This window comes from Lepus europaeus, chromosome 5 (genome assembly GCF_033115175.1).
Source record: "Lepus europaeus isolate LE1 chromosome 5, mLepTim1.pri, whole genome shotgun sequence".
NCBI classification, from domain to species: Eukaryota; Metazoa; Chordata; class Mammalia; order Lagomorpha; family Leporidae; genus Lepus; species Lepus europaeus.
In genome coordinates this window covers 76,120,678-76,192,766 of record NC_084831.1, presented here as the reverse complement: position 1 = coordinate 76,192,766, position 72,089 = coordinate 76,120,678, and the positions used below count along the sequence as shown (strand labels likewise).

Sequence of the window (72,089 nt, the reverse complement as noted above, 5' to 3'; positions counted from 1 at the left end):
CATGTGTTTGACTCACATGTTTAACTGAAAGATAACTTGAGAGGAAGTCAAAGGGAAAAGATCAAGGGTTAGAGAGTGTATTATTTACCAAAAAAAAAAAAAAAAAAGAAGAGAAGAAGAAGGAATGAAATTATATCAATTATTTTCATTTTGGAGGAAATTAAAGAGAATGATCTTCACTAACAGGGAGAGAGAGATCCTGAGAAAATTATGTGAGAACACATTAGACTAGGAATAAGTAATTTAACTATTGAACATCTCAGGAGGCCGACCAAAATGTCTTAAACTATAAAGTGTTGCAAGAGCAAAGGGGAAAAAAAAAGCTTTATGTTTACTGTAGCAGTTTGTTTTGGAAAATGAAAGTGGGGAACTTAGGATTTTAAAAGTAAATGCACATATTGACTTTCTTTGTTTTTTTTTTTTACTGTGACTTTTTATTTTGTTCCTTTATGCAAGAATAACTTATTGATAATGGTTGGGAAAAGCGAATTAATTCATAGAAAAGAAAATTTTGTATTACATGTTTCAGGCTACTTGCTCATCCTTCCACCTCACATAACTCAAAATATATATGACATAGGCATTGGGACAAGAGGGGACAAAAGAACAGAGGGCATTTGGGGGAAAGAATGATATTTTCTGTTTTGTTTTGCATCATCTTTAAGAATGTGTTGAATTAATATTAAAGTTAGGGATATACAAGAATATTTTGAACATGGAATTATTATGGAAAGTGTTACTCAAAATTTGTTAATAGAGAAACAATCAAAATGATACAAACATGTTAAACATGTTTTTGTAGCATGTTTAATTTTTATTTTGGGAAAATATACAGAAATGAATATACACAAATACTATTTTTTGATTTGATATAATTTCTGTAGCTAGGCGTTATCCCATTGAAATATTTAAAAATTCATATAATATGAAGGCCATTTCAAGTCTAAAAATATATATATATATACCAATTATTTTCACAGTAACAAGATTGGAAAGCACTTTTTATGATAACTCATTGCTCAAAATAATCTTGCATATCATATAATACTGGTAGTGAGTTAAGAAGGTCAGCAGATTTTTGGAAATCAGGCACAAGAAGCACTTGTGACTAACTTTGTTTTATATACTGAAGTCAGGTTCATTCATACATATTCACATCAGACTCACATTCCCTCACAAACTCCACTTAAAAATATCAGGGGACGTATTTTTAATATTGGTAAGTAGCCTGATTTAATGTCCATAATCTTGCTTTATGTTTATTCAGAACTTGCTCTATTCACCAGAAACTTAATAATAAAAATCTAATTACATTAGCCAGTAACTTTGTGACATTAAGCCCTCTGTCTAGCCTTACCTATTATGATTCAACAACAAGCAAGCAATGGTTTCCTAAAACAAGTAACAAGTTTTCACAAGGATGGAAGGAAATTATTGCTTAATTATAATCTTTTGAGGAACTAACACATTAAATCCCAAATGCTACACAATCCTATTAGTAAAATCTCTGTTATGCATTGAACAGGGCTTTGCTCCCCAAACTCATAAAGACTTTTAAACACTGAAGTCCCTGCATTGAGAAATGCATGGTGCAGCCTTGAGGATTTTCAAGGGGACCTTAGGAAAGTAGAGATGCTACCAATGTCAAACACTATGGAAAATTGCACGCATCGTTCCAGGCAAGCCTGAGAAAGCTGCAGATATCAGCATGCAGTCTCAGAGGGCAGCTATATGAGCAAAGCCCAAGATTGTCCTAGATGTATAGAGGTCACCAAATAGACTTCAGATTGAGATTGATTCTGGGGGCAGAGTCACTTCAAGGAATCTTCTCTAGGGCAATGTCAAGGGAAATATGGGGCCAGAGCTGCTGCAGATAATCTACACCAGGGAAATCGTTAGTGAAATCACAGAAATGAGACCTGAGTCTGTGAGAACGGAAGCATGGGCTGTGATCAGCAAAGCTGTAAGGGTGGGCTGTTCAAGCCATTGGGAGCCCAGTCTCAAAACAGAGTGTCCAAGATGCCAGACATGGAATTTTAGGATTCAGTATTAGCCCTGATGATTTTCCATCTTGCTTTGAAATTTCTTTGTATCCCATTTGGAATGAAAACGTAAATTTTGGGCCTGCCTTGCTACTACATCTTTTATTTATTTGTTTATTTTTTCATTAGACAGATAGAGTTATAGACAGTGAGAGAAAGGCAGAGAGAAAGGTCTTCCATCCGATGGTTTACCCCCCCAAATGGCAGCCACAGCCGGGAACTGCACAGATCCGAAGCCAGGAGCAAAGAGCCTCCTCCCTGGCTCCCATGCGGGCGCAAGGGCCCCAGGACTTGGGCCATCCTCCACTGCCTTCCCGGGCCACAGCAGAGAGCTGGACTGGAAGAGGAGCAGCTGGGACCAGAACCCAGTTTCCATATGGGATGCCAGTACTGTAGGCGGAGGATTAACCAAGTGAGCCATGGTACCGGCCTCTGCTACTACATCTTGAAAGAATGTGAGTAGTTTTTAAGTTGTAGTGGAGTTCATAGCTAAGACAGGTTGTTTTCAGTCTTGGATGAGAGTTTGGAACGAGGACTTTTGAATGTTAATGTTTGACTGAGTTAAGACTTTGGGATTTCTTGGGATGAAATGATGGCATGCTGTATGTCAGAAGGATATGAGTTTGGGAAGCCAGAAGTGGAATGCTATGGATTGAGAAGCACTTGGCTCCCCAAACTCATGCACATATTTAAACTCTGAAGCCTGCATTAAAGATAGATGGATTAAGCATGGAGACGATTCAGGTACGGCTTTTGAGAGGTGAGTCTGGTGATAGAACTTGCCCTCAGAATGTAGTTCTCATGAGAAGGTCGGTTATTTAAACCAAGTTTAAGCTACTTTCTCTGCTTCCTGGCCAACTGTGTGATCTTTCTTTGATACTCACCATTGCCAACCTCCATCAGGCACCAGTCTAAATATGAATCTCCTGAACTATGAACCTTCAAACTGCATGGATCTTCTTTCAGATTTTCAGTTAAAGCAATGAGGAGATGAGTAATACATCCTCAAGCACTATCAAACTAAAGAGAAACTATATAGAAAGTTGTGGGGGATCGCTTCTCAGCCTTTTGGCTAAGATCAAGTGTGTGAAAGTTGTGGGGGAGTAAAATAAAGAATCTATGGATTCATGGCATTAAGTACATTGTGTTGCAAAGTTTTTAGCTTAATTACTTAAATTTGATAATATATCAAAATTAAATCTTAGAAATGAAGAATTCAATAGAACAAATAAAAATACAGTGGAAAATATTAACAGAATCAGTGAGGCAGAAGAAAGAATATCTGACTTAGAAGACGAAGCACAGGAAATTATGTAGTCAGACCAAACATAAGAAGAAGAAATTAGAAAACTGAGAAACATGTTGGGAATCTCAAATGACCCAGCATACGGATTCTTGAAGTTCCTGAAGGTGTGGAAAGAGAGAAATGATCAGAAGGCCTTTTTAGTAGAATAATAAGAGAAAATTTCCACTATTTGGAGAAAAAAAAAGTGGCATCCAAGTACAGGAAGCACATGGAACTCCTTATTGGCATGACCAGAAAATATCCCCACCATGACACATTGTAATCAAACTCTCCACAGTGAAACATCAAGAAAAGATTCTAAAATGTACATGAGAGAAATGCCAGACTACTTTCAGAGGATCTCGAATTAGACTCACTGTGGACTTCTCATCAGAAACCCTAAAGGCTAGGGGAGAGAATGGCAAGATAGAGTCCAAGTCTTAAGAAAAAAAAAACCCAGAATACCATACCCTGCAAAGCTCTCATTTATGAATGAAGGTGAAATAAAGACCTTCCATGACAAACATAAACTGAAAGAATTTGTCACTTCCTGTCCAGCTGTGCAGAAGATGCCTAAGGATGTGTTTCACACCAAAACACAGAAACATGGTCATCACTACAAAAGAAGGTAAGGGAAGGAAATCTTCCTGGAAAAGTAAAAAGGAAATCCAAAGTAAAAAGCAGGAATATTTATGGAAAAATGGCAGGGCAAATCATCATTTATCATTTAAATGTAAATGGCCTTAACTCTCCAGTTAAAAGACACAGATTGGCTGAATGCATTAAAAAATAAAACCCATCTTTTTGCTGCCTACAAGAAACACATCTCACCAAAAAAGATGCATGCAGACTGAAAGTGAAAGTATGAAAAAGAGATTGCAAGCTAACAGAAACCAAAAAAAGCTGGTGTATCCATCCTAATATCAGACAAAATAGATTATAACACAAAAACTGTTAAAAGAGACAAAGAAGGGCACTATGCAATGATTAAGGGATCAATTTAACTGGAAGATGTGACTATTATAAACACATATGCACCTAATAAAAGGGCACCTGGCTATTTAAAAGAAATTTTAAGGGATCCAAAGGGAGACATAGACTCAAATACAATAGTAGTGGAGGATCTCAATACCCCATTTTCAGCAATGAACAGATCAACCAGACAGAAACTCAGAAACGAAATATCAGAGCTAATTGACATTATAGACCAAATGGATCTAACAGATATCTACAGAACTTTTCATTTTACAGCTGTGGAATACAAATTCTTCTCACCTGTGCATAGAACCTTCTCTAGGATTGACCACATGCTAGACCATAAAACAAATCTCAACAAATTCAAAAAAATCAAAATCATACCATACATCTTCTCAAACTAAAGTGCAACAAAGCAGGAAGTTAGCAACTCAGGAATCTCCAGAGCATATGCAAACACAAGGAATCTGAACAATAATCTCCTGAATGAACAGTGGATCATAGAAGCAATCAAAAGATAAATCAAAAGATTTCTGGAAACAAATTAAGACAACACAGCATCAAAACTTATGGGATAAAGCAAAAGCGGTATTCAGAGGAAAGTTTATAGAAATTGGTGCCTCTAACAAGAAATTGGAAAGGCACCAAATAAATAAGCTATCATTGTATCTCAAGGATATAGAAAACAACAGCAAACCGAACCCAGAACTAATAGGAGGAAAGATACAATTAAAATTAGAGAAGAAAATAAAAGTAAATAAAAAATATAAAAGTTCACCAAAATGAAAATCTGGATTTTTGAAAAACTAAACAAAATTGACACACTATTGGCTGAACTAACCAAAAAAAGGAGAGAGAAGACCCAAATTAATATGATTAGAGATGAAGAAGGAAATGCAACAACAAATACCACAGAAATTAAGAGAATCATCAGAAATTACTACAAAGAACTATATGCCAACAAATTGAGAAACCTAGCAGATAGATTCCTGGACACATACAACCTACCTAAATTGAGCCATGAAGACATAGAAAGCCTAAACAGACCCATTACCAAGACTGAAATTTAATCAGTAAAAAAGACACTCAGAACAAAGAAAGCCCAGGACCAGATGAATTCACTGCTGAATGTTACCAGATATTTAAAGAACTAACTCCACTTCTCAAGTTATTCAAAACAATTGAAAGGGAAGAAATCCTCCCAAGTTCTTTCTAAAAAGTCAGCATCACCTTAGTACCTAAACCTGAAAAAAATACTACAGAGAAAGAAAACTACAGACTAATTTCCCTGATGAACACAGACGCAAACATCCTCAACAAAATTATGGTCAACCGAATCCAACAATACATCAGAAAGATCACAGAAAGATCATTCACCTGGACCAAGTGGGATTTATTCCTGGTATGCTATATGGTTCCACATATGCAAATCAATGTGATACATCACATTAACAAAAATGAAGAACAAAAACCATACGATTATCTCCTTAGATGCAGAGAAAGCATTTGATGAAATAGAACATCCTTTCATGATGAAAACTTTAAGCAAATATGGGTATAGCAGGAACATTCCTCAACACAATAAAAGCAATTTATGACAAATCCATGGCCAACATCCTATTGAGTAGGGAAAACTTGGAAGCATTCCCACTGCGATCCAGTACCAGACAAGGATGCCTACTCTCAGCATTGCTATTCAATATAGTCCAGGAAGTTTTAGCCAGAGCCATTAGACTAGGAAAAGAAATCAAAGGATTCAAATTGGGAATGAGGAAGTCAAACTATCCCTATTTGCAGATGACATGATTCTAGATATAGAAGAGCCAATAGACTCCACCAAGAGACTATTGGAACTCATGTAAGAGTTTGGTAAAGTCACAGAGTATAAAGTCAATGCACAAACATCAATAGCCTTTGTATACACAGACAATGCCATGGTTGAGAAAGAATTTTAAGATCAAACCCATTCATAATAGCTACAAAAAAAAATCAAATACCTTGAAATAAATTTAACCAAGGATGTCAAAGATCTCCATGATGAGAATTGCAAAACATTAAAGAAAGAAATAGAAGAAGATACAAAAATATGGAAAAATATTCCATGTTCATGGATTGGAAGAATCAATATCATCAAAATGTCCATTCTTCCAAAAGCAGTCTACAAATTCAATGTGATACTAATCAAAATACCAAAGACCTTCTTCCCAGATCTAGAAAAAATGATGCTGAAATTCATATGAATAGCTAAAGCAATCTTATGCAACAAAAACAAACCCAGAGGCATAACAATACCAGATTTCAAGACATACTGCAAGGCAGTTATAGTCAAAATGGCCTGGTACTGAAAAACAGATGGATAGGCCAATGGAACAGAATAGAAATGCCAGAAACCAATTCAAGATTCTACAACCAACTTATATTTGACCAAGGACCTAAAACCAATCCCTGGAGCAAGGACAGTTGCTTCAACAAATGATGCTGGGAAAATTGGACTACCACATGCAGGAATATGAAGCAAGACCCCTACCTTACATTCAAAATGGATTAAAGATCTAAATCTACAACTTGATACCAAAAAATTACTAGAAAACATAGGGAAAAAATGCAAGACATTGGCTCAGGCAAAGCTTTCTTGAGAAAGACCTCAGATGCACAGGCAACCAAAGCCAAAAGCAATAAATGGGATTACATCAAATTGAGAAGCTTCTGTACTGCAAAAGAAACACTTAAGAAAATGAAGAGGCAACCAACAGAATGAGAGAAATTATTTGCAAACAATGCAACTCGTAAAGGATTAATGACCAGAATATATAAAGAGATTAAGAAACTCCACTACAACAAAACAAACATCCCAGTAAGAAATGGGCCAAGGACTTAAGCAGACATTTTTCAAAAGAAGAAATCCAGTTGGCCTACAGACATATGAAAGAATGCTCAGGATCACTAGCCATCAGGAAAATATAAATCAAAACCATAATGAAGTTTCACCTCACCCCAGTTATAATGGCTTTAATACAGAAATGAACAAACAACAAATACTGGTGAGGATGTATGGAAAAAGATATCCTAATCTACTGTTAATGGGAATGTAAACTGGTAAAACCACTATGGAAATCAGTTTGGAGAAACCTCAGAAATCTGAATATAGACTTAGCATATGACCTAGCCTTCCCACTCCTGGGAATTTACCCAAGGGAGATGAAATCAGCAAATAAAAGAGTTATCTGCACCCCCGTGTTTACTGCAGCTCAGTTCACAATAGCTAAGATATGGAATCAATCTAAATGACTGTCAGCTGAAGATTGAAGACTGTACTCTATGGAACACTACACAATGGTAAAAAAAAAAAAATGAAATCCATTCATTCGAAACAAAATGCATGTATCTGGAAAAATCACACTTAGTGAAATAAGCCAGCCCCAAAGGAACAAATATGATATGTTCTCTCTGATCTGATAACTAATAGAACACCTAAATTGAAAACTGTAGAAATGAAATTGACACTTTGAGAAGCAATGACTTGAACATTCCTTGTCTTAACCATCGAGGAATAGTTTTTTTGTTTTATTTTCTTAATGGCGAATGGAACCGGGAATGGGAGAGGTAGGAGGAATTGGGGTGGGAGTGGTTACGGAAGGGCAAGTATAATGAGAAGAATCACTATATTCTTTTATATTTTTTTGACGGGCAGAGTGGACAGTGAGAGAGACAGAGAGAAAGGTCTTCCTTTGACGTTGGTTCACCCTCCAATGGCTGCCGCGGCCAGCACACTGCAACCGGCGCACCACGCTGATCCGAAGGTAGGAGCCAGCTGCTTCTCCTGGTCTCCCATGGGGTGCAGGGCCCAAGCACTTGGGCCATCCTCCACTGCACTCCCTGGTCACAGCAGAGAGCTGGCCTGGAAGAGGGGCAACCGGGACAGAATCCGGCGCTCCAACCAGGACTAGAACCCGGTGTGCCAGTGCCGCAAGACAGAGGATTAGCCTATTGAGCCACGGCGCCGGCCAAATTACTATATTCTTAAATTTGAACTTATGAAATTTGTACTCATTATATAAATAGTTTATTTGGAAAATAATAAAAGAGATCGAAAGTTTACTTCTGAATGTAACAAAAGAAACATTTTATGTATCAATGGGTAGCTTAATGCTCATTATAAGATGAGCATTTTAAAAATAAAAAAGTTCAGTTTTTTAATATCACAAATTATATGTGATTTTTAATGTATATGGAAATTGCTCAGATATGATATAAATGTTTCCCTATTGTTTTCAAAGCATGAAATTAAAAAAAGAAAAACTCTTTGGCCAGAATTGTATCCTTTAAAAACTAGCAGGCATTTTGGTGCAGTGGGTTAAGCTACCATTTAAAATACTAGCATCCCAAATCACATCTCCAGTTTGAGGCCTGAATACCCCAATTTACTCCTGCTAATGCATTTGGGAAATCACTGGAAGATAGCTCAAGTACTTGGGTACTTGTCACCCACGGGAAACCCACAGGGAGCTGGAGTTCCTGGCTCCTGGCTACATTGAGCATATTTGGAGAATGAACTAGCAGATGGAAGATTTGTAATTGTCTACCTGTAGTCACAGTGCACTTATCCTTTCTTTTGTTTGACCTAGTGAATCTCAACTTTCTCACTTCCTGACTTCCTTATATCTGCTTTTTTAATCAAGAAATATTAGTAGAATTTACATTTGTACGTGTAGAAGATAGACTATGTAAGCAGATGTTCCATTGTTGGAGATTGTGAGTTCCAATTTTACAATAAATTCTAAGCTAAAATGGCATTCAGATTTGGGGTCCCTGCAATTCTATTGAGGTAATACAGAGGGTCCTTGAATACTGTTATCAGACTTTTTGACTGAAATCATTTCCTGCTCCTGTTAGAAATTTTACTGTTTTAATGATAGTGGCATTTTTTTTTTTTTTACTTATTTGACAGGTAGAGTTATAGACAGTGTGTGAGAGAGACACAGAGAGAAAGGTCTTCCTTCCGTTAGTTCAATCCCCAAATGGCCGCTATGGCCAGAGCTACGACAATCTGAAGCCAGAAGCCAGGTGCTTCCTCCCGGTCTCCCATGCGGTGCAGGGGCTCAAGCACTTGGGCCCTCCTGCACTGCCTTCCCGGGCCACAGCAGAGAGCTGGACTGGAAGAGGAGCAACCAGGACTAGAACCCAGCGCCCATAGGGGATGCCGGCACCACAGGTGGAGGATTAACCAAATGAACCACGGCGCTTGCCCCCAAATATTTTTTAAATCTAGACTTCTTAGCCATTACACTAAGATTTCACATGGGCCTATAATTGTGATTATTGCAGTTTTGAAAACAGTGATTTAGAGAATCAAATGAAAATTATTAAAATATCAAAAGAATATGTGAAAAGGAATCACTGATGTTTTCATTGGTGGGAGCACAGTTCATAAGTACCTAATTTTGTCATTTAATTGTGATTTCACAAGATCCCCCTAAAGGCAGAAGAATTCTTCAAAAAAGTAAGAAATTGTTATTCATTAAAGTGTTATACAACTAAGTTTTCTTTTTTTCCCTAAAAATCCATCTCTCTATCTAGCGATGCATTCAACAGAGTACACAGGTAAAGACTTTGTGGTTTGGTGCCAGAGTGATATGAAAAGGAAGCTTGTAACTGCCACTGCCATACAGCAAATATTGGGCAAATTATTTAATCTTGTGACCTTAATTTTTGTATAATACAACATGGTATAATAATAATAATGCTATCAAAGTAATTAAATCAGTTGAAAATTAAAATAGTTAATAAATAAAGTACTGACACAGTGCTTGGCACCCAGAAACAGTCAATAAATATTAATCTTTAAGATTAATAGGATTCTCCACTAGTAGCTATAAATGTGGTTCATTTGAGTAACAGAATTTTATGGGCAATGCATTTCTACTATACTTTTTTCAGGCAATGGTATAGCTTATCACTGGGACTTGAATTCAATTGTTGCAAAATGAAGATTAAGCAGAAGATGTGATGTTCAGGCCTAAAATCTGTATTGAGGAATGAAAACACACAAGGGCACATTGCATAACTCACAAGGGTGCATTACATAACTCAAGGAGATGTCACCATTGTGACAGGTATGAATATCTCAATGTAAAACCCAATAGATGCAATACAGTCTTAACTGGTCAGCCTAACAGGTCAGAATTCTTTTTCTATTAAACTGCTTAGTTGTCTGTCTCTCCCTCTGACATATAGTGAAAGATAAATTGCCAACATTCCCTTTATCAGTTAAAAATTAAGAAAAAATATTGTCCATACAGAACCAAGTGGCTTTAAAGCAAAACAATAAATAAAGAATAACTAACACATATTTGTTATTTGTCTTTAAACTTTGTTAAAGTGACAGACTTTGAAATGACTTAAGGATGTAAGTGTCTCTCTGTGTGTCTAGTACAATGATGTAGTAGTCTCAGAGATAACATGCAATGTGGCAGTTGCTATAGTAACAAGATGTTTCTCATTGAAGGGCAGTTAATAGAGTGGCATATAAATAACATATGTACAGTATATTGTCTTTGAGTGAATGACCTTTGCCCTTGAACTATATGAACATGTTTTCTTCCTTTCCGAAAGCCTTGTCTATTTTTTGATGTTGCATATGTATCTAATAGACTGGTGACCAAACTGCCCCCTTTGAAGCTACACAGGGTACAGATCTGTGTCGAGATAATAAAAGGTGGCTCAATATTGTATATGTGGTTAAATGGAGTAATGGATTAGAAATTAAAGCCATTGAATTAGGTGTTGTACTGAAAAACTTTACACATTATAAGCCTACTTCAAGATTAGAATTTACAGTACCATTATTTATTTTTTGTAATTTAGTAGGAGTGCTACAATACATAGAAATTAGTTGTTTACATGAAAAAAAAAGATAGAATGTTAGACAGAGGTGCTAGTGAGGCACTGATGTAGAGAAAGCTGCTGCATTTAGAGTGCCAAGAATGGCAGCTGGGTTTACTCTTCTGTTCTCTGACCTCGGGATACTCCCTTAGTGAGTTTAAGTCTTATATCATTAAACCTGAGAAAGGTCTCATTTAATAGATGCAGAGTAGACAAGGATATCAAAATAGTATGCAGAAGAGATTACTATGCTAATGTAAATCATTGTTCTTATAAATTTATGAAGAGAAATAGTAAGATAAATTTTAGAAATAGTTTGTCCTGCCTGGTTTTAAAATAATGGGCAGTGCTAATGACAATTCAATTAACTTTCTTCTTATTTCATGGTCAACTAGTCAATGTTACTTAGCTTATAACTTTTGACTTTCTAAATAACACAGGAATAGGTTAGTTCCATAAATATAAGTGAGAGATGTGTTGGCTGGTGTGTCGGATTTTCTGAATGCTTCTGATGGAAATAATTATAATTGGAAATTAGAATATATGTATATATGTACATGTGTGTGCATATAAAATATTCATCTATGTATTATTCATTATGTAAAATCACATATAATATGTCTACACAGGTGATGTCCTATATTCAGATGCATATAAAAGAGTGTGTGCATATGTGCCTGTTTATATACATACACACACACCTAGGTATTTTATATGAAGTTATCGAGGGTTTTTAAATCTTCATGAAAAAACAAAAATCTATACATAGATTTCAAAATTGATTTACTTCAAAATTATCTTTTAATTGCATTTTCCACAAATTTTTAAAGTCATCTTGTATATCTATAACTATATGGCAATCAATGCGTATATTTCTTTACTTGTTTGGTACACAAAAAAAGATTCAGAAGAAACAAGAAAATCAACTACAGGATATTTGGGAAGCCACTTGTTTGTCCCTAGGTTTGATCAAACTCTGGAAAATCTTTGTCGATTCTTATATAATATTAAGGAGGAACAGGAACTAAAGTGCAAGATGAAAAATATAATATGAAATCCCACTAAAAGGCAGAGTATGTGAAGGACCATAGATTTAAAGCATATATAAGCAGGAAATAAAGAAATTCAAGCTTGAAAATATGAGCAAGCACCAAGAAAACATAAAGAATGGGCAAGCAGATATGAAAATGAGCCAAAAAAATTTATGAATTAAAAAGAAAACAGTACAGTAACTTTTATTCTTTTCTTAATTAGAAGTCCTAGAAAGCCCAATAATATATCAAAAATAAATAATATGCATTAATAATATAAAAGAACAAACCATTTATAGATGACAATCCATACAGAAATTCTAGAAAAATCCATAGATTATTAAAATTAATAAAAGTTTAACAAGATTACCGAACATAAAACCGATATGGAAGTATATCAAACTGAATTCAAAAAGAACAGTATATTGGACAACATATGGGAAACATCAACTATGCCATTTTAATACCATAAAGCTCTGAAAATGCCTAGGAATAGATCCAACCAAAAAATGCAAGTCTTTTTATATAAATATGTAAAAAAGGCATATTCAAATGGATTTTTAAATGCACTTAAATTAAAATGCCAACTTTACAGATTGTAATAGTCAATATCATAAAAGATGAATTCTAAGTTCAATACAATTCCAACCAAAATTTCAATAGAAATTTTTATGGAATTTAATAAGCTGAAACTAAAATTTGCTTGAAAAACCAAACAACCAAGAATTATTTAGATGTTCCTGAGAAAGAAGAAGGAAGTAGATTGAATGAAGTCAGAAAGAAAAAGCAAACATATCAAGATTTATTATTAAACTAATATATCCAGACAGTGTATTGGCATGGTGCTAAGCAAATATTCAGTTGGAACAAAATAGAGAGCTTTGAAAATCACCATGCATTTAAAGACAGTTGATTTATGAAGATGCAGAATTCTATATCAGAATAGAAAGGATGTGCTGTTAAATTCATCTTTAATAAACTATCCTGAGATAATTGGTTCTAATAAAAGAAAAAATTGGATCAATAATTCATAAATTGCAAAAGTGGATTAAAGACTTAAATGTGAATATCAACATATAAAAATATTAAGACAACCCAAGGAAACATTTGATACACATGTAGTGTATACAGCAAAAACTACAAGCAGCCTGATAGAAAATTAATCAAAAGAATGAATGAGCATTTCATAGAATAAGAAAAATACAAGTTCTTAATCATATGAAAAATCAAAGTTTTACCTAGTTTCTAAATTAATGCAAAATTAACAGAAGGAATCACATTAAAACTAGATCTGTATCTTTTCATTTGTATGAGGTGATGATGGGGGAATTGGAGGTTGGGCAATACTGGCATTTTCTGAGACCTGGAGTCACAGCAATTCTCATCTATCACTGGAATGTGTATAATTGGTATAACTGTTTAGAAACATTTTGCTGTCACCCCCTAAAGTTGGGTATTTTCATATTCTCTTAATCAGCAGATAGACTCTGTTATGTAACCAAGGGAAACACTTGCATGGAGATTTTCTTCCCTAAGTACATGGTATCATTTTTGAGTACATAAAAATCTGGAAATGGCAAAGCACTCCATCATTTGGAATGTCATTACATAAAATATGACATACTATTACAAAATAAAATGTCAGCTCTATGCACCAATGTAGATAAAATTTCAGAGAAGGATTACATTGAGGGGTTCTATGTTATCTTCGATATTTATTTTTTATAATTATTTTTGAGAAGCAGAGAGATGGACAAAGAGACAGAACTTCCATCCACTGATGCACTCCCCAAATGCCCACAGTGTCCAAGACTGTATCAACTAGAACCCAGGAGCTAGGAATTCAGATCTCCCATGTGGTCAGCAGGAACCCAATTATTTGAGTCGTCACCACTGTCTCTTCCAGTATCTTCATTATAAGAAAGCTTGTATCAGTGACGTGGGACACAGGGGTGTCAACCAATATCTTAACCACTAGGTGAAACACCTGCACCTATATTCTATTTCTTAGGTTATACCATGGCTCAGTTTACTGTTTTATTAATATTTTATTTTTAATTATTTGAAAGGCAGAGTTACAGAGAGAGGAAAAGAAAGAGAGAAAAAGAAATTTTCCATCCACTGGTTCACTCACTAAATGGCTATAAATAACCAAAGCTAAACAGGCTGAAGTCATGAACCAGGAACTCCATCCAGGTCTTTCACATGGTGGCAGGGTCCAAAGTACTTAAGCCATTTTCTGCTGCCTTCCCAGGCACATTAGCAAGGAGCTGGACTGGAAGCAGAGCAGCCAAGATTTGAACTGGTTGCTCATAAGGGAAGATGGCATCATGGACAGTGGCTTTACCTGTTGCACCATAAAGTTGACCCCAATTTATTTATAATATGGTACATATTTTCTTTACTTTCATAAGTGTGATATATTTCATTATAAAGAACAAGTTGTTTGTGACTCATTATTTTATTACTACATAATTTAGTCATTGAATGCCATATAATTTGCCATTGCATAGATGAATTAAATTGAATAGACAAGTTCTATCATCCAAAAAGCTAAATATCTAGTGCAGATTATAGAAAAACACACACAAATAATAAAATTGTATTATCATCATTTTGTTCCATGATAAATCTGTGCACTGAGAAAGGACAGTTAAAATGTCTTGGGCTTGGGACTTGGTAGGTTCAGAGATTTCTTATAGATATGACAACCAAGATGAGCATTGACCTATGTAACAGAAGGTGTTAACCAAGAGCACAGTCCCAAGAAAATTCATTCTAAAAAGAACCAAATATATATGAAAAGACAAACATTCTAGACAGAACAGTATTTTTAAAGAACTTAGTGAGGGTGGCAATTTGCTGGCAGCTGCTATTTGCTTGCAGAAATCTTTTGAAGGAAAAAAGTAAAATCTATGAGATTGTTGGGAGATGTGGAGTGGGAAGGAGAGAATGAAAGAGCCATCAGAATCAAGCCCTCTTCAAGCCTGGTACATTCCTGTTGACCCAACCTTTAAATGAAAAGGACTGAGTGGGCCAGAATTCATTTTTAAACTGGACGTTTTACCAAGGGAGTGATTTGTAACTGGAAAGTTGATTAGGCAGGAAACTTATGTTTTAAATTAAAAATGGCTAAATGTCTTGAAAAGATAAAAGGACTTCAAAAATTCCCGTCTACTGCTATCTCATCAGAAAAGAAAAGGAGTCACTCAATAAAATAGAGGAAATTACATGAAAGAAAATGTAGAGTTGAAAAGTTCAGAGAACACCAATATGAATCTGAAGTAGGTTCATACAGAAGTTGCATTAGGAAAAGTACAACTAGGCTTACCTAACAGAGGGGACAAAGTCTGAGATATATATAGCATTAAACATTAGAGAACGCATTTAGGCAAGGCAAGATGGTATAGCATACTAGAGGTCTAGACTCCCCAGTGGAATCTATGGTTCCTAGGCTACAAATCTCTACAGCACATTAGTAATATTACAGGCAATGGTAATACAATTATAAGGATTTGTGTATCTAAACATATCTAAGCATAGAAAAGACACGGTAAAAATATAGTAAGAAGGATGAAAAATGCTACACATGCATAGTCCACTTAACTGAAGGGAATTTTCTAGACTGGAAGATGCTCTGGGTAAGACAGATGAGTAAAGAGTGAATAGGAAAGCCTACACACTACAATAGATTTTATCAACATTCTACCACTCATTTTTTATATTTCCTTTTGACATTTTTATATTATCTATTTTTATAAAGTATTATGTAATTTTAATAATTACATTATTTAAAATTATGTTATATTATTTCATGAAAATAGAAATTAAATGTGAACACAAGTTATTTGCTAGTTCATATGAAATCTGTAACTTGAATAGTAAAATGTGATAATACAGCAAAGACCTTTTGAGAAATTCTTAATAAGATTCAGAATTAAATTGCTATAAAGGTCATGGAATAATTTTAGTCCTTGCCGCAAAATCCAAAATTCTTTTGGGGGTCATTGCTGCCCTATATCCCTAGACTAGCAGTATCTTCCCTGCAGTGCAAGGATGTTGTATGTTAACATGCAAACCCTATTATTCAAGACTCAGATTACATGAAAAAAAATGCCCTTGAGATATAAATTCTCTAGATTTTAGTAGAAATGGTTCCAAAATTTCCCCAGTCAATATGATGCGGACTGTGGATTTGTCATATGTTGCCTTGATTGTATTATGGAATGTTCCCTCTATATCTAATTTGCTTAAGGCTTTTATTATGAAATGATGTTATATTTTATCAAACGCTTTCTCTGCATCTATTGAGAAAATCATATGATTTTTATTCTTCAATTTTTAATGTGATTTATCACATTTATTAATTTGTGTATGTTGTACTATCCCTGCACACCAGGATAAATCCCACTTAGTCCAAGTGAATGATCTTTCTGATATGTTGTGATTCAATTAGCTAACATTTTGTTGGAGAGCTTTGCATTTATGTTTATCAGTGATAGTGGTCTATACTTTCTTTCTTTGTTGTATCTTTTTCTGGTTTTGGAATTAATATGATACTGGCTTCATAGAATGAGTGTGGGAGGATTCCCTCCTTTTAATTTTTTTGAATACTTTGAGAAGAAATAAAATTAGTTCTTTAAAAGTTTAGTAAAATTCACCAATGAAGCCATCTGGTCCTGGACTTTTCTTTTTTCAGAGAGTCTTTATTACTGAGTCAGTCTCCATCTTGGTTATTCGCCTATTTAGGTTTTCTATGTTTTCATGACTCTTCATTTTACTGGTCTTTTGTATTTTTTATTATAATTTTGTTTATTTCTCCTCTAATTATAGTTATTTCTGTTATCCTACTAATATTGCATTCATTTTGTTTTGTTTTTCTAAGTGCTTGAGATGCATTCTTAGATCATTTATTCGATGCCTTCCCAATTTCTTTTTTGTTTTTTAAAGATTTATTTGTTTGAAAGGCAGAGTTACAGAGAGGCAGAGGCAGAGGCAGCGGCAAAGAGAGAGAGAAGCCTTCCATCCATTGATTCATTTGCAATTGGCTGCAATAGTCAGAGCTAGGCCTATCTGAAGCCAGGAGCCAGGAGCTTCTTCCAGGTCTTCCACAAGAGGTGCATGGGCCCAAGCATTTGGGCCATCTTCCACTGCTTTCCCAGGACATAGCAGAGATCTGGGTCCAAAGTGAAGCATCTGGGATTCGAACCTGCATTCAAATGGGAGAATAGCACTGCAGGCAGCAGCTTTACTTGCTCTGTTACAGTTCCAGCCCTCCAATTTCTTGATGTAGGCATTAAATTACTATAAACATCCCTCTTAACACTAATTTTGCTGTATCCCATAGGTTTTGATATGCTGCGTTGTCATCTTCAATCATTTTCAGGAATTTTTAAATTTCCTTTTTTACTTCTTCTATGCTCCACTCTTAATTCAGAAGCATGTTGTTCAGAATCCATGTTTTTGCATATTTTCTACAGTTTCTTAAGTTGTTAAGTTCCAACTTCATTCCACTGTGGTCAGAAAGGACACTCACTTTCACTGTTGCTATTCAATATAGTTTTGGAAGCTTTAGCCAGAACCATTAGCAAGAAAAAGAAAACAATGGGATAAATTTGGAAAGGAGAAAGTAAATTTTCCTTGTTTACATATGACATGATCCGATATATAGGGAAACCAAAATTTTACTAAGAGACTATTGGAACTCATAGTTTGATAAAGTTGCAGGATATAAAATCAACACATAAAAATTGACAGCCTTTGTATACATAGACAATTCCATGACTGAGAAAGATTTGCAAGATCAGGACAACTCACAGTATCCACAAAAAATTTAAATACCTTGGAATAAATTTGATTAAGAAAGATCTCTACAATGAAAACTACAAAACAGTAATAAAGAAATTATAGAGGGGCCAGCACAGTGGTATAGTAGGTAAAGCCACCGCCAACAGTGTCAGCATCCCATATGGTCACCAGTTCAAGTCCCTGCTTCTCCACTTCCAATCTAACTCTCTGCTACAGCCTGGGAAGGCAGTAAAAGATGGCCCAAGTCTTTGGGCCCCTGTATCCATGTGGGAGACTCAGAAGAAGCTCCTGGCTACTACTTTGGATTGGTGCAGCTCCAGCTGTTGCAGTCAATTGGGGAATGAACTAGAGGAATGGAAGACTTTCTCTCTCTCTCTCTCTCTCTCTCTCTCTGTCTCTCTCTCCTTCTTTCTCTGTGTAACTGTGACTTTCAAATAAGTAAATAAAAGTACTTTAAAAAAAAGAAATTACAGAAAACTCAAAAAGTGGAAGAATCTTCCATGTTCATGGATTGGAAGAATCAATATCATCAAAATGTCCATACTACCAAAAGCAATTTACAGATCAACATGATACCAATTAAAATATCAATGACATTCTTTTCATATCTAGATGAGATAATTCTAAAATTCATATGAAACTACAAGACCCCAAATAGCTAAAATGATCTTAAACAACAAAAACAAAGCTACAGGAATCACAATACCAGGTTTCAAGATGTATTACAGGGAAGTTACAGTTAAAACAGTCTGGTACTGGCACAAAAATAGACTTGTATACCAATGAAACAGAATAAAAACCTGAGAAATCAATCCACACATCTACAATCAACTAATCCTTAACAAAGGAGCTAAAAATCAACCTCTGGAAAAAGAACAGTCTCTTCCACAAATTTGTGCTGGGAGAAATGGATTACTTTGTGCAGAAGTATGAAACAAGACCTCTAATTTACACTTTATACAAAAGTAAACTCACAATTGATCAAGGATCCAAGTCTACGAACTGATACCATCATATTGCTAGAGAACATTGGGGAAACTCTTCAAGACATTGACATAGTCAGACTTCTTGCAAAGGACCTCAGAAGCACAAACAATAAAAGCTATAATAGGCCGGTGCTGTGGCTTAACAGGCTAATCCTCCACCTCGCGGTGCCAGCACACCGGATTCTAGTCCCGGTTGAGGTGCTGGATTCTATCCTGGTTGCCCCTCTTCTAGGCCAGCTCTATGCTATGGCCTGGGAAGGCAGTGGAGGATGGCCCAAGTCCTTGGGCCCTGCACCCACATGGGAGACCAGGAGAAGCACCTGGCTCCTGGCTTCGGATCAGCGTGATACGCCAGCTGCAGCAGCCATTGGAGGGTGAACCAACGACAAAGGAAGACCTTTCTCTCTGTCTCTCTCTCTCACTATCCACTCTGCCTGTCAAAAAAAAAAAAAAAAGCTATAATAGACAGCTGGTATTACAAGCAGCTAAGAGACTTCTGCACTACTAAGGAAACACACAACAAAGTGAAGTGCCAACCAACAGAAAGGGAGAAAATATTTGCAAAGTATGAAACTAATAAAGTATTAATATCCAAAAATCTGTAAGGAACTCAAGAAACTCAACAAAAACAAAAACAAAATAATCAATTAGGAATGGGCAAAAGACTTGAGCAGGCATTTTTCAAGTGATAAAATTCAAATGGCCAACGGTCACAAGAAAAAGTGTGCAGGACCACTAGCCATCAGGGAAATACAAATAAAAATCAGAATGAGGCTTCACCTCACCCCAGTTAGAATAATTATCATACAGAAATCAAATACCAATACAGGCTAGTGAAGATGTGGGGAAAAGGGTACCCTAATCACTGTTGGCAGGACTGTAAACTAGTACAACTATTATGGAAGATGGTATGATGATTCCTCAGAAATCTGAAAACAGATCTACCATATGATCCAGCAATCCCACTCCTGGGAATTTACCCAAATGAAATGAAATCAGCATGTGAAAGAATTATCTGTACTCCCATGGTTATAGCAACTCAACTCACAATAGCTAAGATATGAAATCAACCCAGGAATCCATCAACAGATAATTGGATAAAGAAAATGTGGCATATATACACTATGGAATACTACTCATCCATAAAAAGAATGAAATCCTATTTTTTTGGATCAAAATAGATGCAATTGAAAATCACTATACTTAGTGAAATAAGCCAGTCCCCAAAAGACAAAAATTATACATTTTCCCTGATACATGGTGACTTATACAGTACAAAAAATGTAATGTATATGTATGAACGTGACACTTTGAAATTTGATTATTGTTTATAACCCTTGTCTCTACTGTTGAAGAACAGTGGTGTTTTATTTTGTTTTGTTTTCTTATGCTAATTTTTGAATTCTCTACTTAGTAGAGGGTTAAGCTTCTGATTATAAAATGAACTGAAAGTATGTCATTTTAAAAGTTAAAATAAAGACTAAGAAAGGATGTAGGAGGGAGGTTAGGAGTGTGGGTGAGAGGGAGAGAAGAGTGGGAAGTACCACTATGCACCTAAATTTGTTTATATGAAATACATGAAATTTGTTCACTTTAAATGAGTAAAAAAATTTACAGATAAAAACTCTCCAAGAAATTCATTTGTGATTATTACAGAAAATATCAAGTTAACTTGTATTAGTTAACAAGCTCTTATAAATGACATTTGCAATGTAATACTCTTAACAACTATAATCACAAACTGCATTTACAAGGCAAAACTTCTGAGTCTCTATTGACTTCAGCTAGTTCAAAAAGTCAATGTCTAGCACAGTATGCAAATTTAGAACAACACAGAAGAGGTCGTGATCTAAATCTCAGCTTTCCTAAAGCCAAACCTGCCTCTGCTTTCCTTGCAGAGGTGGGGCATATTTTTTCTGCCAAGGTCCATTTGGATATTTTAACATCATCCATGGGTCACACAAAATTATCAACTTAAAAATTAGCCTACTTGAGCAAAGTGGAAACTTTCTCCTCCCTTCAGAGAAGAATACATCCTCCTTTGATGGCCCCTTCTTTCCACTGGGAATGCTGATGGAGTTTTTGGACTCAAAAGGCTTCCATAGCCTTGGCACCTCATGTCAAGAGCCTCGTGTGATCACTAATGTCATACATAAGAGTGCTAATTGTTAAATCAACAACAGGAGGCATTGTGTGCTTACTCCCCATGTAGGACTTCTGTCTTTAATGAGTTGTCTTATAGAATTCGCGGTAAACCTTGTTTTCAAACTACTTTATACTTTTTGTGTGTGGGGGGGTACAAATTGTTGAAATCTTTACTTAGCATAGAGTTGGCCTTTTGTATATAAAGTTAATTAAAAACAAAACTTAATGAAGAATGGGATGGGAGAGAGAGTAGGAGGTGGGACAGGAGTGGAGGTGGGAAGGTGGGTATGGGGGGAAGAATCATTATATTCCTAAAGCTGTACCTATGAAATTTGTATTCATTAAATAAAAGCTTCCATAAAAAAGAAATGCCAAAAATATAAAATGCCTAATTAAAATTTATTCATAGTGTTATCTCCTGGATCAGTAGCAATGCTACATAGTCTGCAGCATATATGTCCTACAATTAGCCATAAAAATCAGAATTCAAAGACCATTTTTATCTGTATGAATAGGAGGGTTTATGTAGTGACAGTTTCTTGTGAAGAGCTTAAATATAAGATGAACATAGCAGAACATATAAACAATGTCATATATTTAATTTAAACTCCTATGAAGTTCACAACACCAATAAACCATTGTTAACTTAAAAAATTAGCCTACTTGAAATTTATTGAATTTTGAGTCGCACTTGCAATTGCATTGGCAGGGCCAGACCAAATGATTTCACAGGCCTTACACAGCCTCTGGGCCAGATATCCCCCAACCCTGCTACATGAACAAAGAATCGGTCAAGTCATTAATGTTCTTCAGGAAGTCAAGCTAGAAAATGAAGAGTTATCAATGACTTCTGGGCCCAGAGAGCGAGAGTACTATTTTCTCATCCATCTTCAAATTAAACAAGATTGATGTTTTCTATGTAAATGAGTTGATTAAAAAGTCTTCTAAGATACTGGTGTTGTGGCATAGTGAGTAAAGCCTCCACTTGTGATGCTGGTATCCCGTATGGGTACCAGTTCGAGTCATGGTTGATACATTTCTCATACAGCTCTCCACTAATGGCCTGGGAAAAGCAGCAGAAGATGGCCCAAGTGTTTGGTACCTGCTACCCATGGACAAATCCTGGCTGTTGTGGCCATCATCTGCAGAGCAAACCAGCAAATTAAAGATCTGTGTGTGTGTGTGTGTGTCTCCATCTCTCTCTGTAATACTGATTTTCAAATAAATAAAAACATGTTTTTAAAAGTCTTCTGAAACTTTCTTTGAAAATTGAAACCATTGATCAAGGTCATCATTTATGACCCTGCAGCTATACATTCCCTAAGGACAGGAATTATGCCTGTCTTTCTCAACTCCTGTTCACAATTTCCAGCACAGTACATAACAATGCTTAAGAAATACTGCTGTAAAGATAAATGAATAAGTAAAGATGAATGCAAAAACTCCATATGCTATAGTTAAATCTAATGAAGTATATGAAAAGCATTATTACCAAGAAATCTTTTAAAAATTGCTTTGTAAAAATGTGTTCATTTATTTACCAAATGTATACTGAGCATCTATTTTGTACAAGTAGTATTCTATACAATTGGAAAACACCAGTGAACAAAAGAGAAAAGGACAGATAATAAATTAACAGACATAAATAAATATATAACCTGATGATGATTGAATCAGAAAAGGTGATGATTGCTATCAGAAAAAAATAATTAAAATATAAAACAATGTAAAGGGATTCAGAATGATCCAGGCTGGGGAAGTGGTGGATAATAATAATAAACAGACTGATCTCAAAAGAACTCATTGAGAAAATGACATAAGAGAAAAGATTTGAAGGTGGAAAGCATATCAATCATGTAGAATGCCTGTCTAAAAAGAAATCCAGGCAGAAGCAGCAGCTAGAAAGATAAAAGCACACCTGGTGTTCTCAAGGAACAGGAGAGAAACTGATGTCTACAGACTCACGTAAGCAAGTTTTGGGGATAGTAGGAGTTAAGATTGCCTTAGGCTCAGGGGTGTGTCATAGTGGATGAAGCCACTGTCTGCAATGCTGGCATTCCATATGAGCACCAATTAGAGTCCCAGGTGCTCCACTTCCTATCCAACTCCCTGCTAATGCCCATGGGCAGGCAGCAGAAAACAGCCCAAGTGCTTGGGCCCCTGAGTCCACATAGAGACTCAGAAGAAGCTCCTGGCTCCTGGCATCAGCTTGGCCAAGAGCTGGCTGTTTCCAGACATTAGAGGAGTGAACCAGCAGGTCGAAGATTCTCTCTCCCTGCCCCATCTCCCTCACTCCGTAACTCTTTCAAAATTAATAAATAAATCTTTGAAAACTTGTCTTAGTCTCTTCAACTGTGAAGACGAAATATCATAGACTGGTCGTCTTAAACAGCAGAGATTCATTTCCTGACAGTCAAGCCTGGGACATTCAGATCAAGATCTTTTACTTTTTATGATTATTTATTTATTTGAAAGTCAGAGTTATGAGGCAGGCATTGTGGCATAGCAGGTAAAGCTGCCTCTGCAACATTGGCATCCCAAGTGGCTACTGGTTCAAGACCCGGCTGCTCTACTTCCAGACCAGCTTCCTGCTAATGTGCCTGAGATAGCAGCGGAGGATGGCCCAAGCACTTGGGCTGCTGCACCTACGTGGTATACAAGGAAGAAGCTCCTAGCTCCTGTCTTCAGTCTGGCCCAGCCCTGGTGGTTATTGGCCATTTAGGCAGTGAACCAACAGATGGAAGATTCTCTCTCTCACTCCCTCTCCCTCTCTCTCTCTCTCTCTTTCTCTCTGTAACTCTGACTTTCAAGTAAACAAATAAATCCTTTTGCAAAAGAAATAAATATTTACAGAGAGAGAGAGAGAGAGCGATTTCATTCCAGGTGGCCACGGGTGGGCTCTATAAAGCTGGCCTTCCTAGTGTGTGCTTATGTGGCCTTTCCACAGGGAGCTTACAGCATACGAAGAGGAATCGAGTTTCTCTCTCTTTCTCTCCTTCTCTCTCTCAGTCTCTCTGTCTGTCTCCATCCCTATCTCCCTTCATTATATCTGAAAGGCACTATTTCCAAATACAGTCCCACTGTAAGTTAGAGCTTCAATACATATATTTTGGGAGGATGCAATTCAATCTCTAGCAGATGTCAATCAGGTCAAGTCTGGGGGCAGATTGCATACAACCTTACAGATCATAGGAAAGACTTGGGCTGCTTATCCTTGGTGTTCTTTACACAAGATTGTTTTATGATTCTGTATTACATTAGGCTATAGAACTTCTCCCCATCATGCTGAGATTTTTACTTAGAGTTAAAATGGTAAGAGAAAGAAGCAAAAATGCTCACCTTGAGCCTCAAATGTCAGTTTTGAATCTAATTGGAATAATTTGCAAGAATTTATTAATTGAATCCTATATCAAAAACCTTAGAATTAAAACTCCTTTAATTTAGCATGCAAATCTATGCAGAACATGCAAAACAGGATTCATAAAGCAAGTGAAACATATCTGCAGGTCTTACCACAGGGGTCAAAACAAGAAAATGGGAGGCACAGAACATAAATTCCTTAGAGAGCTTTTGTTTGACCTAGTAAACCAAAATATATGTTGGATATGTAATGGTAAACTACTTAGTTAAGCCAAAAATGGGGTGAGACACTACTCAATTTAATTACACAAATTCCTACTGTGCACTTATAAAGTATACTAATGGGCTAATAGATAATGTACAAAGTGTCTAATTGCCACTAAGGATAAACTGCTCAGCACACATGTGCCAAGGATTTTTGGCAGAGCATCCTTCTATTTAACCAGAAATTAGCCTGCCCAGTAGAAGAATCTAATTCAATCTTTGTTCAGTGTCATTAACAAAAAAAGTGCAGCTCTAGGAAGTAGTTACAGTTGCACATTGGAATTATCAGGGCAGAGTTAACTGTAAAATTTTATAAGCATGTATTATTTTCAATCTAATAATAATAACTACTGCTATGATTATCATTATTATTCTTAGTGACTCATGTTGTTTTCGTCCAAAATCATATTTCTCTTATGTAATAGAGTGCAGAAAATTCCACCCAATGCAAATCCAGGACTTCGAGATCAGCTATCTAACCTCCTCATTTTATAAATGAATGAAGTGACCCACAAAGGTTAAACAGTGAAATGTGAAATTGAGATAATTTGATCTTACACAAATTTAATGATTTCATCCCTAGCTACCCATTCAGAAAATGTGGTCAAACAAAGGAATATTAATTTTTATGAGATTTATTTATTTATTTGAAAGGTGGAGTTATAGAGAGGCAGAGAGAGAGAGAGAGGAAGAGAGAGAGAGAGAGAATCTTGCATCCACAGATTCATTCCCCAACTTGCCACAACCACCCTGGGCCAAGCTGAAGCCAGGAACCAGGAGCTTCTTCTGGGTCTCCGAAGGACTGGGGCCATCTTCCGCTGCTTTCTCAGGCACATTAGCAGGGAGCTGGATCAGAAGTGGAGCAGTTGGGATTCAAACAGACACCCATATGGGATGCTAGCACTGCAGGCAGTGGCTTTACTGGCTATGCCACCACACTGGCCCCAAATAATAATTTTTAAAATGATTTTTGCACTATAGGACTGACCTAAAATATATTCTTTGTTGTAAGACTAACCAATCAAGCACAGATTTCAACCCTAGTTAAGAAGATTAACATTTTCTTAAAATGATTAGACTACCAACATTTCTGTGTGCTAATTAGGTCTGCAAGCTACTTGGTTGGTATTGTTGTAGCTCACTTCAGAAAGGCTGGACAAGCTTTCCATCCTGATTCAGACACATCACCCAAAATGGTTTTCAAAGCCAAAAGACATTCAAATAAAAAAAAATCATCTATGCATAGACTTCTGCCAATGGCAGATTTTCACTTAGATTAGATCTGTGCTATTTATCTACACTTGATCATATTACCAACAGAATACTTAACAAGAAAAGATACCAAAGATTTTATTATAAGCCTATTCATCAAAGGGCCTTTGCTTAACTGCAATCAACACTTATGGTCACAGTTATCGGGTGATTACTCCTGTAGCACCGTCAGGAGTTGCAGTTCAGAAAGTAATATGAAGCAGAGAAACCAGTAAAGCTGACCCAACAAAGACAGATCTGAAAGTAGCAGTGGACCAGAGATAACTTTATGCCAGTCGCTAAGGGCAACATACAACTGATGGATAATGTAATAACACACATTAAGCCACACTTACACTGAATAAGTTCACAACATCATTAATATCCATAGCAGCAGGGGCACTAAGCTGACCGAAGTAAGTCAAGGTGTTGATGATGACTGCATCTTGGGGAAAGGCCTAGCCACTTAATGACCCATTAGGACGCATAGCAGGAGGTGGGAAAAGGACACTGCAATTTCAGCTTCATTTGTCTTTGCTTTCACTTAAACAGTTCCTGCTCCTTTCTATTCATTGTTATTAAAGATAACAGATATAATTCTATTTTTATATCTTATAGACACAGATCTTCATTTCTAGTATATTCTGATCATTTCTCTCCACAAAAGGACTACTTCTTTGATATACCTCTTCTTTTTCTGTTGATTTCTTTTTCATTTTGCCTTCCTCTCAGAAATGTTAAACACTCTACCCTCCCTTCTACATGGGAACTGGTGGAAAGGAGAAGGAAAGAATGGACAATGTGAGGAGATTGTGCCTGCATGAAGGATATCTCTAGACAAAATAAAGGAGGCAATTCCACCACATTGAAACTTCATCATTCTCCCCTCAAGTCATCCATGGCATACCCAAACTGAACTTTCATCATTCCTTTGAAGGCCTCACTCTCACCTCCTTTGGAGCCGATAATAACTTGATATCTGCTGCTTATTTTTTTTTTTATTTTTTATTTTTGACAGGCAGAGTGGACAGCAGAGAGAGAGAGAGAGAGAGAAAGGTCTTCCTTTTTTTTGCCGTTGGTTCACCCTCCAATGGCCGCTGCGGTTGGCATGCTGCGGCCGGCGCACCGCTATGATCCGATGGCAGGAGCCAGGTGCTTCTCCTGGTCTCCCATGGGGTGCAGGGCCCAAGCACTTGGGCCATCCTCCACTGCACTCCCTGGCCACAGCAGAGAGCTGGCCTGGAAGAGGGGCAACCGGGATAGGATGGGTGCCCCGACCGGGACTAGAACCCGGTGTGCTGGCGCCGCAAGGCGGAGGTTTAGCCTGTTGAGCCGCGGCGCTGGCCAATCTGCTGCTTATTAACTTGAGTGCTTCAAATAGAAAATGCCTGACAAGAAAGAGTGTCTAAACAGGACAATTTCAGGCCTCCCGACAGATTCTGGAGTAGTATGGAGCAGACATAACCTGAGTATAGGATATTATAGTTTCATTAAATAACATTTTCTATTGGTTGGCAGTTCTGTGTCTTGTAGAGTTGACTCAACATATATGAAATCCCAGGGCCACAGAATGTTATTAGGATTCATAAGAACCTGAGATGTGGCTAATCAACCACTCTTACATTACATTTGAGAATTTAAGTAGCCTGCCCAAAGTCAAGCAATAGTAATTACAAAACCATAGTGACCCTCGGGTTTTCCCAATAAATAAAAACCTTGAAAACAAGTATGAACTTTAAGCCGTGTCACAGATCATGGGCTCTTGATTCAGACTGACTCAGTTTAAATGTTGGTTTCAGCATTATTAAGGCTCTCTGACATTCGACAAATCATTTCTCCTATGCCTGTTTCCTCATCTGCAAAATTGAATTAATAAAACTATCTACTCAACTGGGGCAATGAAATGGCTATGAGGACTTAATAAAGCAATCAACATAAAGCAGCTTAAGACCTTGGCCCATGATAAGTGTACAACAAATTTTATGCCGTTATTAAGGGAGTGGCAAAAAAAGTCAGTAGAATTGGGCAGTACATAAATAGTGCTTTTTTCTTAATCTCCTTTTATCTTTCTTTTAAATCTTCTCCATTCTCTTTTTATCTCCATTTTCATTACTCTTTTCCAAGAATGTAAACTTCATTAAGGCCTAGATGTGGTTTTGTTAGCTTCAATTTCTGAGACAATGCCAGACACACAATAGGGACTTGATTAATATTATGGAACAAATCCATGCCAGACCTAAACTCTGAACTACTATCTCCAATCATACTTCTGTAGCTTTTGGAATTTTTCAGAAATGCTGTGTGTAGATTACTATGTTTCTATTTAAAATTTTTTTTACACAAATTATTCCTAAAAATTTTTGGAATTCTCTTTCCTCAGTGACCCCTGTGGCTGTAGCTAACTCATCTTTCAGGATATTGACACCCAAACATCTCTGTGCTTACATTATATGGGAAGACATGATGATATTCTTTCATCACAACATGAAGTATGGAACTTTATCATCTGCAGAAGCTAATATTGTTGCTGAATCAAATGAAAATCATTGTAGGTCAAAGGTCAAGGTTGGAGTCTCAAGTTTACTATTAACCATCTGTGTGACCTTGTGCACTTCAATGTCTTTCTGGTACCTCAATTTCTACTTCTATAAAATTGAAAATGTTAGATCATATGATTTATCTCAGAAGTCTCTTCAAGTTCTAAAGATCCTGGACTCTCTGGAAAATATAGTGGCTTTATAGTAACAAGCATTAATAAATGTATGTTTGATATAATAGAACTCTATTGTAACAGTATTTTCTCTGAAATCTACAGGACATCATAATGTTCATCTAATAATTTTTGAGCATCCTCCTTGTAGTATCCTAATGGACTGTGCTTCCAATTCTCTCCCACCCTAGAGTTCTAGCAAAGCTAACTCAGAGTCCTAGGAAAAGGTCACATGCTACCAAGACTTCAGAAGAAACATGGCAAAGATAGGATTTCTGACATGACTTTACATGCGAGAGTACTATAGTCTTGAGACTCCTATCCACTGGAGATATGAACATTAAGGGTACAAGGTTGCCAACTGAAAATGTTATTCATGAAGTAAGGAACCTGGCCACTTCCTTCATTCTTATTCATTAAATTTCTCAATTTCACCTCGGCCCAAATAAACTCTTAGTGTGATCTAGGGAAAATTCGCTTCGCAGTGTCTCTGTAATTCATCTGTAATTGTAAAAACAATGATACCAATAATGATACCTATTTTATTTATCAGTTGTGAGTTCAAAAGAAAATAGAACTGCCAACTTACTATATAAAACATATTCTATAAAATTGTAAGTATTTTCATGAGTTGAGTATTCCATTGTTTTCTCAGTTTTTCTTTTTTGTAAATCTTTTTGTTTCATTCAAATCTCAGGATCTTTAAAAAACATGAGTCACATTTTAATGTAGTAAACCATACACTGAAAGAAGTAGTAGACTATCTTGCATCAAAACCTACCTTAACAAATACATCACAATGTTAATGACTCAGATGATGAGCTTTATTTATTAATTTATTTTATTTTTTAAAAGTTAATAGACATATAAAAATTGTACAAATTTATGTAGTCTTATGTGTGTACATTATGCAATACCCCATCAAGGTAAATATTTTTATCTCTTCAAACATTTAACACATTTTTATGGTGAAACTTCCAAAATCATATTTTTAAATCTCCTTAAGATAACATTATAATATATTTTCTATAGTCACCCTACTTTGCAATAGAACCCCAGAAATTCATACTCTTATCTAGCTAAAACCTAGTATCCATTAATTAAACTTTTCTCACCTCATTCTTTTCTCTACCTTTCTCAGCCTTTGGTAACCACTGTTATGTGCATTTTCAAATTTTATTTTACTGATTTTATTTATTTATTTGAGAAGTAGATTTATAGACAGATAGAAGGAGAGACTGAGAAAGGTCTTCCATCTGCTCATTCACTCCCCAAATGGCCACAATGGTAAGAGCTGAGCTGATCCAAAATCAGGAGCCAGGAGCTTCTTCTGGGTCTCTCATGTGGGTGCACAGGCCCAAGGATTTGGGCCATCTTCCACTGCTTTCCCAGGTCACAGCAGAGAGCTGGATCAGAGAGATGCAGCAGGGACATGAACCAGCGCCCATATGGGATGCTGGTGCAGCATTCTGAGGCTTAGCCTACAACACCATGGTGCCGGCCCCACCATTATGCTTTTAAATTCTATGAGCTCAAACTTTAGACTGCACATATGAGTGAAATCATGTGACACTTGTCTTTCTATGCTTGGCTTATTCCACTTAAAATAGAGACTTCCAGTTCCATCCATGTTGCTGAAAATGACAGGATTTCATTATTTGTTATGACTGAGTAGTATGCCATTGTGTATATGTACCACATTTTATTTATCTGTGTGTCAGTGGATGGACACTTAGGTTGTTTCCATTTCTTGACTGTTGTGAGTAGTGCTGCAATAAAGATGGCAGTGTAGATGTCTATTCAACAGCTTGCTATCATTTCCCTTGGATGTATACCCAGTAATGGGATTGCAGGATCATAAAACTGCTCTACTTTTAGTTTTTGAGGGAACTCCATATTGTTTTCCACAATGACTGCACTGATTTATGCTTCTACCACCAGAGTGCAAGGGTTCCTGTTCAGCAAATCTGGGCCAAAACCTGTTCCTTTTTTATAGTGGTTAATCTAACTGGAGTAAGGTGATATATCGCCACCATTCTAATTTGTATTTTCTTGATTATTAATGATACTGAGCATGTATTCAAGTACTTTTACAATGTCAAATACATTATTACTTGTTTATTTATGTAACTGAGAGAGGGAGAGCTAGATGTTTTATATACTGGTCCCCAAATACCCGTAACAGCTGGGGTCTGAAGCTTGACCTAGAAGCTCAATTCAGGGCTCCCATATGGGCTTCAGGAATCCCACTGCTTGAGCCATCACTGGTACTTTCCAGATTCCACATTAACAGGGAGCTGGAATCAGGAGTCTGAACCAAGTATTGAACCCAGGTACTCTGAAGTAAAAGGAAAGTGTCCCAACTGGCAGCCTAACCACTAAACTACCCAAATAATTATGATTAAAATTCAGTGTGAATTTGGGAGTAAACATTCAAACCATAGAAGGTCCCTAAGTCTCAAGAGAAAAATGAAATGATGTTATATGACCTACAATATCATGTATGTAAGTCTGCATTTAAAAAGCAAAGCAATTGTTGGAAATTTGGCTTTTGCTGTGGTTGAAAGTCCCCAGACAAAGTGCCAAAGAAAGTTAGCAAGCCGTTCTCCTATCCTTTGGCCCCAGATGGCCATGGTGCAGATGATCCTCACTCTCTTCATCAATCAAAGCTTACCAATGAAGACTTCAGGAAACTTCTCACGACCCCAAGGGCTGCACCGACCTCTGTGCCACTCTCTAAGTCACTTCACCATGAGCTCCAAGTGAGGATCAATGAGGACAATGGGGATGAAGACCCAGCTGCACAAAGGAGATAAAAGAAAAGCTATTAGGCCAACCTACATCAACAAAAAATTGAGAGAGAAAGAGAGCTAGCAGAGAAGTACCGGGATCGTGCCAAGGAACAGAGGGATGCTGTAAACAAAAATTATGAGGAAACCCAGCTGATAAACACCACAGCTAACTCCAGGGCCGCAGGCCCCTCTGCTGAGGCGGGTAAATCAGCTGCAGAGCAAGACAATTGGTCCAGGAGTCAGAATTCTTGGGTGGTGACATGGAACACACTCATTTGGTGAAAGGCTTGGATGTTGCTCTGCTTCAAAATGTACCATCTGGGATTGCAAGCAAAGAGAAAGAGGAACTGATAGAAAAGCCCCAGGCAGAAACCAAGAAAGATGAGGATCCTGAAAACAAAATTGAATTTAAAACACGTCTGAGTTCCAACATTTACCATATGCTTCTCAAAAGCAAAGCATATGAGCGGAATGAACTCTTCTTGCCAGGCCACATGGCCTATGTGGTAGACTTGGGTGATGAATATGCTGACACAGATATCCCTACTATTATTCACAGCAAGGCTGATTGCCTCACCACGGAGGCCCAGACCATGTTGACCACAAATGCCATTGTCATCAGCAAGCTCACCCAAATCCTTTCATACCTGAGGCAGGGTATCCACAATGAGAAGCTCAAATAGAAGGATAAAGGGAAGCCAGAAGAGAAGAAACACTTTCGGAAGACATTGGTGAGTATGTCCCTTCTACCACCAAGACGCCTCAGGACAAGGAACAGGAGAGAGTGTGATTGGGAGAGAGACAGAGACAGTGACTGAGAGCGGATCGACAACAAGATCGGGAGCAGACCGAGAGAGGAAGAAGGAAATGAGGCACAGCTACTCTGAGAAGCCAAAAGTGGACTATGCGCCCATGGACGTCGACAAAGTACCTGGCTCTACCAAGGCGTTGATCAAGTCCGTCAATGAAAAGTTTGCTGGGTCTGCTGGTTGGGAAGGCACTGAATCATTAAAGAAGCCCCAGACAAAAAGCAGCTGGGAAGCTGGGAAATTGTTCCAACATGTCAAACAGTTGCGCAGAGTATACCCAGCCACAATGGATGACATGGCTGTGAATAGTGATGAAGAGGTGGACTATAGCATAATGTACCAGGGTAACAAAAAGGGCCCCTTAAGCCACTGGGCTTCGATACCCAGGAGGAATACAGCAAGCATATGAAAAACAAGGAGGCTCTGCTCAAGGCTGCATTCCAGGACTGCATCAAGCTGCCGGAAGGGCAGCAAACCAGGCGCTTCAAGGAAACCAATGACAAGGCAGAGCTTCATCACCAGCGGAAGAAGATGAGTGAGATCATTGAGAAGAGAAAGAAAATGGAAGCTGATGGGGCTGAAGTCAAAAGGATGAAATACTAATCTCCAGCTCCAATTGGGGGATTCCCATGAGCTGCCCATTGCTTTCTTTCTACAATTCTCAGAAAGGCTGCAAGGTGTTTTTGTGAATGTATATAACATTTTGTTGTCTAATCATTGGTTCCATTAAGTAAAGCTAATGAGCAAATGGCAGAAGCGTTAGTACAACTCGTGGGAGGAGAATGAATGTGCACCATGGAAATTTTGTCACATAATAGTAATCTTTTTGATCTACAGTACATTATAATGAGTCCATCCATCAAATCAGTTTGGCCCCTGATTCTCTTGTCAGCAATGTAAATTCTACTGTAAATTAATTTAACACTCATTTTATAAATTTCAATCTTTGTACTCTTCAGAGTACTGAACTTGACTTTATGTAAAAGAACTGCTCCTTCCAGTACCAATAATATCTCTAATCAGTCTGTTAATATAGGCTCCTCAGACTTTCAGTTTCAGCCAATTACTTATAGGAAAGTTGGTGCACTGCCTCACTTAAGACTGAATAATAGTGCCGGGGCAGATAATTTAAATCTAAAGCTTCTTAAGCCAGCTGCTTCATTAAGAGGTAAGCCAGTAACTAATATTTTTAATTTAACACTCTTTTCTGGAGATCCTCCATCAACTGGGATATGTGCCAGAATAATACCCTCATCGAGGAAGAAGTAAAACAGGCTTGAAACATTGTGGTGAAGAAAGAAAAGAAATTGATCTGGGGTTATTTTTCACAATCCAAATGATTCACTTGGTAGTCACCCAATATTAAACCTAAATTCCAATGCTTTCAGAAAGGAGAGATTAAGAGGTTATAAAAGGGAGTATGAGGACTGTGGAAATTTAAGTCAGCATCAAAAAGAGGGAGGGAATGGCCAAGAATACAGCATGCACAGAAGGTAAGAAGGATAAAGAGAACTCAGAAGATATTTCTATATGTGAGTTTATTATGTGTTTCTTAGATCACTCACATATTACAAGAATATTGAGGTCACATTGTTATGTTATGAGCCCAGCATAGAGCAGACACCGCAGATGATCCAGATGGAGATAAAACTAGAAAAGAGGAAACAATTAATAAAAGATGGGATGCATTAATATGCTAAGATAAATGCATGCAAACAGAATAAGTACAAACAGAGTTCAGAGAAAGGAGAGCATAGTGTGGGTAGGTCTTTAAAATTTTTGCTTAAAGACTGACCAAAGGCTTTTCACCATGTTTAGTTGGTTGAATAAAATACTATTCTGCTATGTTGGAAGAATTAGCATTTATAAAATGAAACAGCTGGATCACTTTGTAAAAAGCACTCAAAAGAGCAATCTGATACCAAACAAATCCATTTTCATATATAAGCAGACGTCTTCCAAGTCAGAAATTCTGTATTTATTTTTACTCCTTGAATTCCTATTTCTATTGCCATAAAAAATTGATATCTTATATTCCCTATTATAAAAATATGTACGTAAATTGGAAATTTTAATTTATTGATTTTGCTTTGAATCTATTAATTTTATGCAGTTTATCAAATACTATTTTGATAATTGTTTTTTTTTTTATTTTGACAGAGAGAGAGAGAGACAGAGAGAAAGGTCTCCCTTCCGTTGGTTCACTCCCCAAATGGCCACTATGACCGGTGCTAAGCCGATCTGAAGCCAGGAGCCAGGTGCCTCCTCCTGGTCACCCATGCGGGTGCAGGAGCCCAAGCACTTGGGCCATCCTCCACTTCCTTCCCGGGCCACAGCAGAGAGCTGGACTGGAAGAAGAGCAACCGGGACTAGAACACAGTGGCCATATGGGATGCCTGCACCGCAGGCAGAGGATTAACCAAGTGAGCCATGGCGTCGGCCCAATAATTGTTTATTAGATGTAAAAGGTAAGCTATTAGAAATAACTTCCTGGGCCAGTACTATGGCAGAGAGAGCAAAGCCACCGTTTGCAGCACCAGCATCACATATGGGTGCCAATTGGAGTTCCAGTTGCTCCACTTCCTTCCAATCCAGCTCCCTGTTAATGTGTCTTGAAAAGCAGCAGAAGATGGCCCAAGTTCTTGGGCCTTTACACCATGTGGGAGACCCGGAAGAAGATCCTGGCTCTGCCTTTAGCCTGGCCCAGTCTCATAGATTGTGGCCACATGGAAAGGGAAACAGTGGATGGAAGCTCTCTCTTTCTCTCTGTCTCTTCCTCTCTCTCTCTCTCTGTAACTATGCCTTTCAAATAAATAAATATTAAAAAAAAAACTTCTTAATTAAATGGAGAGGTTTGGCACTTTAACTGGTATATGTACGATAAAGACACATGCGTCCTGGGGCCTGATTATCGGCATCGCGTGTAAGCCCCTGATTGTGATGATGACATCCTGTATTGGCATCCCAGCTTGGGTGCTGGCTCCTCTAGTTCTGATCCAGCTTCTTGCTAATGCACTTGGGAAGATACCAAGAGATGTCCACTCCTGAGGGAGACTCAGATGGAGTTCCCAGCTTTTGTCTAGCCCAGACATGGCTGGTGCAGTCATTTGAGAAATGAACCAGCGGATAGAAAGTCTCTCTCCCTCTCTGTTTTTCCTTCTCTCTCTCATTCTGCCTTTTAAATAAATAAATAAATCATTTTTCAAAAGAAATACAACTTATTGATAACATATTAGTAGAATCATTAATAATTCTCTTCCTATTTTTATTTGTTTGCTCTAAGAATATACATGCTAAGGAAAACTGTTCCTGTAAATAAGTAGAACTGAAGAGGAGCTCTGTCACGGCAACACCACTCAAGTCTTTGGGAATTTTCTGAGGTATAAGTCAAAAATTAGATTGTAGTCTGTTATTATTTGTAATGGTCAATCAGTTGACAACTGTTAGGTCTTACTTCAAATTTGCAGTGAAAATGATTCAATAAATGCTTTGTATCCAGCCCCCCCCCCTTTTTTTTTTTATTTCTTTGTAGTCAGTATTTTGCTTGCTTTATTTCAGGGAAGGGTTTACTATTACCTTATGAAAATATTGTCCATCACCATCCTAGGCTCTAGCCCCTGCCACCATGGCCGGAAGCCAGGTGACCCCATGGCCCAACCACCAGTGTCAGTGCCACCACCATCCTAATGGGATTCGCTGCTCCTACTTTCCCACCTACCCCCCAGCAAAGTTTTTTTTTTTTATTAAACTTTTATTTAATGAATATAAATTTCCAAAGTACAGCTTATGGGTTACAATGGCTTTCCCCCTCCTATAACTTCCTTCCCACCCACAACCCTCCCCTTTCCCGCTCCCTCTCCCCTTCCAATCACATCAAGATTCATTTTCAATTCTCTTTATATACAGAAGATCAGTTTAGTATATTATAGGTAAAGATTTCAACAGTTTTCCCCCATATAGCAACAAATTTTTAAGAGTACCTGTTCCTGAACATGTGTCTCTCTCTTTTTTTCTCTCTGTCTTTCCCTCTTGATCTTTCTCTGTCTCTTGATCTCTCTCTCACTTGCTCTCTCGCTTGATCTCTTACTCTCTCCTTCCTCTTTTCTTCTTCGCCCCTTCCCTCTGGTTCATCGGGTTTCCCTCAGTAAACACTTTCCCTTAAAAAAAAAAATGTTGTCCATTACATTATTATTCTTTCACTTAGAATCATCTTTCTTTGCCTGATAAATATGTAAATGTAAAGTTAGCAAAAAATAAAAATAATTTTATGTCATCACATACTTTAAATTAGATTTCATCCGGCCGGTGCCGAGGCTCAATAGGCTAATCCTCCGCCTTGCGGCATCGGCACACCGGGTCGGGGTGCCGGATTCTGTTCTGGTTGCCTCTCTTCCAGGTCAGCTCTCTGCTGTGGCCCGGGAGTGCAGTGGAGGATGGCCCAAGTGCTTGGGCCCTGCACCCCATGGGAGACCAGGAGAAGCATCTGGCTCCTGCCTTTGGATCAGCACGGTGCACAGGCCACAGCGGCCATTGGAGGGTGAACCAGCAGCAAAGGAAGACCTTTCTCTCTGTCTCTCTCTCTCTCACTGTCCACTCTGCCTGTCAAAAAAATAAAAATAAAAAAAATAAGATTTCATCAAAAGCTTAAGGCCACAGATTTGTTCATCCAACTGTTGGAAAATTGCCACCATATGACCTAATTGGAAATAATTACATTGGTATTCACTTTCAAATCAATCAGTCAACTCAGATTTAATTTCAGCATCAAAATATGACTTCATTTTTCAATCTAAATAAATATATTAATAGCTTTGTCTAAGACAAGAATCTATCTTCTGTATTTTCCAAGTTAATAAATAGATGAGAGGTGGCGCATTAGATAATGACATGGAACTTTGTCATTAGTTTGTTCTTGTATACAACAAGCCTCTTCAAAAATTTTTACAATGTTCTGCTTGTTTAATGTCATTGATCAATTTCTAAAGACTGGTGCATCCTTTAACAAAAGTCAGAATACAAAATATGCAAGTTAGTTAAAAGGAAATTGCCAACATCCCCACTGCTCCTCACTAAAATAAATTTGAAGACGTGTAAACACATTCCAAATTACTCAACTCTAATTCTATATTTTTAATATATTCTTTAAATATAAATTTATAAATTTAATTATAAGTTTATTCTTTAAATAAAAATAAACATAATATTCTACCTCCTATACAAAGAATTTGAAAGATAATCTTGTTAGAGATGCCACCTGCCTTTACCTGGCCAGCTCTCCTCCCAAGCCAGCTAGGTTATGGAAGTCAATAGGGTGCCTTCCCAAGGAGTTTCACACCTCCTTTATTAGGTACCCTATGTGAAGAGGTAGGTATGTCTGGGCCCCATAACTGACAAGACCTTAAAGCCTATCAGATTATTATCAAGCCCCTTCTGTCAATTTCTATTTGCCTCTCAATTGGAGAACTTATTCATGGCTTAGACAGCACCTTTCTTAGGTCCTCTAGTAATGACTCTGTCCTTTGTTCTAGACCCTGTCTAGCCCACTTGGGGCCTCATTCCTTAGTAATCATAACCTTTAATCTTATAGCAATGGCTCTACTCCTGACCTGTATGTATTGATGGTCTTCTCCCACATTTAGTGTTGTATGATTGTTCAGAATTTCTCTACAAACCCCTCTACCTGCAAAAAGATGAGTGGCCTTTCTCCTGGTCTTGGTTGGGATCAGCTTTAAACCGCATCCATCAAACAGTCTTCAAAAGGATCCAGAGACCCCCCACACACACCTCATTTCCTCTCTATGAAATCCTCTCATTACTTGGTTAATGCCACTCTAAGGATCACTGGTTGTTATTCTCACCCTGTCTTTTATACTACCATGTCTGCTTAAGTGTTTACAGGAGTTGATAATGGAATGAACCAAGGCCTTCAGCAACCAGGCAGTCCACCAAATGCTGCTACAGGGATATACTCGGCTCCCCACCCAGGAGACAGTGGCTAGTGACAATGCCCCATGCCAGCAAAGAGTACCTCATCTCCCCATGTCAGCAGGAAGTAGTTCTAAAGACAGATCATCGTCCCTTTACCCCTCCTGGACTTTTTGGGCTAATGTAATCCCATACAGCTCCTGCTTTATAAGAAACAAAAGAGGGGAATGTTAGTAAAATGGCATAGTCTTATCAATGGTGTGATCTACATCCCAACACCATCCTTGGCTCTAGCCCCCACCACTATTGCTGGAAGCCAGGTGGCCACATGGCCCAACCACCGGTGTCAGCTCCACCCCCATCCTAATGGGATTCGCTGCTCCTACTTCCCTGCCCGCACTCTGGCAAAGTTTTAAAAGGACCTGTCCCTGAACACGTGTTTCTTTCTCTCCATCTCCTGATCTCTCTCCCTCTATCTGTCTTTCTCTCTTGATATCTTTCTGTCTCTTGATCTCTCTCTGTCTCTGTCTCCTCTCTTTATTGCCCTCTCTTATACTCTTCTTCTCTCTCTCTTTTCCCTCTTCTCCCCTTCCCTCTGATCTGCTGTGTTTCCCCAATAAATCATTTCCCTTAAATAAATAAATACATAAATACATAAAAAAGATAGTCTTTGATTCTTGATTATACATGTCCATAAAGGGAAGAAACAATGGAAGTGTGCCAAAATGATAGGTTAAACATGTCACCTTTGGAATATATCATAAAATCACTAAATGACAATAATAATACCATACATTTAGAGAATGCTCATAATCTTTAAAGTACTTTGCGATTAGTATCAATCCACGTTAAGCCAAGAAATGGAAATGCTACTACTGGTCTTTCAGAAGGGAGGTATTTAGTACAGTGAATTGGGTAACTAATGGGAGAACTGAGAAACCATTTAAAGATGAGAAAGCAACTAGGAAATGGCCCCAAGCTAGGAGTTGTTATCTCTAGGGTTCTCAAGGCAACAGGAGGAGGTGATAATGCCAGAGCCCAAAAGGGAGACCATCTGGCAAGAAATCAAACCCAGTGGGAACTGTCCTGCCAGAGACCAACTAGGAAATGGCTACCTGCTATCAGTTGGAAACCATGAAGGAGTTACAGCCAGATATGCTGCTTAAAAAAGAAAGAAAGGAAGATATTTTTTCTGGTCCTTCCTTAACCCATGTTTTTGAATTTTCTAAAACTGCTGCCATTAGTTAAAATGATGCAGAAGTCAGAAAAGAATAAATCATAGAATTTGCAGTTCCCTGCAATAAGACGGAGGCATATAAGAAATGGAGAATGAATCTTAAAGAAACAGGTAATTTACAAACCCAAAGTCCATTATTTCATTTTATTCTCATCACAATTTTGTAAGATCATCAACATACTGCAAGGATTCTTTTGATTATGATTTTTGAAAAAACAAGTAACACCTCTGAAATTTAGAAAGTTTAAGTTGCCAAAAGACTTAAATCTGATCTTCAACTTAGGTCTTTTATTCCAGTAATCTTTCAATAAAAACACAGAACTTCACATCCCACAGTGTGTTCAGATTTAGACTTATGGGGGGGAATGTGCCTTGCTTACATGTGAATTTAACATAGTGGGGGAAGTTGACTGAACAAAGCAAGCCCCTCTACTGAATTTGTCACTTAAATGTAGTAATATTATTCATACTGCTTACAAATCAATAACCTAACTATACAGGTAGAATTAGTAATAGAATGTGTGGTAAGCATATAGAGTATTAAAGTACCTCTGGCCAGAACAACTGTCTGTTTTCTTAGCAATGAAGTAAAAGCCAGATTCATTAATGATTTAATCCTGCCCCAGCATTTTCACTCCACTATACCCACAAAAGCATATTCTTACAGGTGTTCTCTTAAATAGTGTCAAGGTGGTATACTGTGGAGATAGATTGGGTCCAATTTCTCTTATTGCATCTGCTGTAGTTCTTCTCTTTGTAGGATAATATAATTGTCTCGGAGAGATGAAATAATAAGTACAAGAATTATTAATAGGAATCCATTTGCACCTGAATTTGAGTTTGTGTATGTGCGTGTGTGTGCATGTACTTACTTGCATGTGTTGTAACTATTTTAACTGTGATCTACAATAGGTATTGCATTATTAGGGCACATTATAAAGATTTCATATTGGGTAATTCTTCTGCTTTTAGCACATATTTTATTCTGACTCAACATAGAAATTATGAATTCCTCTAGAGAGAAGAAGAAAAAAGAAAATGGCAGACACCATGCAGCCATTCCCTCCAACTACTGGCTCACCATGCTACAGACTCTAGCCAAGTCTATACTACATAAAACGATTCTTGGCTCTGGACACTCAAGAGTTGTTTAAGGCAGGTATCCATATGATTCAATACCTTGCCAAGTAGAGCCTTACGAAACCAGGAGAAACAGGGAGCAACATCCCTGATGTTCAGAATCATTGTCTGAAACATATTGAGTGCTCTCTGCTGCTGACACTCAGGGGCTGACACTGCGGGAATGGTGAGTTTGAAGAGGGAGTCAAGCAAACATTGTCACAATTAATTACAATCCTTTTTGAAGGGCTTTGGGAACAGAACTCATTGTTGAAAGATTCTGAGCCCCCATATGAGAAAATCTTAACATTCTGCTAGTTGTATGTGGAGGACTGCAGAGTTTCTGCAGTCTGAGAACAGAACTTTTAGCATCCTCTACGAATTTGAAACCTGTGAATCACACGGAAAGCTATGAGACATGCCAACCAATTTCTTGCAAAGTCATCCAGGAATGATTGGTAGTGTCATTGTCAATGATAATAGCATCTATCCGAAGAACAGAAGGAAGCAAAATTATGAAACTTTTGTTTTCCTTTTTAATTAGTGATATTACTTGAGGCTACATAATTTTTTATTTGCTATGAATGATATGTTTTGTGGGCTATTATAAGTTTGAAACCAGATTTCATTAAATGAGAAGAGTGACTGCTCTCAGTTAAATGTATTCTGCCTAGATTAAACCAAGGTCTTTTCGGCATTGGTTTTCTGCAGCTGATAGCAAATTGCCTTGGATTCTAAAGGCACAGAATAGCTTGAATTTATGATTTCAAAGCTTCTAGGAATCAGGGTACAGGTGTGAGTTTGCTGGGTCCTCTACTGGGGAGGGGGGAGGGTCTCATAATTTGCATTGAAACTGTCAACCAGAGTGGGAACTGAAGCTTGGCTTCTCTTTCAAACTCCCAGATTATTGGTAGAATTCATTACCTTCTGGTTGGGTGACTGCCTAGCTGTACACTATGGACCACTGTCAGTTCTTAGAGGCTACCCTGTGGTTCTTGCTACATGGTCACCTCTTTCCACAGCATAGCTCTATGATTCTTTAGGAATAGCAAGAGAGAATATTTATGTTATTTTAAAGGACTCATCTGACTAGTCAAGCCCATTCAAGATCATCTTATTTTGATTTACTCAAAATTAACTATTAAATAACCCAACTGAGAACTGCACGTCATCATATTCACTAGTCCTGCCTACATTTAAGGTGAGGAAGTTTTAGAGTGCTTGTATATCAAGAGGCAGCTATTTAGGCATGTAGCTCAGAACTCTACCTACACAATTTTCATGAAATCATCTTGTACATTGTATATCGGAGTATTTACAAGAATAACAATAGATATCTCAGAATGATATGGGACCAGGCATCTTAATCTTTATTCCAAGTTCTTGTCCCCCAGAGAGACAATTCAAAGTAAAGGCATAATATGATGTACAAGTGATGGCAGGATTTATTTAAAAGAGAGAGATAGAGAGCCAGAATAGTGAGAACACCCCACTGGGAGAGACAACCATCATGAGTGAGCTGAAGAGTTGCCTGTGAAGAGACAGAGAGAGAGAAAGAGAGAAGCCCAAGAATGATCCCCAAGCATGGTCAAAATCAAAAGAGGGTCCCTCCCTCATCATTAGTTTCTTTTATGAGATAGGGGATGATGCCTTAATTGACTAAAAAAAATTGAGGTAGGGTCTTAACTTTAACGAAGCTTTCTGGGATATTTATGATTCCTTCACATGGAGTTTGATTTCCATGTGGCCATCATAGCATCTCCTCCTTCCTGGTTCTGGATGAGACATAGATACATACTTGGTAGGTAGGTGTATTCAAATTGACAGGTAGAGAGATAAAGTTACAATTCAGGGCTTCCAAATGTTTCAGCTTATCCATTCCTATCTATCTCTCTGCCTAGTTTCCTCATATCAAGAAGACCAGATACTTCAAATAATTTTTTTGCTAATGTATCATAGTTACTTATGAATTATGACTTTACATATAAAAGGTTGAATTCATTACAGAAATCATAATGACATCTGAATATATTAATATGGAAAGATAATTGATCAACACATAGGGCATTTTTTGAATTAAACAAAACATATGTAAGGTTGAATACAAAGTAATAGTGATACATTGAATTTTTTTCATAATCTGTGTTACTCATCAGCAGATGAAATAAAGCAGAGAAATAAAGAGAGAGCAGAATCTTCTATCTGCTGGCTCATACTCCAAGTGCCTGTAATAGTCAAGACTGGGCCAGGCAGAAGCCAAGAGCCTGGAACTCAATCCATGTCTCTCACATGGATTTCAAAGACCCAAGTACTTGAGTCATCAAGTACTGCTGCTTCCTGGCTGTGCATTAGCAAGGAGCTAGAATGAGAAAGAGAGCCAGGATACGAATCCAGGCTCTTTTATGTTAGGTATAGGCACCCCAGCAGTGTCTTTTCATTTTAAGATCGATTGTTTCAAAAAGCAGAGAGACACAGGGAGAGAGAGAGGAGGAGATCTTCCTTCTACTTGTTTACTCCCCAAAAGGCCGCAAAAACCAGGTGTGGGTTAGGCCAAAATTAGGAGACCAGAACTCCTTCCTGGTCTCCACATAGATGGCAGGGGCTTAAGTACTTAGAGCATCTTCTGCTGTCTTCCGAAGCAAAACAGCATTAAGCTTGATTAGAAGCCTTGCAGTGAGGACTTGAACCAGCACTCCAGTATGGGATACTGGTGTCTGAATCAGAAGCTTCACCTGCTGCACCTTAACACTGGCACCCAAAGCAATGTCTTGACCTCTGCACCAAAACCTTCCTCTCATTATCATTTTGAACATACACAGTCTTAAACACAAGGATCAACTCTACTGCTGTGAATGTACAAGTGATGTTTGATTGTTAAGTGTGTCTAGGGCAAATGGCAAATACACACATAGCTTTAAGTACAATGAGTAAGAACAAAATTGTAAGTTTAACTTAGAGGGCTAAATCCTTAATCAAAGTGGGTATATATTACATTAACACAGGCTCTGATTTGGTCTGAATCTGTAAGCTTTTGTTCTCTCATTTGCAAATGCTTGCAACTGGAAAAAGAGCTAAAATGCTAATTTACCATGATCTCAAATAACTGTTTTGCATTTCAGTGTCTTTTATTGGATAGTGCGTCCTACTCAAATAGCACTTATCAGAATGAACACTATTTTTAACTAATAAGCCTTATGGAATAAATTACAATGTTGCACTTTGTACAACTTAGAGACTCTGTCAATCTAGTCCATTGTGGTGGATTCTAAAACAGAAATCTATGAAATACAAGATTTATTTTTTCATAACGTCTCAGGAAAAGTAAAAGACATGATTGCTAGCTAAACTGTTCTTAAAAAAGGAAAAAGCAGTCAGTTTGTTGTTTTCAAATAGGCAAGAGAATTAATTAGCATTCTTTAAGTGGGCACGTAGCCGTCTTGGAAGGGAATTCGGATATGTGAGAATAATCCTGAACTGCCAAGTAGTTTCCTTTCATAGTATGGAATGGTGTTTCTGTGCATACTTTATGGAATAATTTAAGCTCTACACTGGCTTAATGTGCAATGCCTACTGATGGAGACTGATGAAAGAAGTTTTGTAGAAAATATACTACTGTGGTGATTGGTAAAATGCTACTACATGGTTCCTCGAAATTAATGCTATTTAAACACTTTTCTCAGTAATTTTACTTCTCAGTTGAAAGGAGGATGAATTTTAGGAGTACGCTTTTTTACTCCTTTAAACCAAGTGCTCCTTACAATACAAAACAGCACTCAGTGATCCATGCAGGCTTCCATTTATAATATTAATAGAAGACATGTTCCATGCTAATCCATCTCATTAATATTAAAGAAAGAACTCCAAGACTGGTGAGCACTTAATCATTTGCAATTAGCACCTAACTGTTAATTCTATGGAGGGCTCTTAGGGAGAAAAGCAGAAGAAGTAGCTCCCGTTTGCTAAATGTTAGTTGATTTAACTTAGAGTATTTAATTCTGGGAAAACTCAGTAATTAGAACAATTCATGCAGCCAGACAAGCTTAATTGATCAGTTAAAAATAAGAGTCCCCAACTGAGAGCAACCAGGAGATATACATTTTGAAAATGTCCATGACGTAGCCATTTTGCTAATTTGTTTTGTTAGGTTCTCCATACTCCTAGGCCAAAGGATTTGGCATCTGTGCAAAGGGGAAATAACCTCCGACCCAAGCTACCTCAACACTGTTCTTCAAATGCAGTTTACAGAATGGGCAGGTTGTCTGGTTCAGCTCCAAGTAGAGCAGCTTGCTTTCTCAATGTCAACTCAACCTGAAAAAAAGAATGCCTGTGAGGTTGCTAGTTTAAGTCTACAGAGAGCCCCAAGACCCCAAAGAACTCTATGCCAATGACTTCGAGCCAAACCAAACTTCACACTGTGTGGTGGGGCCACTCTGCTTTCATTCCTCATTTATTCTGCCATGTAGTGGTCTCTCTCTCTCCTAGCACTGATATCTGCCTTTTCTATAGGGGCAGTTTCTATTATCAATTATTTGCTGAAAACGCCTGGAAAAAATCAAAGGCTTTGGGACCATCTATTACAAAATACTGAAGGAGAACTGACCACAGGGTAGACAAGTTTGAAGAAAAGGAACCCATATCTGTTTGCATCATCTTATTGACCCAATTCTTCTTACAACTGCTTCCAGCACCATTTTTTTTTTAATTGAAGAAAAGCTGAGGTTGGCAGAATCCCCGAAAAAGCAGCAGGACTCCATGAAATGAACAGAAGACAGACCTGTCCATCTCTTCTGTGAATGTCATTTACTCAATTAGTAATGATGGAGTGCCCCAGGACACATCAAACCAAATGTTGACTGTGGCAACCTTTAACACCAGTTCCACTGCCAAGTCTAGCAAATTAACCAGATTTAACTAAGTGCGGTTCTGACAGTTTCTAATTACTGTGATAATCAAGATAGGTTTGCATCTATCTTTGTTTAAGATGTTCAAAAAATTTTATCCTGCAAGCTCACCATCTTCCACAAACACTTTTCTCATTTTGTAATGTGTTGTAATCTGTCAGTTGCTCTTCTTCCTCCCAGATACTTTGCTGTTGTTGTGGCTGTCTTCTTCCTAGTCTTACACTTGTCATGTGCCAGAAGCTTGAATCTGCTCCGACCCACGTTCGACAACAAGGCCATATGCTACCTTTCCCAAATGTTAGCCTCTTTTTTCACAGCAGCTCTCCAGATGTGTACGGGCACTGCAGCTGCATAGCCACTGCAGATGGCATAGAGAAATCTGTGCAGCCTTCTGCTCTACAATATACCCTAATCCTCACCAGCTGTATTGAAGTTCTTTAGCCGTTAAGGATTTGGATGAAAGAATGTAGATAAAGAAACAGAAATTATCACCATCGGATAGCTACAGCCATAATGCTCTTTCTTGCCATAAGTGCCACCAAAGGAAACACTCCAAATGAGCCTTTTGGAAGGACTAAGTACATCCACAGAAAAGTAGTATGTAGCTGTTATCTAAAAATGGATTCCATATACGATAAATCATAGGTACCAGAGTTTGAAGTTCCAGACTCTCCTAGAGGCACCCCATGAGAGCCCACTGATTCCCACTGAAAGATGTGGAGCATCCCTCTGAGATTCCTTATTGAGTGCAATATATCCTGGGTGAAGGAGAGAGTTCACATATTTTTTATTTCATTTTGTCTCTGCTACTTACTTGCAGATTTGTTTGGGCCTATCTGAAGCAGTTTCCTAATCTGTAAGATTAGAATAATGATAGTGTTTACACCATAGGATTCTGGGAGGGTTGCCCACCACCCTGCACTTAGCACTGTGCCTGGCACATTGTAACTCCTCAGTGAATGACAATTACTAAAATTACTATTATTTTAGGGGAAGCATTTAGACAGACATTTTCTGTCATTTTTTTTTCCTTGACATTTAGCAAGCCCAGAAATCTTGCCTCAAATATTCACTGAAAAACAAAGATAGAGATTAGTTGGGATTCTAAAGCCCCCCCCCCCGCTAACTTTATGAAATATAAAAGGAGAAAATTGTCAACAAAGTGAGTAAGTAAGGAAAGGCATCACTAAACTAGAAGATAAAACTTGTCTTGGATGAGGCAATATCATGAAATCCAGACTTGAGCTCAACATGTATGTTCTTGTTCAGTTTTTTAAGTTTCTGTGCATACTGGCTCTCATGAAGTTCACTAGCCCGTCATTCAGTCATTTTATATATATATATATATATATGAATATATAATATCTGAATTGGCAAAATTCATATTTCTTTTTTATTTCTTATACTTAATTATTATTTTTAAGATTTAATTTATTTACTTGAGAAATAGAGTTACAAACCGTGAGAGACAGAGAGAAAAATCTTCTATCCGCTGGTCCACTCCCCAAATGGCCACAATGGCCAGAACTGGCCCGATCTGAAACCAAGAATTTCTTCTGGGTCTTCCATGCCAGGGCAGGGGCCCAAGCACTTGGGCCATCCTCCACTGCTTTCCCAGGCCATAGCAGAGAGCTGGGTCAGAAGAGGAGCAGCCAAGACTCGAACCAGCACCCAGATGAAATGCCAGCACTGCAGATGGAGGGTTAACCTACTGCACCACAGTGCTGGTCCCTCCCTTACACTTTGACAAGGTTGGGCAATGAAGGAAGGACAGTGAAATCAGAATTTAAATTCCAGATTAATTGATATTAGCTGTGAAATGTTAAGAAAGTGATATTACATAGGCCTTAGTTACTTCATCCACAAAGTGGGAGAAAATGTCTATTTTGCAATTGGTGTCAAAAATAATCATTTTAAATGGCTAGGTATTTTCTGGGAACATAATAATGTTCACTAAGAGATAACCATTATTACCACAATTAATCTTCCTAACAACTATTAATTTTCTATTGTTACATAACAAATTACCACAACCTTATCAGCTTAAACAATACCCACTTGCTAGAAGTCAGAAGTTTAGGCATGGGGCTGGCATATTCTCTACTCAGAGTCTTACAAGTAACGACAAAGGTGTTGAATGAACCAAGTCTTCATCTGAAGTTCAGGGGCCTCTTCTCTGCTTGTGTGATTGTGGCAGAATTACTCACTGATGCAGGACTGTGGTCTCCTTTTCCTTGCTGTCTATTAGTCTGGAGCTACTCTGAGCCCCTGACACCTACATTCCTTGACTCATGAAACCCTCCATCTTCAAACCAGCAAGGGAGAGTCTTCATAGCATCACATCCATCTCTTTTGCCATGAAAAGCCCCAACCCTTTCACAGACTCACCTGATCAGATCAGACCCAAGGAGCACAATTCTGTTTTCCCAGTCAACTACTTTGGTATCTTAATTATGTCTGCAAAAGTCCCGCGAACATGTAGGGTTGAATGACTGAGAGAAGACATATGCACATCAGGAGGCAGGAATCTTAAGTGGTATCTTAGAATTCTGCCTAGCACAATAGTCTTCAGAGGTTGTTATTATCCATTTTTTACCTTTCAGGAAACTGAGATTCCAAAGGTTTAATTTGCCCAAGGACATCCACCTGTGAAAGGTTTCTTAGCAGAATGTCCCCAGCAGATACTTGACAACATTTGGAAACGTTTTGGGTTGTCACAAATGGGAAGCTGGAAAACTATTAGCTGGCCCAGAATGAAATTCTATTAATATCCAAGAAAAAGAGGACAGACACCAGGAGCCTGTGGCAGTCTCTGCCAAACAGCCAGTTCATTTATGCCAGGCGTTCACTGAAGAGGCAGCCCCCGCCAGGCTCGGCATCCGCAATGACATGCCAACGAGAAGCTTGTGCTTTGGATAGCGTTTCCTCAGTTCAGCCAGATAATTCTTCCTTGCAGGAAGCTATCCTGTTCCTGATGGGATATTTAGCATCATCCCTGGCCTCGATCCTGGATGTTAATAGTCCTGTCACCTCCCTAGTCCCCAAGTTGTAGCAAATAAAAAGTTTCTCCCAGGGAGAAGCTAAATTATCCTTACTTACGATAAAGGGAAGAAGAAAGGCCTCCCTCAACTCTTCTCCATTTTCCATCAGCTTGAAGAAAGACACGATGTCTGCAGCCAGAGCAGCCACTATAGGCCACACTCTGGAAGCAGATGTCATGTGTGCCGGAGCCAACACTTGGGAAACCCAGTTACTGACATGATGGCGTTGATGGCTGACACTTACATTGATACAGGACATGAAAATGACCTGCTCTCTTGGTGAAGTCACCATATACCAGGCTTCTCTGTTCTTGTAGCTGTAGTTTTAACCATACTAATACATCCTCTCTGGGAAAGTCATTTTTGCAGTCAGTCTTACACATACTTCCTATTTCCTAAAACTTTCCAGTTCTGTTTCCTTTTTGCTGCCCAGCACATTATCCCAACCATACAGCCTGTCCCCAAAGAGGCAATACTTAGAATGAGAAGAGGTACTTACTTCTTCAGTCAACACATACTTTGTTTGACTGTGTTCTAACAACCCAAGTGGAGGCTTCTGGTGTAAACATTTGTTTCTCAAGCAAACACATCCACATGGAAATGCTTCTTTTCAATGTTTCAGGGAATATCCATTTGCTTTCAGGCCTTTAGGGACTGCTGAATGCTTTTTTTGTATGTCCCCAGTGGCTGCTGGCCAGTTAGAGCAGTCTCTGACCCACTGCTTGAGAATTCTTAGTCTTCAGAAACTCCTGAGACTTGCCCTGGAGTTCAGTGCTTGCCCTTGGGGGTGGTCACCAAAATGACCTACATTTGAGGCAGCAAGACTCAATAATATGGCTTTCTTTCCTTAGAAAACACTTGTTCCAGTGACTATGTTATTCCATTTGGATATGTTTAACATAAATAAGCTTTATTAATGCTGTTCATAAAAGTTTGCTAAATAATACATTAAACTTGAGAGAGTATGCTCATATCACATGCTGGATATTTTCTTTGCTGTAACAATCAAATGTGGTGGATTTTTTTTTATGTTTTTCTTCTACTAATAGAGCTTTCTAAATGAAAAACACTACAGTTAAAATGAGTTTAGTTATACTTCAATCAACATTTTGACGTAGTCTGAGGGCATGCCCACAGCACTTGTCTAAATGGCTTGCCCACCTAGTTCAATCTACTGCAATACTACCCATCCTCCCAGGCTCCATTCCACCTTCTTCTTTAATAATTATGTCTCAATGACCCTGCTATTAGTACTACTTCCTAGTGAGAGGAAACATGAAAAGGGGCCCAAGTGTATGTTTTTAAAAATATACATTCTTAAATGTACTTAAGCATAGGAAAAATCTATGATGGTTAAACATGCCCTAGTGCAATGGAAGCACCTGATTGGACAAAGGGTTGTTAGAGTGAGCAAAGTCTATCATTTATAAATGTGCTGAATAACTGTCATTGAAGTATCTTAGCTAACCATCTCCATTGTGGATGGAAGCAAACTAGCCAAATGGAAGTTTCTTTTTGTGGAGAATGAATTCAATAAAGCAAGGCATTCAAGCTCATTTTATTATGCTCCAAATAAACCTGGTGACTATCCTCTCTTGAAGGACTTGGGAACCTTCCATGTGAAGACAACACTGAAGGGAAGGCACAGTACACGCTTAAAATAAATCACCAGAAAACTCCAATTATCAAGGGTTTATATCTTGTATTTGATTTTATATATAGGCTGATATACACATAAGTACTGTAACATACATCTGAATCTGCCTTCCATCAAAATTAGGTAAAAATCAGAAATTCAGAAAATTCATGAATAATAGCTAGCATTTTCTTAGCATATGGCATATACTAGGCCTTTCACTCATTTTATCACTTAAAACTCACAGCTCAATAAGGCATAGGATTATTATTCTCATTTAACCAATGAAGAAATCAAGTGATTTTCCCAAGATTGTACAGCTAGTAAATGGTAGAGCAGGGTTTTAACCCCAATCAGTCTCAGAAAAGTAAATAGCAACTTAATTTGAAATATGGTATATAAGAAAATGTTGCTGACAAAGGATAAGAGATTTATGAAATCCAGTAGATTAAAAAGAGAGAAAATAGAGTAGGTAAACAAATGTGTTCTAAACATTGTGCTCCTGATGCCAGTGGCTCCATGGCTCCTGTGTTCTTGACATTGAGGTATCTAATGGAAAACCTCAAGGGTAGGCCATGAAGGATATTAAGGGTAGAGCAGAAAATGACAGGACGTTGTTTATTTCCTTATTTACTTTTGGCAAATTCAGTTCCTTCAGACATCAAACTCTGCATTTTACTCAAAGCCAGCATGATCAGGAGTGGGTACAGGTATTGCAGACCTCTACTCTTCATCTCATGCTTACCAAGGGGAGCTAGCCTACTTAGAAAACTTACTCTTCTCAGTAGGCTCCAAAGGCACATATGATGTTGTGAAATGGCCAACATATATTTGGACCTTGGATCTCAATTCTGCAACTTAACTAGCTACAGAGACTTTGAAAAGTTTCTTAAACCTCATGCAGCTCAGATTTGACAGGTGTGCAGTACCATTGTGAAAATTAAATAAGATTTAAGGCACCTGTCATCTAATGGATGGCATCTAGCGTCAACAGTCCTAGAAGTAACAATCACATCATAAATTGCATTTATAGTTCCATTGTATTCAGCATGGCCAACTCTCCAGCACTGAAAGCACTTAGTTAATGTTTAATTAAAATCAATTCATTATAATGCTTAAAAATTTTCCACAATCTGCTGTCACTGAATCTGAAGTTCTGATCTCCTACCCCTGTTTACACTTTTGCCCATCCTCTGTTTAGATAAAAATTCTGTGATACTGATACTACTTACAGTAGAGTTAGTTCTGCACATTTATTTTTTTATATCAACTCAATGTAATAGGAAAAGGCAATTAGACATATGATAGGTGATAAATCCTATGAGCTGAATCTCTTTGTTGCTTATATTTCCAAAATTTCTACTCAGTGAAAGGTATGAACTAATTTAATTTTAGTCTTTGGCAGAATGGGTTAGAAATCACATATTTGAAAAGAAGAAAAATTAACAAATGCAGAGCTGGGGAAGATGTTCAATTATTTTGATTGTGTTTACTGAATGACGATGTTATTTCTTAATGGAACTAACATCTTTAGTAGTTCAAAGAAAAAACATAAATGCAGGCAGTCAACGTGTGACTCTTTCTACCTCTGGTGGCACTGCATGAAAGGTGATATGGTTTAAAATACAGTTATTGTTTAGCTCGGCTTTGAAAATTAGAAAGAAAAATGTAATCTTTCTGTTTCGACAGACATTCAGACAATCGCTCCAGGTATCTTTTGTACCAGAGTGGGGGTGTGGCAGGATGAGGCCAATGTTGGGCAGGTCTCCTATACAAAGAGCTATCATCTAACCTAATATCTTTAAAAAAAAAAGACTGCCAAAGAGAGAGTAGTGGAATACAGAATTGGCCAATTTAAGGCTATTTCTTTTCCAAACACCCCTCCTGACACCCAGGTCAGCATCCCTTCAATCTCAGACTAGCATAATGTAAGAATGTATTTGAACGCAGTGGTTACGAATAGGTGCTTTGAGACAGAAATCTAAAGATTTAGATACCAGACTGCCACTCAATAGTTATTTGGCCTTTACAGAGTTATTTATTCTCTGTATGACTAATTTTTGTCACCATTAAAATAGGAGCATTAATATCACTTATAGGGTTCTTTGGAAGGTTCAATGTGCTAATACACACAAAACAGACCAATATCTGACTCGTCATGCCATAAGCATATGAACATACATAGGTAAGCTAAAAAATACTGGCTATGATCTCTGTGAATGTATTAACATTTCCTACATCTTTCAACATTACATGCTAGTTTGGAATGCCTTCTGTTTTCAGTGTTTCATTTTTTGGCTCTTTGAAGCACTAAAGTAACATGGGGAAATCTAGACAGGAAGTTAGGTAGGAATCAATAAAGCTGGAAGCATTGACTTCATAATTTCTGAATAGCACTGCATTGTAACTCCATCCCATTACCTGTGGATCCAGTAACCCCACTTTCCCACAGAGCAACTGTGTCTCATCCACAACCAGAAAGGAGAAGATGCCATGAGGCCATGAATGGCGACATGGAAATTAAGCTCCACCCGGAGGTGCCATGTACTCCCAGAAAGCCTCACTCACACTAAACCACACCCCATTTGTATATTTAATTTGGGTGCCACAGCATATCTCATAAAGCAGACTGATAATGTGGAAGTGGCCCTTCTTTGGCACTTAGCTTCTTGACCACGCTGATGAGTCATTCTCTTTGCTCCCGTCGTAGGCAACTCTCTAACCCACTCAGGATGGTTATGTCTCATTCATTTATTCATGAATATATATTCTCTCTCTCTCTCTCTCTCTCTCCCCTTTAAATAATTCCTCTTCTCACTTCTGCTCTGTATTTGTGTCTCTACTTTGAATTTTCATACCTGTGGGGGAAAGAGCTTGGAAAAACAATTAAGATACTTATGCCCATACCAAAAGGAACATATGTATCTTTGAGGATTGAAGTAGAGGGAAGGGTTCAGGAATGGGAGATAGGAGGGGTACCTATGCACAAATCATATGCAAGTTTATGTAGCTAAGCACTCTGTGTTTAGATATCCTGGATAAAGGACCCCTTGCTTTTGTCAAACAATAAAATAATTTGGAATATATTTCTCATTCTCTTTTGAGTCTGTTCCAACAACCTCACCATTGCAAAAAGTTTATAGCAATTTCTTTTAGTGACTCATTCATGCCCAGGCACCTACATTTTGTGCCTTCTAAATGAGTTCCATTCTTTGTTTATATTATTGTTTTCTAGGAATGATATTAGGATGAACAGATGAAATACAAAAGTGAAAGGAGCACAAAAAAAAAAAGTAATGCAAGCACAAATACAAAAATAACAGGAAACTAATGCAAACAGCTGCTCCTTTAAACCTGAGTTCACTAGACTACTGAAAGCTTTCCTTAATAATACAAACTTTTCAAGTTCTAGTAAATTTTATTAAGTTCAGAATTTAAATAACAATTTAAATAAGCTAAAACTCTTACCCAAGTATATATAACCTAGGAGCATAGATAGATGTACATGTTTATTAATACACACACATCCAAAATAATACAGAAGGTACTGTTGTATTCATCGTGTTGCTGACATGCCTGATTGATGAATCACTCAGAGAATTTTTCTCATTAAAATCAGATAAAGCTGTCTTACTTTGAGAAAGGGCTTATAACCAATCTTAAGGGATCTACCTTTTCTTCACCTACTTTATTTCACTGGTGATATGAATTTTGCTCTTTCCTTGAAATGATCCATTACTTAGTTCCCAGTTATTCCATGTTAATCAGTCTGTCTTCCTATCTTACTTGTCATCACTTGGTAAATACTAAATCATGATTGTGTTGTGGTCATCTAAACATTTCCTTCTGCTTTTCTTGCATTCAGTAACATCTAAAAGGGTGACAACGTTTAAGAAGAATGAGTTTGTCCATATCCATGTAAAACTCACCACTGTCCTCATTTAAATATTTTTTGCACTCTGCCAGGTACATTCTAAGAGCAGGAGCTAAGTCTTATTCATATTTGTCTATTTTGTACCAAGGGTCCTGTTACAGAGCAAGTCCTCAATATATTTTGTCTGACTGTTGAATTGAAATGACTAGTTATCTTAGGTTTAAATGCAAATTGATTCTACCTCAAATCTACTTTGCTCTCTGAGCTGTGTGGCCAGTTTACTTAGACAATTAATCGGTGACTACTGGCTTGCATGAAGTGTGCCTGGCACAAGAATAAATGACTTTACAAAATATCATTGAAAGGATAAATAACGGTTTCTTCTGAAGCATTCTGAGAATTTAATTTCTTCATGACACTAAAGACTGTGGCTCAACAGTTCTCTTAAGTGTACCATGAGCAAAAGAAAGATTTGTAAGAATATTTAATTATGTGGAATGCTCATGCTACATGTATATGTGGAAGACTAAAACTAGCCTTGCTCTCTGACCTACCACAAGACAGACTGCAATGAGCACAGTGTGAAAGGCTTTATCTCTTACAGTCCAAATCTAAAAGCTTTAGCTGGGTCTTCCATAGTGCCTTAACAGTGTCATGTTTCTATTCCCAGAAGGCCGCTTGGTCCAAAGTTGAAAGGTGAGGCAGATTGCTCTGCTAATAATGTGAACTCATTTTTCTGATGTTAGAGAGGTGACTTTACACAACATAGGATACTAGTTTTGCATTCTGTCTCATGAGTACCAGCAATGCCAACAGCACTGATATAGGACCCATTGTATCCCAGGAACTAAATGTATTATATATATTCTTCAATTTTAAAACTAATTTTTATTCCAATTTTTCCACCTGGTAACTTATTGTGTTCATTAATATCAAGGCATGAACAAATCTTATTTTTAAGCTTGTGTTAAGGATCTATAAATCCTTATTTTCCTCTGTCCTAAGGCTGCCCCACAATGAAATCACTTCTATCAATGTATGTCCAGATTCTTTCCAGATTTTACCATAAAGACAGTAGGAACATGTTTGTATAAACCCCATTGTGTATGTGGTTGTTTGATCTGCAAGAAAAACCATTCTTAGTAAGTTGCCCTGCTGGTGAAAATCTCATTTCTTTTTCTGTACATGTAGTGTCTTGGAGCAGAGAACATTAAGTGTTGATTTCAGGGAGGTGAAGGCCTGGAACAGGGCAGAACTCAGAGGGCAGCAGGGGAGTCAGGGCTCAGCAGTGGCTACAAGTTGGAATCATCTGGAGACTAAAACAAAATGCTCACAACATCCAATGAGGAAAGTACTAGTGTTACCCGATTTTGCTTTTTGCATATTCACAGAGTAGCTCAAGACTGAGTTTAGCTGGTCGGCGCCGTGGCTCACTAGGCTAATCCTCCGCCTTGCGGCGCCGGCACACCGGGTTCTAGTCCCAGTTGGGGCACCGATCCTGTCACAGTTGCCCCTCTTCCAGGCCAGCTCTCTGCTGTGGCCAGGGAGTGAAGTGGAGGATGGCCCAAGTCCTTGGGCCCCGCACCCCATGGGAGACCAGGAGAAGCACCTGGCTCCTGCCATCGGATCAGCGCAGTGTGCCGGCTGCAGCGTGCTACCGCGGCGGCCATTGGAGGGTGAACCAACGTCAAAGGAAGACCTTTCTCTCTGTCTCTCTCTCTCACTGTCCACTCTGCCTGTCAAAAAAAAAAAAAAAAAAAAAGACTGAGTTTAGCAGAACAAAATCAGATTTTGACAAGTGACAAGGAATTCAAAAAGAGCTTACTTTCATAGCTGCTTTTTCTGTAAATTGCAAATATCAATTGAGTGAACACTTTTACCATTTTCTTCCTTTAAGTGTAATTGCCTTTATTTGCCCTAACACAGTAAGAAGTTGAATATTCGGATTTGAGAAACTGTATAGAGTAAATGGCCAAATAATAAAGTGTAGCCCACCTTAGATCTTCCCACCATCCCCAACCCCCATGTTCCAGAGAGTGAGCAATGTTCTAGACTGAAGGGAAGGTATCCCAGAGTTCCAAGAGAGACAGCAGAAAATGAGATGCAGACCTACCACTAAGCTGGAAGAACAGACTCAGCAAAAAGAAATATCTTTCCTCACAAAACATACTATAAATTAGAGAAGGTGATATTTGTTATTGGAGTAGGCATAAAAGCTGACACTTGGGTTACATGTTGTGAAGTGATAAAAGCAATTAAAAGAGCATTCTGACACTAAAAGATAAGTGTATGTGCATATGTTAGCAATGATTATGGGTGTAGGGAATATGAGTGACTTTTATTTGTTTTTTATGCTACTGTGTATTCTCTAATATCATTATGATTTATAAGTATTGCATTTTATATCAGAAAAGTGTTACTAAAAAGGAATTGTACAAATATAATCATGCCCAGGCACAGCACTTAGTACTTTAAATATCATCACATTTAAAAGGACACAATGATGTCTCTTAATAACCAAGAACACTGGTGCCAAAAGCCTGATATCAATGGTGTTTGAAAAGTTGTTTCAACTCTCCGTGTCTGAGTCTTCTACTATAATATGAAGATAGAAATAGTTTCTCATTTAGAGAATTGTGAAAAATTAAAGAATACACACAATGAACTCAATCCAGAATGCAGCATATGGTAAGCAAACAGTAAACGTCAGCTATTATTTTTTAATCCTCATACTCACATTAAGTAGGATAAAGAGGCAGAGAGTTTTAGTGACTTGTCTGAGGTCATAAAACTAAGGAAATGTTGAGATCAGTATGTGAATACTGATAGGAATGGCACCAAAATCAGCATTTAAACTTTGGCCATTGCTATTGGTGAAACATTCAATGACTCACAACATGATTGAGTGAGTCTGCGACTTTTGATTAAAACACAAACATGCTCTTTCCTTCTTCCCTCCTCCTCCACCTCCTCTCACTCCTGCTCTTCTCTCTCCTTCCCTCCCCTCCACTGCTTTTTTTTTTTTTTTTTTTACTTTTCAATTCTACATCATAGTGATTGGAACATAAACGTGGGCGATGATAGCATTGATGATATATTAGATGGATGTTTTTAATTTTAGCAGCCACTGTGTGGTACAGCAGGTTACACAAGCATCTCATATCAGAGTGCCAGTTTGAGTCCCGTCTGCTCTGCTTCTGATCCAGCACCCTGCTAACGCACCTGGGAAAGTGGTGAAAGATGGCCCAAGTATGGGACCCTGCCACACATGTAGGGGACTGGGATGGAGTCTCTGGCTCCTTCATTCCATCCTGCCCAGCTGTGGACCTTGCAGCCATTTGGGGAGTGAACTAATGGCTGGAAGATATCTTTCTCTCTCTCCCTCCTCCCTCTCTTTCTCTCTGTAACTATCTTTCAAATAAATAAATAAATCTTTAAAACAATAAAATAAAAAAAGATGATTATTTTTTTAAACTACATAAAATGCTATCTCCCCCATATAACAGTCCAGAGGTGAGCAATACCCAGCTGGTGGGCTGGGAAGGCAACTATTCTCAAAATATGACTTCCATGATGGCTCCAAAAACTACCATTACTCAACCAATGGGAAGAAAAAAAAAGGGAGAGGCCGTGGCAAGTACACTTAAATAGGTGGTAGATAATGAGGAAGTTGCATGTGTCACTTCTGCAACCATCATATTGATCAGAAAAGCCAAACCAAGTGCAAAGGGAGACAAGAATTATCCTAGCCTGTAGGTTCCAGTAGTAAATAATGAAGGTAAGAATAGATGTTGAAGGTCTCATTACATGAAGGGTAGCAATCATAGTCATATGATTAATAGTGTCTCTGATTATCTTTTATGATAAATATTTGTTTAAATGACTGACAGTATAAAGTCCCTGGCCACTGTGGGCAGAGTCCTTCACAGATTTTTTTTTAAAGATTTTTTTTTATTTATTTGAGAGGTAGAGTTACAAACAGTGAGAAGGAGAGACAGAGAGAAAGGTCTTCCTTCTGTTGGTTCACTCCCCAAATGGCCACAATGGCCAGGAGCCAGCAGCTTCCTCCAGGTCTCCCACATGTGCTCAGGGGCCCAAGCAACTGGACCATCTTCTACTGCTTTCCCAGGCCATAGCAGAGAGCTGGATTGGAAGAGGGGCAGCCGGGACTAGAACTGGTGCCCATATGGGATACTGGCACTACAGGCGGAGGATTAACTCACTGCGCCACAGCATTGGCCCTCTTCACAGATTTTGAGTTGATCATTGCCAGAGTCATGAAGTCAGTACCTTCCTCCTATTGCAATTGATGCTTCGCTTCCTCTTTCAGTACCACCTCCATGAACAGTGCCCCAGAGTTGTGCAACACAGAAACACTGGGAGAATTGGTTATTATTGTTATTATTATTAAATTGCACTTTACTTTTAGCTTCACAAGTTACACTGAGTGATAGTACAGGAAATAGCTTGATGAAACTTGCAATGCCTTTATGCTTTCTGTAGTGGGTGGTATAGAAGGTACTGAGATGGAGTTAACTTCCTCATTCAACACTCTGTGAGAATTCACACTTGAAATTTCTCCAAACTGTGCTGGTGGTAAAATTTTCTTCTCTATAATTTTTTCTCCTATAGAGAAAAACATGAATCATCTGTTTTGTATTGTTACTAGCAAATTCAGAGAATACTCCACAGCCTACTTTCATAAATTTATAGGGCTAGTGTATTAATTTTTCATTCTTCTTATTCTACATTATTTTCTTTCATTCTGATTGATTTTTATTTTTGTATGTGTTTATTTATAATTCACCTATAGAAATGATATCTACATTGTTATATAGATATAAACTTATAAATATTGTAAATTTCATCATAGTATGGCCTCTGAAATTTCATCACATTCATTTGCTGTATAATTACAGAATTAAATATATCAGAACATAATACTTTTTCACTTTAACTTAAAGCATCTTTCACTTCTAAAACAATGGGAAATTCTTTATTAAGTTTGATTATTCCTTGATCAAAAAGACACATATATAATAAACTATGAGTTAATAAATTGGCAAGTTGTTTTTTTAATTTGCAATAATTGTTTGCAATTTAACTTTTGCTTAATTAGGAAAAGGTAATACATATAGCAGTGTATCTTGAGTAGATTCACTAACTTAAAAGGATTTTGCTTGTGACAGAAAACGGAAATGTCCATGGTGACTCTAATATTTTTGTAATCATGAGGGTAAAAAAAAAAAAAGGATCACTTTGGGGTAAAATTCGTGGCTCGCAGTGCGAATTTCAACACCTTTGCTGTGATTACCTTTACCCTATGGGTCTTTGCCGTGGTTTAAGCCAATCGGGACTTTTTGGAATGGTGGATAATCAATTTAGCCTGATTAAATGCAGTTCCCATCTTAATTTATGCAAAATATAAGGACCCACGGGTCGAAACTGAGGCAGAATTGAGACCCGTAGGCATTCTAGCAGTTAAGCCATGGAGGGCTAAGGAGACCAACGGTGCTATGGGAATGTGATTCTTAGTTGAATTGCTCTGAATAATTCTCCTTGCTTAGAAGCAAATGATGATGCATGCTGCTAAGGTCCTAGGAAGAAAAATAGTTTAATGATTTAGATTATGAACATCAGCATGAAAAAACCTGAAACGTTAAGCCCCTTCAGTCGATAACAGGACAGTTTTGTAAACCACTTAAGGCTGTGATAAAATCCTACTTGACTGGCCCACGAGCAGATGTGACAAGTTGAATTTATTTCCTCTCTTACCAGGAAGCTTTGCAGGAAACTCTTAACATATGGTGCTTTTCGCTTCCATCTAGAGCTATAAATGTTATTGGAAAAGGATGTTCCCAAGAGTAGCGAGTTTCTGACGTCCCTGCCAAATGGAGTCCAAATGATCCTTCCGCGGTTCTGAATTCCCAGAGTTCTTAGGAGTTGGCAGCCAAGGGTCTCTGATCTGAACACAGCCCACTAATTTAATTATTTCATTAGAGATTTGTGGAAGCTCTTTCAGACCAGTGACTTAGCATCTGTATTGTATCTAGCCAGAGAAGAAACACAAGTTAGAAGGGTGTAAATATTTTGTTTCGTAACTGCTTTCATTTCGAAACTTGGAAATCATTTCACTCAGAAACCAGGCACCACAAACTGAACACAAAAGAAAGTGAAATTGAGAGAAGTCAAACTTGCAGAAACTCCTCTCATCTAAGGCTCTGTATTGTACATAGGCTCACTGTCTATACTATATGGTGATAGAGCAAGATATGCACACAGTGATTAGCAATCAAACCACGGAGAAATACAGCAAAGGAAAGTCACTGGCTGCCTTGTGTGTAGCTTGGAAGACCCCACAGCACTGAATATGCACCAGAGGGCAAATCTTTATTTAATGTCTTTTTGATGTATTTCATTTTAATAAATTAAAAGGATAAAATTGATGCTTTGACCATTAAAAGTTTGCTGCTAGCTGAAGCAACACCATAGCTGCTAAATTGAAACTGATGGCACCACAGTGCTAACTCGTTTATATCTTCAGTGTAACTAACTATGTTGAAATGTCATTCAGGTTGAGATAGCAAAAACATGAGTGTGAAAACAATCTGAAAATTAAGTTTTTGTAGTCATGTTGTGATTATTACATAGTTCCAAAATGATGATTAAGTCATCTATAACATGTATATGTACCTTTATTTTTAATTTATTTTTATTTTTTTAAACTTTTATTTAATGAATATAAATTTCCAATGTACAGCTTATGGATTACAATGGCTTCCCCCTCCCACAACTTCCCTCCCACCCGCAACCCTCCCCTCTCCCGCTCCCTCTCCCCTTCCATTCACATCAAGATTCATTTTCAATTCTCTTTATATACAGAAGATCAATTTAGTATACATTAAGTAAAGATTTCAACAGTTTGCACCCACATAGAAACACAAAGTGAAACATACTGTTTGAGTACTAGTTATAGCATTAAATCAAAATGCACAGCACGTTAAGGACAGAGATCCCACATGAGGAGCAAGTGCACAGTGGCTCCTGTTGTTGACCCAACAAATTGACACTCTAGTTTATGGCACCAGTAACCACCCTAGGCTGTCATCATGAGTTGCCAAGGCTATGGAAGCCTTCCAAGTTTGCCGACTCTGATCATATTTAGACAAGGTCATAAAAGACAGAGTGAGGATAGTAACCAATGATCCTAAGAGTGGCATTAACCAGGTCTGAACAATTATACAGCATTAAGTGGGGAAGAGGACCATCAGTACACACAGGTTGGGAGTAGAGCCATTGGAGGTAGAGTAGAGGTTATGATTACAAAGGAATGAGGCCCAAGTGCACTAGACAGGGCCTAGAACAAAGGACAGAGTCATTATTAGAGGAGCTAAGAAAGGTGCTGTCTAAGCTACAATTAAGTTTTCTGATTGAGAGGCAAATAGAACCTGACAGAAGGGGCTTGATAATAATCTGTTGGGCTTTAGGCCTTGTAAGTTAAGAGGCCCAGACCTATCTATCTCTTCACATGGGGTATATCCTAAGGGAGGTGTGAACCTCCTAGGGGAAGGCACTCTGTTGACTTTCATTACTTGGCTGGCCTGGGAGGAGAGCTGGCCAGGTAAAGGCAGGGGGCATCTCTAACAGGAAATTTACAGTTCTGCCTGCAATGTTGCTGACCCTACTTGACCATACCCTCAGCTGCAGTGGTCACTTTGGAAGCTGGGCTGAGAGACGGGCTTTTCAGCTTAGAGCCAATAAGATCTGTGGCTCTGACCTGGGCATCCTTCGACTCCAGGGCAGGTCCATTTCCAGTGATCCAACTCTTGGCAGAGCTGCCAGGGCTCTTCACAAGCTGACTTCTGCTGAAGCCCAGGCTTACCACATTGAAAGCCACTGCAGTGCACTGGCCTGTTGGGTCTCCTTGAGGGCAGATCACTGTACAGATCAGCCATTAATAGGCCTGCCACTCATTGCTTCTGATGCCTAGCTTTCTTTTCCTCCTGGTTTTTGTTAAAGCAGACCAGAGTATGCAAGTCAAGGGAGTGCCCAAGTCCCATCTCTAATCTTTGGTGGCCTGAACTAAAAGTCTATAGTCACAGGCATGTTCTGTAGTAGTTTTTCTAAGGTAGACAATGCCCATGAGGAAAATTATATTCTCACTTAGAAACTTTCTTTACCTTTGGTCTGAAAGGGAGGTTTTTTCTACTTACTGTTTACTTCGCTGATGGCGAAGTAAATCTAGCTATGAGATTATTATTTAAGCTCTTATTTTGGCTATGCTATTACAGAAAAATGTTAGCCATCTCTTTTATAAGGTCTAAAGATTAAATTGTGCGTCCTACAGATTCCTTTATAATAGAATTAGTTTCCTACCTTGAGGAGAATAGAGAAATGAAAGAACAAGAATAGAGAAATGAGGGAGCAAGTCCTAGATTGCTTGCTGACAATAGCAATATTACATGAATACTTAGCAAATAGTTTCAACCATTAGATAACAACTTAAGAAAACATTTACCAGAATATAACATGTATATGTACCTTTAATATTTTATAATGTTTAATAATATTTTAATGAAACTCTTTTAAATATTTGATATTTACTTATCAAAACAAATTATCTCAGAATTATAAATGTGCACTTTCTAGTTTGAAAATATTAACAATGAATCCTAAAAACTCAAGTTCAAGGTTTATATTCCAAGTATTTGTATATTCAGTCGCATGCCACTCAACATTTCAATTATGCACCACATACATGCCAGTAGATTCAGAAGATTGTATCAGCTAGTGAGATCATACCCATTTCAGTTGTGAAGTACATTCTATGATAAAATTGCCTAAGGATTCATTTCTTTGGCCATATTCCCAATATTAAATGGCACATAACTGAGTATATGTATGTTACTGTATACATTTACCTATCATGTGTATAGTAGTTTAGATATGATTTATCAGAAAATGTACATATATGCTAATCTACAGGCCTGGTAAAACATTTTTGAAAATTTAATTGTAATTATAATTTAATAACTGTCTTTAAAAACAAAAATAATCACTTTAGTGTTTGAACTCAAAGTAGTCTTAACCAGTTCAAAGGAAAGAATATAATATACTCATAGTTCTGTTTTGGAAAACATCCTATCACAAATAAGCTTATCAACATAAACTAATCAGCAACATAAAAGCTTTACAACTTCATTTTGGTTAATTCTTAATATTTAACAGTGAGCATCTTCAAATGATAATGTTTCACTTAGACTGGATATTTTTAAAGATGTACTTATTTATTCGAGAGGTGGAGTTACAGACCAAAAGAGGTCTTCCACCCACTGGTTCACTCCCCAATGGTCACAATGGCCAGAGCTAGGCTGATCTGAAGCCAGGAGCCAGGAGCCTCTTCTGGGTCTCCCACACTGGTGCAGGGCCCCAATCACTTGCGCCATCTCCTACTGCTTTCCCAGGCCATAACAGAGAGCTGGATTGGAAGTAGAGCAGCCAGAACACAAACCATAGCCCATATGGGATGCTGGCACTGCAGGGGGAGGCTTAGCCCACTAGGCCACAACACCGTCCCCTAGACTGGATTTTTAATGATATAATTTCATCTTTTTTCAACATGATTTATATCTTAAAGCTCATTTTAACATTTTGTTGTTAAATGACTTTCTTAATTTGCATTGTAGTTTCCAGAAACTCATAGAAAATATTATCCTTTTCTATTGATACCTACCACTTTCTGGAAACTATGAAACCAACTTTGAAGAACTATTTCTGAAATACGTGTCACCTCTAACAGTGATAAAGAAAGAAAGCACAATTCAAGTTAACTGATAAACTGTCATCTTACATATGCTATTAAGCATAGATGCCTAAAGTAATATTGAAATTACCTGTATATATAATACACTTCATTATAATATCATGTTAAGCATACAGCCATTGTCCATATTGTCCATGGTGTAGGCTATTGATTTTCTCGGGTGTTTATCTTTCAAAATTGTTTTTTGTTAGTTTTTTTGTTTTATTTTGTTTTTTGTTTGTTTGTTTGTTTGTTTGTTTTTTGACAGGCAGAGTTAGACAGAGAGAGAGAGAGAAAGGTCTTCCTTCCGTTGGTTCACCTCCCAAATGGCCACTACAGAGAGCGCACTGCACTGATCCAAAGCCAGGAGCCAGGTGCTTCCTCCTGGTCTCCCAGGCGGGTGCAGGGCCAGAGCACCTGGGCCATCCTCCACTGCCTTCCCAGGCCACAGCAGAGAGCTGGACTGGAAGAGGAGCAACCAGGACAGAATCCGGTGCCCCAACTGAGACTAGAACCCCGGGGTGCTGGCGCCGCATAAAACAAAAAGAACTCTCTTGAAAATCTACTACTTTGGGGCCAGCACCATTGCTCACTTGGTTAATCCTCTGCCTGTGGTGCCAGCATCCCATATAGGCACTGGGTTCTAGTCCCAGTTGCTCCTCTTCCAGTCCAGCTTTCTGCTGTGGCCTGGGAAGGCAGTGGAAGATGGCCCAGGTGCTTGGGCCCCTGTACCCACATGGGAGACCAGGAGGAAGCACTCAAAATATCAGAAGAAAAGTGGCATGAAAAAGATTTAGTTGTTTGGTATCCATCATGCTATGATTTAAATAATCAAAAATAATTTGATGGTTGACTGAAATTATCATGTTGCAAAATCCTAATTCTTAACTCATTTAAATCTCCTATTTGAAGGGAGGAAAAATCAAGTGTGGTTGAAAACAGCTCTCAAAGAAATGGCTGTTTTCAAGACCAAACGTGATTTTAGAATCAGAAGAAGGGCTTGAATATCATCTACCATTCAAATCCAATTTTATGGATGAGGCAAATGAACCCCAAAATTATAAAACCCATAGCTTTTGATATCATTACCAGACCATGGAATAAATTTAAGTCATTGCAATTCTAGTTGCAGCATCTAGACAGGTGTCTGGGATGGACCAAACTGAATTTCTAAACCTTCACTCCAGACAACTGAAATAGCTTGTCAATGAGCTTTTATGTAGGAAAGACAAAGATTAACCAATCCAGTGCTCTCTAACAATAAGGGAGTACCACAAAACTAATATTGATTTCCCACTAAATTTGAAGTATATTTTGCTTCTACCAATTCAAAACAGTAATTTGTCCATTCCAGATTTTGTTACCAAGGCAAACACAGAGAGTTCAGTGAAATATAAAATTTAATTTAAGAGAAGAAACGAGAATCCTGGTTTTGTTTAAAAAAAAAAAAGACTTTATTTATTTATTTGAGAAATAGAGTTACAGACAGAGAGAAAGATCTTCCATCCGCTGGTACACTCCCCAAATGGCTGCAACGGCTAGAGCTGGGCCAATCTCGAACTATGAGCCAGGAGCTTTATCCAGGTCTCCCAAGTGGATACTGGGGCCCAAGCACTGTGCCATCTTCCACTGCTTTCTCAGGCACATTAACACAGAGTTGGTTCAGAAGAGGAGCAGCTGGGACATAAACTGGTGCCAGTATGGGATGCTGGTGCCACAAGAGGCTTAGCCTACTATGGCACAGCACCTCCCTCAGAAACTGGAATCTTATTGAAGACCGAATTTAATGCTCTTTGTTTTAATTATTGAGAATGATTAATAATGACAACATCTTTATAAGGTTCTCAAACTGCTGATGAACACATTCAATTTTCCATAAAATGCAGCATCTTCAAGTCATATTTGATTAGTGACTACTTTAGCTTAGGTGGTTATATACCAAGCAGTCTTCATATATTATGTAACCATTCTCTATCTCATGCTAATGATATTTTTCTTGCTTTCTGTATTTCCTATGATCCTCCATCTCATTTCATTCATGTCAATCCCTCTGGCTTTATCCTTACTATAGTAAATGTTCGAGATTCTAGACAGGATCAATAGTTAGAGTCCAACACCAAGAATCTGAGTATATGCCTCTGAAAGTTCAATTAGTGATTATTTGACTTGTTCTTGATCTTCACTATTGACACATATGCAAAATGAAAAGCAAACAACAGGGGCCGGTGCTGTGGCATAGTGGATAAAGCCGTCGTCTGAAGTGCTGGCATCCCATATGGGTGCCAGTTTGAGTCCCGGCTGCTCCACTTTCCATCCAGCTCTCTGCTATGTCCTGGGAAAGCAGTAGAAGATGGCCCAAGTGCTCCAGCATGGGAGACCCAGAAGAAACTCCTGGCTCCTGATCAGCATAGCTCTGGCCATTGTGACCAACTGGGGAGTGAACCAGCAGATGGAAGATCTCTCTCTCTCTTTCTCTTTCTCTGTGTTACTCTTTCAAATAAATAAATAAATCTTTTTTTAAAAAAAAGCAAACAACATTTTAAAACTGAGATCCAGTGACCAATTTTTTTTTTTTTTATCAATCAGCAGAAAGAAATATTAACTAGGGTGATGTGTAAGAGGAGGAAGAAAAAAGAGTTAACATTAATATTCCATTTAATAATGATAATCGATCAGAGCTCACCACAGCCTGGACAAGTGTCTACTTATTGCCACTGTTCTCTGCTTCTTATTCTCTGAAGCTTTCTATTTGCCCAGCCTATGACGACATATGGAAAGTTGTCTATCTTAAGTCACGCTTTGGACATGGCCACCCTGTACTGTCATGTACCACAGCTATGACATGTGGCAACCTGTCAGTGCCCACACCAGAAGAACAGCCTTCTCCACCTTTGCTGTTACTGACATACAAACACCGATGAGTATTGCTTCAATGCAACACCATCTTAAAATAGGGGTCTGAAGAAAGTCTCAAAACTCTCCACAACTGCACCCCAGAACACAAAGACTGTATGTCTCTTACCGTCAGCCTGAGACCATCTCTGTGTTGACCTTCAAGTGGCCAGGTGAAGGCTATATCCTAGCACAAAATAGATGGCAATTTTCACCCTTCATTATAATCTGCTATCCCATTGACAGGTAGAGATAATGTAGACACGCCCTGCAGTGTATCATTGTCCATGACCCTGAGAAAAGAAGAGTGGTATCTGTATTGTACCCACTGTATTAGCATCACTCAAGTCTATAATATCACATACAAATGGCTTGTTTTAATTCTTATTTTCTCTGTTTTTTAAGTAATTGTTAAGATGAAGATTATGTACTCAAATGATCATGCCTGAAAATTGGTGTTGCATCTGTTTATCAGGTACAAATTGACAACTGTATTTATAAAATTTGAGAGTATAATTAAACATGTATTCATTTTTTGAACCAGAAATAAGCCAGCTGTGTAAATTAGCACATGCCCACAGGTCTCAAGCATTAAAGAAACTACTGAAGCATTATAAACAAAAAGCTGATAATACAACTCTAAGTTTGACCCAGGGCAACAAATTTGAAGGAGCTCTGGCCCTGGAGTCAGGTGTCTTGCCCAGGGTTTTGCCTTGTGCCATTTACTTTCTTTGAGACTTCATGCAAGTTACTCAGGTGCACTGACCTGCACTTTCAATATCTTTAAGAGCAAAGTGACTATGATTTTCTGTAAGAATTAATGGAATTTTGTTGAAAGTATTAATTCATAAATCTCATCCACAAATTTGAAAAGTTGTTACAGGCAGTAATTGTCAGATATGCAATCCTGCTGATTGGTTCATACAGGGCCTGATGCTGTGGTGTAGTGGGTACAAGCTGCCTGCAATGCTGGCATCCAACATGGGCACCAGTTCTAGTCCTGGCTGCTCCACTTTGAATCCAGCTCCCTGCCAAGGCCTGGGAAAGCAGTAGAAGATGGCCCAAGTGCTTTGGCTCCTGCACCCACATGGGAGACTGAAGAAGCTCCTTTGAAACAAACAATATAAGTGACAATCACAACAACAAACTTTGGTAAAGGCCAATTCCATCCCCAATCTGGAGAACCCTAATGTTAGCATTCTCATTCCTTTTGTCCCTTCCCTCTCCTAACACAATCTGAATAAAAGCTACAATAAATTCTCAGCACAAACTCCTATCGTTAGAAGTCTCTCATCTCTTCACTTCTAATGAAATCTGCTTCTCAGTGTCATGATTGCCTCTCCCCATCCCATCCCTTGATAACTCACTATTGTCTCAGCTCATCAGTCCCTCTTCTGGCCTCATTTGCTTGCCTAACCAGCCTTGACACTAAGGTCAGCCATTTTATTAGATTTTTACACTCTCTTGCCCCAGAGCTGCTGTTCCAATCCCCAAGAATGGGTAAGTACCATCATCTGGCTTCTGAGCTCCCAGTCCCAGGCTGCCAAACGTTGCTGAAGAAAGTCACAAAGCCAGGCTGGCTGGTTCCACTACAGTTCCGAGCTATCTAGAGTCAGCTGGGCTCTCATTGCCGCTTGACAGTACTTGTTCTCATCAGTGATTTACAAGCTTTTGTATCCTCCACAGTGTCAGTCCCAAGATTTCTTCCCTCCTCAGTTTCTTACGTGATATCGTCTCTTGTTTTCCAGAGGGAAGTCAAGACCAGGGCTTGATTTCTCCTTTTTTCCTTCCCCATCGAAAAGCTCCACTTTTCCATCTGGATCTCATAGGAAAATGCTCTCCTCTCTCATGCTGCCTTTCTCTCATGCCCTTGGCCAATGCCCTCCTTTTCTCTTTCCCAAAGACTGCAGAACATCACTTTATTTACAAATCCTCATAACGAGTTTGGACCAGGCACCCCCTCTTTTTTACATTTGGTTTATTTTTTTCAAAATTCTTGAAAGAAAAGGCACTTCAGACCTTTTGGTTTACTTTCTTAACAGCTACTCACTTCTTGTGATCTACCTTCTGCTCCGTAAGGTAAATCTGATGATAGTTTTAAACCCTCTTTCCTTTTGTTCCCCTTGCAAAATGAGTAACATTATTGAAACTGCACTGCCTTCAAATTCTCCACTCTGTTTCTTCCAGAGTCATCCTCCTCCAGGTCACATTTCGTTGCAGTGGTGCTCACATCTTCCCAAACAATGCAGGACTCCAGCTTTAGAGCCAGCCTTGTTCCCCTACTCTCCTCTGCACATCCTGCCCAATAGTTGACATGTCTTCTGACTTCCATTTCTGCAGTATTTCTCATATTTATATTCTCTCCAAAATTACTTTTTCCAATGCTACTGATACAGGTCAATACAATTTTCTCTTAATTTCTTCTCTTTCAAGTATTTCCCTGACAATATATTTGTATCCTGGGATTTCAAGGTCTTTAATCTGTCCCAATTTACTTTTTCATTCTTAGTTGACTTTTGCTCCTCCAAGCCAAATATTGCTGAATCCTATGACATCTTGTTAAAATGACTACAAAATGTTGTATACACAGATGCTTTCAGATTGTGAAAATTCATCAAACTGTACATGTGTTTTATATGTACTTCTCTGTATGTATAATAGAAATATATCTTATTTTCTGCATGTATAATTGACCAAACAAAATATATGAATAATATACTTTCTGTATACCTTATGTAAAATTCAATAACAAATAAAAAAAAAAAACAGCAGCAACAACAGGTTTGAATGAGTTAAAAAGCAAGGGTGAGGAACTCTTTTTCTTCCAAGGGCTATTTGGATATTTATAACTTCACTCGTGGGCCATACAAAATTATCAACTTAAAAAATATGATGACTAGCTTTGTAGTGTAGCAGATTAACCCTCCACCTGTGATGCAAATATCCCAAATGGGTGCTGGGTCAAGTCCTGGCTGCCCCACTTCTGATCCAGCTCCTTGCTAATACTCCTAGGAAAACAGTGTAAGATGGCCCAAGTCCTTGGACCCCTATATACACATGGGAGACCTTGAAGAAGCTTCTGGCTCCTGGCTTTGGTCTGGTCCAGTCCAGCCTGCTGTGGCCATTTGGGGAATTAATTAGCAGATGGAAGATCTCTCTGTCTGTCTTCTTCTCTCTATAGCACTGTCTTTAAAAAAATTTAAAAACATCTTTTAAAAAATTAACCTGCTATAGAGTTATTAAATTTTGAGTTCCACCTGTTGTTGCCATGGCAGGGCCAGACCAAATGATTTTGCAAGTGGGGCAGGATGTTTCTCTCACTTATAAGCAATAGGCTTAGTAGAGGAAAAGTAATTTAAAAGAAAAAATTCAGACAATTTTTGTTAGATTTATGAGTATCTCCTTTTAATGTTCTGCCTCTCAGGGTCTTTCAAAACAATCTAGTGCCCAAACAAGCATTAGAATCTCCAGGACACCAAGATTATCCTTTTCAAGGGAAAACTTTGCATTTGATCATGACTTAGGACTTCCCTTTAGATAAAACAGGAGGGACATTTGTAATTACAAGTAAATCTGAACTTCTAATATCACTATTCTCAAAAACATTCAGTGACACAGGAAAGAAAACAATCAGAAGACAAAAGTCAACTCGTTAATACAGTCATGGTCTTCATTTAGAAATGGGATTACAGCACCCTTCCTGAGTTTTAGAAAAAGCCTTGAAGTCGGCATTGTGGTACAACGGATAAAGCCACTGCCTGCAATGTCAGCATCCCCTACAGGAGCCAGTTTGAGTTCTGGCTGTTCGACTTCTGATCCAGCTCCCTAATAATGGCTTGGAAAAGCAGCAGGAAATGACGCAAGTGGGCCCTTGCCACCCACATGGGAGACCTAGATGAAGCCCCTGACTCTGGGCTTTGGCCTGGCACAGTGCTGGCCATTGCAGCTACTTGGGGACAGAACCAATATATAGAACATCTCTCTCTTTCTCTCTCTCCCTCTTCCTCTTTCTATTTGTATCTCTGACTTTCTTTTTTTTTTTTATTAAACTTTTATTTAATGAATATAAATTTCCAAAGTACAGCTTATGGGTTACAATGGCTTCCCCCTCCCAAAACTTTCCTCCCACCCACAACCCTCCCCACTCCCGCTCCCTCTCCCCTTCCTATCACATCATGATTCATTTTCAATTCTCTTTGTATACAAAAGATCAGTTTAGTATATATTAGGTAACGATTTCAACAGTTTGCCCCCATATAGCAACACAAAGTGAAAAGAAAAGAAAAAAAAATACTGTTGGAGTACTAGTTATAGCATTAAATAAGGGTGTACAGCACATTAAAGACAGAGATCCTACATAATATATTTTTTAATTAATTAATTTTCTATGCCATTTCCAATTTAACACCAGGTTTTTTTTTTTCATTTCCAATTATCTTTATATACAGAAGATCGATTCAGTATGTAATTAGTAAAGATCTCATCAGTTTGTACCCACGCAGAAACACAAAGTGTAAAAATACTGTTTCAGTACTAGTTACAGCATCACTGCACATTAGACAACACATTAAGGACAGATCCCACATGGGATGTAAGCACACAGTGACTCCTGTTGCTGACTTAACAATTTGACTTTCAAATAAATAAACCTTAGAAAAAAAAACAGCCTCACAGTTAACTAAGTGGTATACTTCAGCATTTAAGTGCAGGTTTGAGGGTCAAGTCCAACAGAACTGGCTATTGATTCCAGTTTAGCTCTGGCTCTGTGACCTGGGAAAGTCTCCTGAGCTCGGTGAGCTTAAATTTTCTCATTTTAAAAATAAATATAGCAAATATGTGGTGAGGATAAGAATGGATATGTATAATTTCAACAACACAACATTGATAACAATGCACACATTCCAGTAACAGATGTTATTCAGTCTTACAACACTGGAAACAATGCACACACTCCATTAATAGATACTATTCAGTTCATGAAAACTGTATTGTGAAAACTGTATTATGAAAAACTACGCATGAATTGCACAGATTCTTTTGCACCAAAAATAAATTTATCTTTTAATTCCATTTTCCACAAATTTTTGAACTACTCTCATATGTTGCCATCACTAAGATCCTCTTTTCCATAATAGTGATTTTTACCTATAGATCCCAAGGAAATATTAGAAGTTGAAATAACCAATTGGATTTGTTCAATCTTAATGTCATAGTATCAGTAGGCATGTTGGGAGATAAAATGTGGACATTAGCTCTTCTCAAAAAATGAATTATTCCCTATTTTAGTATCCTCAAATCAAATATGGAAACTTCATCTTTGCT

At 38.0% G+C, this 72,089-nt stretch overlaps 1 pseudogene; it reads left to right on the top strand.

The window, feature by feature from the left end:
* The first annotated feature begins 28,513 nt into the window (after positions 1–28,513).
* LOC133759123 (protein Red-like) lies at positions 28,514–32,943 on the top strand (annotated as a pseudogene).
* Positions 32,944–72,089: the final 39,146 nt, after the last annotated feature.